Source organism: Diuraphis noxia, unplaced genomic scaffold (assembly GCF_037042655.1).
Source record: "Diuraphis noxia isolate RWA-SAM2 unplaced genomic scaffold, SU_Dnox_SAM2 contig0004, whole genome shotgun sequence".
Classification (NCBI taxonomy): domain Eukaryota; kingdom Metazoa; phylum Arthropoda; class Insecta; order Hemiptera; family Aphididae; genus Diuraphis; species Diuraphis noxia.
The window spans coordinates 42455761-42507218 of NW_028301714.1; the positions used below are offsets into that span (position 1 = coordinate 42455761).

The following is a 51458-nucleotide window of genomic DNA, read 5'->3' on the forward strand; positions in this document are numbered from 1 at the left end:
CTAGAGCATCTTATAGGCTATATTTGAAGCGAGTTATGAATACTTTAAAATACTCATAACTCACTTATTAATTAAAGTATAATAAGCCTATGATATGCCCTAGATAAAAATCTAACCATTCATTTTCCTCGAATTTTAGAAATTATTAAGATTATTGTGAACAAAAAATTTGATATATTACGCATGAGTCGGAGAAAAAAAATTCCACTGACATCCTCTTAATCGGCCTAACCAACCTTCTCTTTTTATTCTATCCCATAAGTCGAAGGTAGTAAACCTTACCTAACCTGGTAGTATCACTCAAAGGGTCAAGTGACCCTTTGCAATTTAAGATCCTTTCCTACATATTCAAAATTGTTAACATAACTATTCTACCTAACTATTTCCCTTCCCCCCACCTAACCTAATCCTCTCTCTCTGCCACTACCCCTCTTTTTTCCTTTCCCTATCACTCCCCCATCCCCTCGCTTTTTGTTCTGTTCCCCCCCCTAATCTATCTCTCTCACATTCACTCGTCTGACATTCCACCTCTACCCGTTTTTCTCACACTTGCACCCTCTCATTCACTTTATCTCCTTATACTTCATCCTATCTACCTCTCTCACTCCCTCTCACACTATCTTTCTCTCGCCCACTCTTTACAAGTCACTATATTACCTACCTTACCTAACCTAACCTTATCTAACCTTACCTCACACTATCTATCTCTCTTACTATCCATCCTTTTCTTTCTCACCATTTTTCTCTCGATTTTTCTTCTGCTTCTCTATCATCTCCCTACACTACTTCTCACTATCTCTCACTATCTCTCTCTCTCTCTCTCTCTCACTCTCTCTCTCTCTCTCTCTCTTCTCTCTCTCTCTCACTCTCTCTCTATCTATCTATCTCTCTCTCTCTCCACCCTATCACTTTATCCTTCTCTGCCCCCACTCCCACACTCCCAGTCCCTATAGTACCTACAGGTCATCGTACCTGATAATTGATGAAAATATTTAAATATTATTGAGGAAATTATTAAAAAAAAAAAGTTTAAATATTATACCTGACCAATTTCCTAATTTTTATCATGATTTTATTGATAACTTGAATAGTGTTACACAAGTGGTTACAAAACGAATAATTTAAAAATTGAAAGTAATCTATCCCCTGATCAATTAATACATTAATAAAATTAAAATAAACCTACTGAAAAAAAGAAAATCACTTACCTAATATCTGAATCTACTATAAAACTTCATCTTTGAAACATTGTTGATACATTTCACACAGGCTTCACTACGAATATGATATTTAGTTGGCAAATCTTCACTGACGAATACCATCTCTGAAATTTCAAAAAAATATTCAACAATATTTTCTGACCTATTCATTTTAGATTCTGAACGAAGTGATGAATGTATTGATTTTACAATGATGTGTGTGTTTTTTTTTTGTGTGTCTGTACATCATAACTAGTCGAAATAATGCTTCAACTTCAAACGTTGGGGGTGGTTTCCGATATAAAAGTGAATATCCTTGGTGCATTATAGAGGTCAAAAGTAAAAATTTTCAGAGAAAATTCGAGAAAAAAAAATGACAGAAAAACGGAATTTTTACACAAAACCAATTTTTCGACCAAATCGATTTTTTTATATGGTTGTAATTCAAAAACTAATCACTGTAAATACTTGAAATTATCACCAAATGTTTATGTTAGTGTAATCTATATACAGTTTAATTTTAGAGTTATATATATTATTTTTTATAGACCACTGAAATTTTAGATTTTTCTGAAAATTTTTTTTGAAGTGTTAATAAAATTTTTTTGGCCCTATTAAAATACTTGAAATTTCTATATAATGTTTCTCATAGGTTATTCTTATAGTGATCAAAAAATTATAAGAATACCTAGGCACAATTTTTTTTTATTAGCATTTGAAGTTCAAATATTGACAAAAATTCGTCAAAACCATGAATAAATTTTTTTTTGTGTCGGTCATCACGTTTTGGGGCAGTAAAAATGCTTAAATTTTTGACTTCAGTATGTTATTCGATCAGAAAGTGAATCTAGTTGTACCAACTAAGTACCTTTGGTGGTCAAAAGTATTCTTAATATTTTTGTAAATAATCGGGATAAACAAACTAAAAATTAAGGGAAAAACGGGAAATTTTAAGCACAATCAGTTTACGACAAAATCGATTTTGATTTTTGATGTAACTTTAAAACAAATGACCATTGTACATGAAATTTTCATCGAATGTTTATATAAATACATTCTAACCACCATAAAATTTTCAAAAATGTTTGACTTAAGTTGAACTATTCATAGGTATATGCAATTTTCGATCATTATTAGTTTTTTTTTAAATTAATATCGATAAAAATTTATTTTTTGGTTAGAAAATCTTTTTTTTATAAGCATTCAAATTTTGAATTTTGACAAAATACGTAAAAATCACAAAAATTCACAAGTTGTTTTAAGCTAGAAATTCATAAAAATTTTCTGTTTAAATCTAAGATTTGAAAATATAATACAAGATTCCTTACAAATTTGTCAATCTTTATCACAAAAAAAATGTCTCCCGGAAATTCAAATTAAATTTTTTATTTTACTCATTGAAATTATAATTTTAGAATCTTTAATCGACTGCCACTTCTGATTCTGAAAATACGATTGCCAAGGAGGTTCACGTTTATGTTAATGTTACCTAACCAAAAAATATTTGTAATTTTAAATTTAAATTATAATAATATAATAATATATTATTTTTCTTAGCCTATGTTTGTTTGATTATTGATTACGAGCATGCTTCTTTTATGAATTACAGGTATTATATACCTAAAATAATCCTATTAATGTTTAATTTTTATCTTCCCTACCTAGTTATAATGTGTTAATTTATTTTTTTTTTTGAATATTTTATTCAAGATCTTATTATTTCTTCACTAGTTCACTAACCACAACAAGTTTTCTACTAAAACTCGGATACCTACCGGTTCGTTTTTATTTTAATAACGTAAAGATTAATTATAATTACTTGTATTAATGTTTATTTATTTTACTCCGATAATTTAAAAAAAATATTATTCCAATTTATTTATTAATTTTTGATATATTGTGTTTTTTTAGAAAATAAATAATAAATGCAATTTTAATAAATTATTGAATTAGGTACCTACGCAAAATATATAATAACCTATTCATGAAAAAACCTAGACATAATTAATTTTTTAAGAAAAACAAAATTGTTCAATCTTATAAAAAAAAAAATGTTTCATCCTTATTAAATAACTTACCATTGTATCAGTACCTACATATTATATTATATCATTATTGTAAATAAGTGTAACTAATGGCCTTTGTCGTCGATGTGAATATGCTCATTAAAAAAAATATATTTATATAAAATTGTGTACCTATAAATCTGTAAAAATTTAATTTAATTTTAAATGGTTTAACTTTTTAAGCAATATGAATTAAAAATATAATGTATAAATAGGTAATAATATATTAATCTATGTCAGTTGTTGGCTTATTGTATATATTTTGTATAGTATTATTACCCTAATAAATACCGAATGCAATTCATTATATTAATCATTTTCTGATAATTTCCAATGTACAAAATCTTATCAACCATAAATTTTAATTTAATTGTGTTATTGTTCTATGAAAATATTAACAGCTATTAAAAATGCAAAATTTAATGTTACAAATAAAGTAATATTGGATGGTTAAATACTACATCTTCAGTGATAAGTACATGAATATGAGAACTGTAAGTAGGTACTTAGCAGCTAAACAGTTGCAATTTTTTACAAGCTATATTATTATAATATTTTTTTAGACGATTTACCATTGAAAACCACACATGACACATCCAAAAAAATCAAATGAAAGTTCACAAAATTTGTGCCAATGGAAACTTAGTGTGATTAAATAACTGACTCTAATAATAAATAATAATTTTATGTTGATCTCAATGATCTCGTGTTTATATGAACTTTATGTCACAACACAGTTTGTATTCTGTTTACAGATTTAAATAATGAAGATTTTGATGATAGTATTTAAGACAAGGACTGGAAGGAAAATAAAAGCTCAGGAACATCATAAGAAAGGTCTGAAATCAGAATTTGATGACATTTCAACTAGAACATGGTGTCATAGTAAAGATTTTTGTAACAACTTTAATAAAAATACTATCGGTCAAATGGTTTTATGGAGAGATATTAAATTAATTAAAGTTAAAAAAGAATTCCCTGATAAATTATTTTTACAACAATTTAAACAACTTATGGGCAAGCAAATTATCAATAAATTATAGTTTTAAAGAAAAATAGAAATTCAAAAATAAAATTATCAAACATACATTACATCTGAAATTTGCATTTATTGAAAAGCCTGGAATCTTACAAATAAAAAATATTTTATTTTATCGCGCAAAGCAAAACTTATTCTAGATACTTATTATCATTTTTATAAAAACTTAAAAATATCTGAAATTGATAATACTTATAACAAATACTAATAAAATAATAATAATAATAAAAAACTATGAAGATGGTGATTAATTTATATAATAAAATTAGACTTATTATTTATTTATTTTCAAAGCCATAGGTAGCATAATATTATTAAACATAAGGCCATGATATTTATAATGAATAACTTTTTTTTTACGTTGTATTTCAAACAAGTATTAACTATATTATTAAAATAATAATAAATTATTCAAATTCGTACATAATGTTACAGTCTTGTACTCTTGTTGTTCAAAAGCATTTGATAATTTTATAGTCATTATCAGTTTAGAATATATTTTTTTTTAATTTGTCATATTATTTGTTACTTTGATACATAAAAATAAGCTTATTGACTTAAAGACAAGTAGTATTTCATTTTTTATAGTAAATTATTTTTAAAGATATTAATTACATACCTACCTACAAGTTACAACTAAATATATAATACTTAAATGATTAATTTTCATCCTGTACATTTATAAATTATACCACAAAAATAATTTTAATCAAATTTCAAAAAAACTAACAGTTAATAATATTTTATTATTCATTAATAATTTAAAGTTCAATATTGCCAAAATTGGATATATGATACAAAAATAAACATAGCTTAAATTCAATACTGCCATATTTTGGTATGTCTGAAAATCAATTTCTGTATTGCATTTACTTAAAAAATTATAAACGGTCATAATAAGTCTGTCTTTTTGGATTCAAGGGAATATTTTATTATATTTGAAAAAGTCACAATATAAAGTATATTTAAAGTGCCTATTTTAGTTTTTAATTTCAAATGCATAGGTGAAGAACTCTTTGCAAACATCACCATTGTAAAAGTGTACGAACGTGTACCTCAATTCTTTTATAATATTATGCCACAAAAGAATTGGCATTAAAACAAACTTACCTTAAATATCAATTATTTTGGGCTTTGTTAGTCCGCGACGTGTATGCACTCCGACGCTGAAATGGAAACGCATCAGATACTGCTGAATTGAAGTCTAAAAATAATGTGATTTATGAAAAAAAAGATTAAACGGAAAACAGGATGTTTTTCGTTCATGTCTACTTTGCTATCTAATTGAAATGTTAGAATCTTTAATAGACTGCGTCCTCCGCAACGACTTTGACAATCGCCATGGATTATATTGTACTAAATCAATAAGGGAAATCCATAGATACCTAGGTATATATTATAATACTACTTTTGTATCAACGATGCCCTTGCATACAATCTGTTCATTGTAGGGCAATAATGAAATGAGATATCTATACCGAAATAATGCATAACTTTAAATTAAAATTATGTATAACAAAATAAAGTAGGTACCTACCTCGGTATTATTTTAATTATTTTTTTTAAATTTATTTATTTTATTATCGATTAAGAATATTTAAGATGGTGTTTAAATGTTAGAAGCACATACATATTTTTACTAAAATATATTTCTTTATGAACTGTTAAATAAATGTTACTGCTTTTTAAAGTTAAAATTAAGTTATACAGTGTACACATTCATTTTCCGTTCCGACCATGCCGGGCGACAGTTAGTTTGAAAAATTCCAAATCAAAAGTTTTCTCCAAATACGAAACTAATAATTAATTACAAATTTGTTATTTATTATAATTAATTAATTATCTACGGCAAAAGCCGCCAATTTGCCAATCATGTGCCACCACAATCTCACTAAACACATCTTTGTAGTATAATAATATTGTTAATCATAAGGTCATGACAATTATAATAAGTAGGACTAGGGTTATAAAGCAAATACTTCTTTTTTCATATAGGTAGGAGATATAAATTTAATTTTTATATATATAAATTAGACTCACGCTATTCTTATTCCAAATAAACCAATTTATTTTAGCTTTTTTTATTGTTTCTTTCAATTATTTTAGTTGTCGAATTTGTATATTATGTTTATTTATAACTTTAAAATTATAATATAGGTACCTACTATTGTTTTGAACATTTCCTATGTCGTACGTGTTATATAAGTAGGTACTCACTACGACACTACACACTACTCAAATACTATAATTATATTTATATTGTATTTTTCTATAAACACTTAATTAGTTTATTATTGTAATAATATTGTCCTTCTAGCAATACCCACCTAGTACCCTAGACTCTGTCTCCACCTTCGATATGCACTTTTCGCTAACACAGGGGGATCTGGGGGTCTCTCCCAGCTAGCACGAAAGACTAGTATACTAAATAAATTGCTAACTGCTCTTCTAACCAGTAGCCGCCATTTTTAAAAAGGACAAAAAACAGTTAAACATTAATAATAACAATAACACAGAGTTCAATGTCATATTATTATATATTTTTATAATATTCATTTACGTATTATTTTAGGTATACCTATTAACTATTCATGATTTATGATACATATATGATTAAATCCAACATATTTGACCAATTAAGTAAATACTTACGAAAAATTGCACCTTATTGTCTCGCCCACCTCTATTAGAACAACTAAAAGTACAGTTTTATACTTCACTGGCACTATGAATTTTCAAAATATTATCCTTATCAGTGAGTATATAATATAAAATATTGTTTTGTGATTGTACAATATATATTATCGTACATTAGTTACAAAAAACAAAATTGTTCTATGAGAAATGGTTAATTTATCCTATGTCATTTCAAATACCCATAAAAAATGTTTTCGACTCTCCGGTAACTTTTTTTGTTTAAGATAGAAAAAGGACTATTATCGTCAGTACTATTTTTTTAATAATTAAGAAACTAGTTGTTTAAATTTTGTACTAGGCACATCAAAATTTTCAAAAAATGATCCACTAAATAATATAGGTACGGTAAAAAAATATGAGAGTAAAATGCACAACCAACCGCCTCACGATTTTCATTTCAATTTTTTTTTAAAACGTTTTTTTTTTTTGTATATATGCTTAAAATGATGGTACAACTTCATTTAACATTATAGCTTATTCTGTAAAAATCAAAAAAAAAAAAAAATCATACGTGTTTATCGTGACAGTAGTGTTGCGGATGTAACTTTTGAAATAATAGTTTCTAGAAAAAGATTTTTGCACCATCGTTTTAAGCCAAAAATAAAAAAATAAGTCTTTAAAAAAAAATGAAAAACATGAGGGGGTTAGTTAAGTGCATTTATGCCAAAGATGGGTTCTCATTTAAAAACAAATTCTTGTATCGCCACAAGACACTACTTAAGTAATAAAACAATGTTCAATAATTTGAATAAATTAATTATTAAAGGAAAACATGGGGGTGAGCATGCTTGATGATTGATGAATCACTTTAGGTATAACTTCTATATCAGGTTATCATCTAACGGTGACGGAGATTACAAGATATAAAATTATTACATTTTTTGAGTAATTGAGTAGTTATGTTGTTATGTTGGCGTATTTAGATTATGGTTAACATGGCTTAAGTCCCAGGGACCCGAGGTATTTCCAAGTTTTTGGGCCGTAGAGCCTTTATCATTAGTAAGTACATAAAAAAAAATATTAAATATTTTTTATTTTGTTTATATTATACTTAGTCTGGTGATAAAGTTCGTCATGAACACGTTCTCCCACATTTTTGCTCTGTATTATCTGTCGTTATAATTACTTCGAGTCCGCCAAACATGGCGCCGCCTCGATCACAACAAATCAATACGGTATTTGTCATCGCCTTCTAGCCCATAGCCAATCACCACAAGAAGAAAATAAAATCAAGTCATACACATCAGTACATCACCAAATCGATATACGGCACTGACCAAGGTCACACACAACGAGATCGAAAATGAGGTATTTCAACCAAACGATAACTTTTAGTATAGTCTGTGAACAACTATCTAAAAATAAAATCACACCTATGCGGCTATGCCTACAAGAATACCGGCGATCTACACAAAGAACTACGTTGTCAATTTCTCAATATTCAATAATAAAATAATATCATTTACAGGCACAGCAACGATATTTAAGTCAAGACCGTAATTTCTTATAATCTGGCAAACAACCTCATCATAAACCACAATATAATGACTGATTACATAAACAAAACTGATGCTGAATTTCATTCTTTTCGGCTGCACTCCAGACAGCAATTCAAAGCAGTAATTAGAAATCTACATCACTCCTCAATTATAACTTATATTACAAACGCTCTGACTGAACTTGGACATCATTCGGCCACGTGCGTGGTAAATATCAAAAAGAATGCCATCGTTTTTTACTACTGTTCCGCGTAAAACTGGCTCTTAATGAAAACATTAAAGACATCTTCAAGATTAAAAAAACTGTTTCACTCCACATTATTGATTGAAAAACCATGTACAAAATGCAATAACCTACCTCAATGCTACACATGCCAAGCTTATGATCATACGCGCAACTACTGTACTCAGCATCCCAGACGCATTAAATGCAGCGAAGATCACTCAACTGATATGTGCACCAAAGATTGTTGTCTCCCGGCTAAATGTGCACTGGTGCTCTGGTGCACATACAGCATCATAATATAAAAATTTAATCATATACGAAAAACTGACAAAATCCACAAACAATCTAAAAAAGGTAAAAAATCAAACACAACAAGGCACCGCACATCGTCCTCGTCATGCATCGTATTCACACACGTCCGGTCCATCATACGCCAGTATAACAGACGCCCAACCAATATCCAGTACTACAGACTATAGAGTCAACGTCATACATTTTGAATGAACTCAAAACATTATTAAATCCATTAATCTCTCTAATAACCGAAATTTTAAGCAAACTCACAACAATATTCCCATAACAGTCATTATTTTTAAAATGAAATCTCTTATCCACAAACGGTGGTTTTTATTATCTTGTAGGTATACATTATTAATTATTATCTAATGAAAAAAAATTCAAAAATATATAAAACAAATTTTTTTATAAATATTTTGAGTTTAAATTTGGACGAAATTACCTGTTAAAACCAATAATAACGTTCAATTTTATTTTATTTATCGAATTTAAAATAAATGTTGTATTTTAGATATTATTCCTTTGATAAGTAAACTTTTTTGGGGAGGTTATTTAGGACTTGGCCATTTGTCTCGGTTAAGTTTTTCGTTTTTGTTGGATAATATCCTTATATGCTTTCTTGGTGGCTTCAGCACTATGGGCGTCGCCTTGAACTGATCAATTTAAATAATTTATGCCAATATTAATTTACAACTTAAATTATATTTTATTACATCAATATATAATAAAATTGGATAATAATTTATTAATTTCTAAGTACCTATTCAATATTAAAAACTATAGGTAGGCAAATGAATAATACATTTTACTGCCATAAACTTATTAGGTAACAGGAAAACTGTTCTGCACCAATTGTTATAGTTGTTATCAAAATGGTCGATGAACCATGAACATATGTAATCTATATGTCAACTCCATGTTTCCATATAATAATTTTAATAATTGAATAATAATAATTATAACATATATTTGTACTTAATAACACAAGAAGTAATTTGCTGGCGCTGTTTATTTTTCTGTTCCATTTATAAAATGAGTACCTATACTATAGTGTTTTTAAGGAAAAGTAGCTATTGCGTTGATATCTCGATTTTTACTGATTATATAAAAAAGAGTTGCAAATAAAAATTGTATAGGAGAATTTACCTATAAGATCGTTATATACAGGGGTTAAAGTGGGGGGGGGGACGCAGGAGGACTCAGTCCCCTTACCTCTGACGGCGGTTAAAAAGCGTCCCCTTTAACAAATTAGGATTTTATACATTAGACATTATACATAAAATTATATATGGAACGCTTAAAACTTTTTGGAAACATTAGTCCCCTCTGGAATTTTTTCCCACTTTAACCTCTGGTTATATATTAATATAGTTTGTAATACTGTAAACATGTAATATGTTTATCACCAATCCTCATTATTCTGGGTTTAATTTAGTCGCTGCCATGTGGGTTACTGCCAGAGACGGCGCTAGGATTTGTGGAGCCCCGGGCAAAATAAATAACAGTCACATTACATATTATCCAAACTAACTAATCTCTGAACAGTATAAAATATAATTTAAGAACTGCAGGGCCTTAATTATAATTTTAAAATCGCGGGGCCCGGGGCAACTGCCCCGATCCCCCCCCCCACTCACATTGTCCCTAGATAATAATTTGACAGATTTATTATTTCTAATGAATTTAGAAAAAATTATGCATCTGTAATTATCAGTAGAAACTTCTTGTTTAGGGACATCTTATGCATATTGATAAATTTGACCATATTGCTAAAATAAATTTAATTCCAAGTTTGAAAATTCGAAATAGATCAATTTTTTATTTTAAAACAACTGCTATAAATTGAAGGCTTGAAGGATTTTCAAATAGTTTTAAAGCATTTACTTTTCCTCAAAAATTAAAATGTGTCAGTTGACTATGGAATTAAACAAATTATACAAATATTAATAGAGCTTTTACTGTTTTATTACAACAATTTACCAACATTGGATTATGAATATTCAATATTTAAAACTAAAGATATAAAAAAATGAGTGTTGTCATGGAACACCCGGAAGAAACGTAGTTTCTTTTGCAGTCTTATTATAGGCTATAGATTAATTTCAGTAGAACTATTCGAAATGAAAGTAAATATTATCTTATCAGGTTTTTTTTATTTAATTCATTGAAATTACGAACATTAAAAAATACATTGAATTGTTATTATTTCTCATATTCAATCATCGAAAGCAAATGATACGTTGTCATTAAACGATCGCGAAAACTGAGCAGAATGAGCAGAACAACATTGTCAAAATGTCAACACAACACGCACCGCGGAGAAAAGCTCAATGACACCCGAGCCCAATGCGATCAAACAAAACAACGCAAAATAATATCATAACGGGAAAACCCGGATTCGTCAAGAGTCATGAAAGTGATTTTATAATATTTATTTGGTTACGAACGGTTTCTATTGTAATACTATTAACTATAATTCTTTATTATAAGTGCATTTTATAACAATAACAATTAATAATAATAGGATTTAGGGTTCCAGCGGGGCGTAGCCCATTCGGCTCCCGTCGAAAAAGGTTTTACGATCAGGTCAATTCCCAAACGGCCCCTGTTGAAATTTTTTTTTTAAGGTTATATTCTAAGTAAATTATAAAAATTATATTCTGTGAATTAAATGTTTAAAGTTTTAAAAATATAAAATAGATACATTTTTGACGCACAATTTTTTTCGTATAATCTATGCTTGTTATTTTATTCGATGAAAATCCTTGAATACTGTTTTCAATGAGATTCTAGTTTTTTTCTTTGTGTGTATTTATCGGCGGCGGCGGCAATTACTTTCAAAAATAAAAAATTCTACTACATACATTTATTATTTAGGTATTTATTATTGAATATTTTATTATAATTATTATGTTCTGCTCCAATTGATATCGAATTAACGGTCATTAAACTTTAATATTTATGCTAATACAGTAATACTTTACAAGTATATTCTAATACAATTTCAATAAACAAATATAATTACAATAATAGGAAATTGTTTTTAATAACTCGAGAAGGCTATTGCAAGTTGCAGGTGCTTATAATTTTCTGTACGATTAACAAAATGAAAAATACTTTTAAAGACACACTTATTCTTTTCATAACAACTTCTAAAATATTTGGTTTAATTAATTTTTGTTATGACATGGAAACTGGATTATTGTACCAGAACATGAAGTTAACGTACTATTTATTTTTAGAACTGATACGAATGTTTGTACTCTTGATTTGTACTCATTATATATTGTTCAAAATGGAAGAACTTCATTACTTTATATACTTTAATATTATTAAATATTGGTCCATCATTATAGCAGCAAGAATATCAGAGAAATGGTTAATTAAGTATGAATAATTAATACTTACATTTATATATATATTTATAGAGAACAAGTTGACCAATTGCAATTTGTTGCCCATTAAATCAATATATTATGTACTTAAAAATATTTAAAATTTGTCTTTATTAGTTAACGTAATATTACACCTAAACACAAAACTTAAATATATGGAAATACATTTGATTATACAGAACTCTGTTAATCGTAGTTTTGTTACTATTTCATCATTTTCATAAGTTGACAACAGTGGCGTCATTTAAGTTTTCAATAAAAGTGACAAAGGTTTTAACTGGCCCAATGGCCCAAATGGTAAAAAAAACTTAAAAACCCTTGCAAGCACTTATCAAAAAAATGTTTTGATTCTTGAGCGACTTAGTAGTAACTTAGTAGTAGACTTAGCTGTAGTTTTATTTTTCACGTCAGTTTTTAGCCGCACACCACTCATTTCATTGTTTTAAACTTTTAAAGATATGTTTTGTGGATATCATAATAAAATTAAAATAAAGTGAACGCGCTTCACGAAAAAAATGTATTATTTCTAGGTATAGAATAAGCAGTTACTGATCTAAATTAACAATAATTGCGTCTAAATATAAACATATTCCAAGTACAAAATATTAATTAAAAATGTATAATTGTGACAATAATATCTTATAACATAATATAATATTTTCTGAAAATAATATAAAAATAGGTATAATAAATATAATTATGGTCAATTGGCAAAAACCTAACCTAACCGTCCCTTGGGCTGCTTTTAAGATCAAACAGGTGCAAAAGCCCACCTTGATAACTCCCCCCAAATGACGCCACTGGTTGACAATGTAAACACTTTGTTAATTAGTCATGTAGGTTAAATTAAAATAAATAACTATATTGTCTATAACCAATAATTATCATCTATATAGCATTATCATACAAATCGATGTATCACATCTCAGGCTCAGAGGTGACATTAAAGTTAGCTATTCTCTATTTTTATTTAAAAAAAACCATTTGATTATAATAAAATATTGTAATAGACATAGTCTGATAAGTATTAAGTATTATTTATTACGTCATATTAAAGTAACCCCTAACCCGGTATTAGGTAAGGTGTTTTAAATGTATAGGAAAAAAAATTACTTACCTAATAACAACAATAAATATTAAAATTATTAAATATACATAATAGATTATATTTAATTTCAGGTTTATTAATGGCATCATCGATTTCGACCGCAAACTGTTTTTATTAAATTCATTGCTCCCTGTTAGATTATATTCATTAAGTAAAAAATGTTGGATTATTATTTTCGTCATTTTTGTTTTGAATTTTATTTGTATTCAATATTATTATATCTTATTTGGAGTTATTCGCATAAAAGTGGTTTCCAATGGTGTAAAAATCTTGTTCCATTCACCAGATTTAATTATTTTTGTAGTATTCGTTACAACACTTTACTATCTCAGTAACTTGGGGTTCCGATTTTGTGAGTTGAATAGATTGTGGAAATGTTTACCTTCGGGGTTAACCGCTTCGCCAGCATGTAAATGGACAAATTCTGAGATAACAATGTTAGTAGAACGTATACGATTATTGCATTCTGAACTTTCTGAGTTACTTAGATTGTTTACTTTGGGATACGGACCTGTATTATTGGTATATTTCACATTTACATTTGCTCATGCTTTAATCGAAACATTCCTTTTTACAATTAATCATGATCTTATGGGCAATAATATTCTTCCACATATACTCTACATACAACACATTTTTCACATGATTTCAATCGTCTACGTCACCTCGTGGGTCATTAACAAGGTTTGTAGTATTTTTACTATTTTTTAAAACAATAAATTACTTAAAGCCTTACTTTAAGGAACATTTTTTAAAACGCGATTTAATTAAATCTTCAATTCACAGATAGATTCAGTTATAACTATTAGTTATATTGTCCAAATTGGCACGATTATTTTTTAAATACTGCACTTATTGATATTTATTATAAACTTATAAAAGTAACACTCAGTTCATAATATTAATTTGTTATTAAATTAATAATTAAGAGTACGTACTAAAAGTAATGTAAGTATGTATAAATATTTTAATATTCTACCATGGAATTAGCTTTTTATTATAATTTACAATTAGCTAGGTTGCTAGGTATGTTTAAGAGGACGCCACACATCCGCGCATTATGTGTTGTCTCCGTCTTACAAACGTTCATCTCAGAAATAACTCTTTGGTGTGTAACAACTTTACTCCACAGTCCACCCTTTGTATTTATAGTAGAATCACCACAATTTTACAACGCACAAGAAAGAACTTTAGGCACCACGTCATTCTGAATCTGATGGACTTGAATTCAACGATATTATAATATATCATTATATAATATCAATATCATAGGAATACCCAAAACCTTCCTAACCAGAATAAATATTTCGGTAACTTTTTAAAATTATTCTAGGTGAAAAATATTTTGAAAAACATGGTTTCTTTAAATCTTATGGGTAAACAAATAATTTTTTTTACAAATCTCTATCTACTGTTGACTGCAGTGTATGGTGCATATATACGACAGTAATTTCGGTGATAATTTTCTTGAATCACTAAAAGACCATACGTTAACTGGTTACAGTTTGTTTCTCAAGAAGTTAATATCGCTACCTTCACCGTTTTCTTTAAATCCTCAGCACCCGTACCAAACTGAATACAGACTAGTTTAAAGGAGTACGGTAGAGCTGTGTGGTGAGTGGTAACTCAAACAATTACAGATAATTCAATTAGTTAGAAACAATGTTATTTATGTGTAGAATAAATATAAAAAAAAAGTTAAAAATTACTTGGCCTGTCAGTCCGTTTCTCTCGTACGATTATCAACCATTATAATATGCGCTTTCGCCGAATCCCTTGACAGCAGGACTCTTCTGCAGCCTGCGCGTGTGACGGGGTCTTGTGTTTATATTTTTATATAGAACATTTTATGTCACATATTAGCTAAAAACTAAACTCACCTATATTACCTACATATATATTAAATCATATTGTATTGACAACTGTCCACAATATTTTCAGAAAAGGAAAATTATTTCTTATTTGCGAATGAATCGAATCTCTGAAATTTCTTGCGATACTAAGTTACAAGTAAATAGTAAACAAAATTAATTTTTATTATATATAAAATAATAATATAAATATATTATTTTTATTAATCTTAGTTATTTTTACATGCTTATTGGAATATCTGACTTTTATCTCTGTTTGTTTTATGATTCTTATGTATATTTTGGAACAATCATCACTCATCAATTAGATTAAAATATTCATGAATCAGATATCACTTTATGAACCAAACGAATTAACAGCATTTGGATTCTTCAACTTGGATTTAAAATTAACGATGTCAGTAAGTACCTTTATGTTATAATTTCTAGCTATATAATATGCAATTAATTGTAATTTGTAAGTACATATAATTAAGAAAATAATTACCAAAAGGGAAAATTACATTTTAATAAAGTAGGTACCTATTTATCTATACTCACAGGCCACAGCATCGTCATACTTTGTTAAAATATTATCTATTTTGTCTTAATTTGAACTTGGAATGACTATAAAAAAAAAAATCATGGTTACGTAGCTTTGAAATTTTTGAATTGCTTGAATAATAACTTACGATGAACCGTGCATTCAATTAGTAATATGTTATTAAATAAAAAAAAACCATATCGACTTTTTTGAAAAGAACAAGCAACTGCGGCCGGTACGTACAGTTGGTGCGTTTCCGTAGATTGAGTGTACGATCGCGTCTCACAAAGTCATTTTTTATTTTTTTACCAGATTATTTAGAAAAACATTGTGAATTTCCAATTTTGACCTCTCAAAAGTACGAACTTGACATAACTTTCTATTCTACACCGGTACTATAGTTGAATATAAAATAATTGTTTCTACTTATTTTCTTCTACACAGATTCAATAAATAAAAATTAAAAACACTCAGCATTGTAAAATAAATACATTCATCGATCATATTAGAAAACAGAATCTAAGATTCTAAAAATAGAGAAAACATATTAAATTAGTGCACACTATGGTCAAAAAAACGTTGGGTTTCGTTTCAAAATTAAAAAAGTGGGGGTGCTAGAGTACCTAAGTGTCTTAGTTTTGCTTATCAGTTTGATGAGATCGGTTTTTTATTTGTTATTAAATAATAACAAATAATTATTTTTCATACTTAACTTTTTAACAATGACCATAAAACATTAAGACTTGTATCTTACTATAGTCTTATAACCCAAAGAGCCAAAATATTTGAAAAATTTAAAACGCTAATATAAATTGTTCAGTGTGTATTATAAATATCTACAGTTATATGTTTTTAAATTAGGTAGGTACCAACAAAAAATAACAAAATGGATTTTGTCAAAAATGTGTGTGAATTAGGTATTACTGTAGTCTGTAACTTGTGTTTGAATTTGATCGATTATTGAATAAACTCAGAAAATTATTATGAATTAAGTTATTTGTATTTAAGAAGTTTATAAAACAATGTTTATTTAAAATTTAAGGTAGGTATGTTTAAGTCAGGAATCTTTATATTAGTCAATAGAAAATTTACAGCTCACTTGATTACCTACATAACTGTGCTATTATAGATTTTAGTGTTATTGATTTATGGAGTCTCTACAATGCTGCAAATGAAAGACTATCCGTGGATGTTGTATTTAAGGAACACAATAGCACAGAGCAGCCAGTTTATAAAAGCTAATAATTCATGTATTAAATGCAATAAGGCAAGGATGCCGATCAATGGTTAGTATACCTATCTTGTATAATATAATACTCTTTCGTAAAGTATCGAGCAACTATTTTTTTTTCTGAATTTTTAAATCTATGTATTATGTATTTCATAAAATAATTTTAATAAGCAAACCTTTTTTTTTCCTGTTCGAAAACCAGGAACGGGTGGGAACTGTTCATCACAATACTGCCAACCGTCCCTGTATCGTTTATTCACCAAATAAGACAATCAATCTATACAACATTGGGGGCCTCTAACCACCAAAAAAAAAAAGCTGGCCATCAGTCTATAGAAAACAAAATATACTGCCCGTCCACCTCTCGCCTGCCTGCCCAAGTATCGTCTCCATCATCCTGTCAAATGCAAGCCTCTGTTTCTCTGCCGACACCATAATCCGTCGTCTCCTTCATATGTCATCTGGGAGGAGCTCCTGCTCCAGTCCCAGAATGATATTAGGGACATCCTCGGGCCGCAGACGCCGACCAATGCACTGCTCCATCTTATGTCTACCTTCCTCCCAGTCACCGCTGAACTAAATAGACAATGCCTAGGTGGATAGGTACATGATACAATAAAAATATAGGTACCTACTCTTCACTTACAAACTTAATATAAACAACACCTACAACCATATACTATGATCTGTGCAAGTCCAGCACTTCAATGTTTTTAACATTAAACTTCTAAAACATTTTCAGTCAGCAGCCTCATGACTTAAATGTCCTACCGAGTTTTACTCAGTAACACACTGGGTCAATTCAGCCCTGTAGACAAGTAGGTAGTTAATAATAATAGGTTTATAATAGTATACTAACACAATTCTCCAAATATAAATATATATATATATATGTAGTATTGTGGTACTTTGTTTCAAGTAATATTTAAGGTTTATCTAAGATCATAATTTTAAGTACATTCAATTTCTGAAAATATATATAAAAATAATAAATATTCAGAATACTCTGATTAACATTTAGCAAAATGTATAGTACAATTTTTTGATTAATTTATTATAATTAAGTATGGTAAATATAGTTATTTTGTAAAATAGTTCATATAATATTGTAATATTGTATGGGTTGTAGTGGAATAGTGGATAGTGATAAAAATGTATTAATAAGAATTTATAGATATAAACCAATATTTTTTTTACAGTAAACAATAAACATACTTTTATTACTAATTACAAATAATAAGTCATATAACTTCATAATTCAAATGGTATTTAAGATCATTTTATTCACATTCAACATTGAAAAAAATAGTATATTTAAGTAAAAAAAAAAAAACTAATAATAATATTTAAAATTTATTTAATTTTTGTAATTAATTATTCAACAAGTAGTATAAGTAAAAATATTCACTTTTTTTGTCGAGTATGAAAATTGCTATACCTGTAAACCATAAAATAAATGAGATGTATAAATATATAATATTAAATATACCAATTGCATTTCTTAATATAAATTAAATACATTTTACAATTTAAAATTACAATAACCGCTAATGTTGATTATAAATATTATCATTTATAATCAATGTCGCTAATCATATAATTTTAAAAATGAAATCTTCAATAATTGAACTTTGACAACACGAGTATTATTATTTTAGCCTTTTTAGTTCTCCATTATACAACAATATTAAAGGTAATATAATTGAACTATAAACATTAAGTAACTGTTGCCAGTTGCCACTTTATAAAAATAATCTTATTAAAACAATTAATTGTTAGCCTCAATCAAAATTAGTAGCATATTTGCTAATTCTAAGACATGTCTAGATTAAGATTCATTTGTTGCAGATTTCTTTTAATAATTTGCAACATAATCGAATGTTAGCAAGTTTGTTATAAACTATAAACATATACAGTAACTTTTTACTCACACCTTACAATATAAATCAAATTACCTTCAAGGAAAAAATAAAAAATATATTATAAGAATTGAACATATAAGTGATAAATGTATAATACTACTCCTATAGTTACATACCATACAATTTGCTCTTCAGATAATGATGGTTTAACATTATCTAATGCCTCCTCAAAATGTTCTTTTTTAACAGTTGTAAATGTTTTAAGACCATCTTTAGTCAAACAAGATAGACCAGCCTAAAAATTAAGCAAGCAATTATAATTATTTATTTATTTAATTTTAAGTAATATTTAATATTTACTTCTTTTATAACACTCGCGAGATCAGCTGCTGAAAATCTATCAGTCATTAAGGCAACTTCATTTAAAATTGAAGAATCCAATAATGGCATACTAAAAATTAACATTTAATACTAAATTAATTGGAATAGTACATATAAGCTTAAAAATTAGTCAAATTTAACTATATACATTTGTTCAGGATTATTAACAATAGTATGAAGTATGTTAAAACGTTCTTCAGCTGTTTGTGGAGGAGGCACATAGACTTGACGATCAAATCTTCCTGGTCTTAATAAAGCAGTATCAATTTTGTCTGGTCGATTAGTAGCTGCTACAACTACAACTCCTTGTCCATACTATTAATATTTAATAAGATGATTTAAATAATTTTAGGTATTTATTTAAATATTGATTGTTTAAAATTTTAAATATAAAATAGTTACTTCTGTATCATTTGTGATACCATCCATTTCAACTAAAAATGTTGATAAAACACGGTCATCAAACCCAGATGACCCTTTTTTTTCTTCAGAACGACAGCTGACCAATGAATCTAACAAAAAAAAAAAAATTATAACTTTAAAATATTAAGAAAAATAAGGTTAAATAGGTATACATATTAAGTAGTTTAATTTACCTATCTCATCTATGAACAATACAGCTGGAATATTAGCTCTAGCTCTTTGAAACAATTGTGAAATATTTGCTTCTGTTACACCTAAATAAGGAGAATATAATTCGGCAGCCATTGCTGTAAGAACATTTAAATTGGCTGATGAAGCTATTGCACGCACAAGGCTTGTTTTACCACATCCTGGAGGACCATAAAGTAAAACACCTAAAAATAAAAACATTAATGTAATAAAAATTGAGTACATAATATGCATAGGTGTGTTGTATATAGCCTTTACCTTTAGGAGGTGGAACTGCAAAATATTTAAAAGCTTTTGGATGAATAAGAGGCCATTTAATACAAACATCTAACATGAGTTTCACATTTTCTAAACCACCCAAATTTGTAGTTGAACAAGATTCTGACTGTGTAATCACTTGGCCAACTCCTGATCTCAAAGATGAAGCTGGATTCTTGGAAATAAGTGAAATAGTACCAAACAATACACCCTTTTCTCTGAAATTCATAAGTAAATTATATTTTATGAAATATTTATTACAATTTATTTATTTAATATTATTACAATTTTAATTAGAAATTAACATACAATTCAGAAATTAAATGAGATTCATTAAGAATTTCTTTGAAAATTAATTCTAAATCAGCAGCAATGTATCCTGGTGTTAATTTAGCTAAATATGAAACATCATTAGATTGAATATTTATGTTAGAATTTCTACAATAGCCTTCTATTAATTTTACTCGTTCTTTTTCTGACGGAACACCAATATAAATCTAAAAATAAAATAATTATGAAATTGAATTTAAACAATATTGTGCTGTGGCTTATTAACACAACTATTACTTCATATGAAAATCTTGACCCTTGTTTAAAAGATGCATCAATTAAATGCGGCATGCTAGTAGTTGCAATGACTATAAATCGACAACAATCTTTAATTGATGTTAAACAATCTTGTATCTGAGCGCAAATTCGTTTGGCGTTAGAACTTTTACCATTAAGCATACTTTCAGCTTTCTCGAACATTAATATACATATGGCTGTAAAAATAAAAAATTCATAAATTTGAAAATATATATTTTATTAAAACTAATATTCACTTTTGCTATCCTGCTCTAATAATAACTGTACTTTTTTAAATAAGCCACGAATAACTGACTCTGTAGAACCCGGATCAGCATTTATGAAATCTGTAGATATTAGGTTAAAAAGTATGCATTTCAACGATGCAGCAACGTGAATCACTAAACTTGTTTTTCCACTGCCAGATGGACCAATCAATAATAGCTAAATAATGAAAATTAATTAATCATACTTAATAAATATTTATTTATTTATCAAGATTCAATGAGCTGAGACTTTTTTTACAATTGCAGCACATACCTAATCATTTACATTACATAATAATGCATTTACAAATGTGTACCTATACACATTTCCAATAATATATTTACCATATTACACAAAGAACTACAGCCATTTCTTGCAGCTTTAATGATGCTTTTCAGACATTTAACTTGAGATTCCATTCCAAATAAAAGTGGCACTTCTAATCCAATTTCTGCCTGATAAAATTGTATGGCAGACATCGTTTTAATAATTTTTATGGAAGTATCTGGATTTATACGTGCAGCATTGTTTTTGCAATCAGTCTTGTGTACAAGTATAAAATCCATATTAAAGTTTTGTCTCAACTTAAGCCTTTTCAAGTTCACTATACAATCATTATGTACTACAAACAACCGCAGTAAATGTCTGACAGCATCAGCCAACTTAAAAAGATTCTTGGACCATATATTTTGATGTTTCACATCTTTAAACACAACACTGACTTCTATACGTTTAGCATTTGAAACACAAATTGGTTCCATGTGATCTTTGTTAATAGGCATTTCTAGCCTAACTGTAAATGGATTGATTGGTTTGTGAGGTACATGATTAATAACACTTGGATCACAACTAGCAAATGCGTTTGTACAAATCACTTGAGGAATCAGTTTACATAATATTTTGGCATTGTCTGATACTTTTAGTAAGACATACTGGTTGAACTGACTACTGGCAAATACAGTGTCAGATGCATAGAATTTTTGAATCATAGACGTCCCTTTGTAATCCGGTATGTTGGACAAAAATATCTTGTCCATAATGATAACAATGGCATAGAATAATATGCAAGCCACTATGAAAATGTTGGGTAGTTACATTTTAAATAATAAAATATATTAAATATCAGAACACTAACAAATACATTTTGTCAACCAATGATTAAAACAAAATAAAGAATATAAAAGTAGGTTATTTACTTAATCTAATGAAAGCCATTAGATTAAAAACTGACAAAAATGAACAAACTAAGAAAACTAAGGAAGTGAACAAGTGAAGTAAAATAATAAAATATACCTTCAAGTTATTAAGAAAATTAATACTATTAAATGGGTACTTGTTCTGAATTCTGCTATGATTTAACATTAACAACAGGGCACAGGCTAACAGGCTTTACTTATTACTTTTACCACAGAACAATATAGCTTTTACCCACGTGTGCTGATAAGCTGTTATCAATGTTATCGTTATCATTTAATATATTTTGTTATTTATGTTCTAAATTTCTAATTGTTAGTTTATTTTAATGTTTATTTCTTTCTGAAGACTTGAAGTTGTTTTTTATATTTTATGATCTACGTGTTCTGTCAATTACAATTTATGTTTCAAACATTAAGTATGAAGTTTATTTAAAATATATGGTTTTTTCAGTATTCAGTCTACAATAAAAAAAAGTTGACTATTGCCAATAACTTGCTCTCAAAACTTATTTATCCTATTAATTCAAAACAGCGCTAACCGTAGTAGGTGATATGGTTCATAAATCACTAGAAACTAAACAAAAATTAAAATTAAAATAGAGTATAAAATTATGTTGTATAATATTTTTTTTTACAGAAGTATGAGCTCAATACGTCTCCTAGGAAGTATTACATTTGCCTGTTGTAGTGCAGCTGTTACAACTTTATTGTACAATTATTTCCACCAAGAAGAAACAGAAGTATTATTTTTTCATGGAACTCTGCCACTTTGTAATTTTCACCGCAATTTAGTTACTAAAACCTCAATTCAAAACAATGAGTGTTTTGAATGCAAACTAAACATAATAATTGGATGGCTCAATAAAACAAAAAAAACTTTAGACATTTGTATGTACATGTTTAATCATGAATTGCTAGCAAATGCAGTTATTGATGCTCATAAGCGCGGAGTCGTTGTCAGAATAATTATAAATGAAGATAATCTACAAACTACATGGAAAATGGGCAATATGGGTATTTCAAAAAGAGTTAATAAGGCTAATCACAATAGAAATTTAATGCATCACAAGTTTGTTATTATCGATAACAAAAAAGTTATCTTGGGATCTATGAATTGGACTAAAATGTCTGTTCGAGCAAATTGGGATAATTCATTTATTACAAACAATTGTGAATTGGTAAATCCTTTCAGAAAAGAATTCCAAAGGTTATGGAAACTGTTTAATTAGTTGTTAAAAATTATAATGTATAAAATGTTCAGTTTATTATGATATATCATAATATTATATTTTATTGACTTATCACTTATATGATTTTGAATTTATTTAGTTTTATGTATGAAATAAAGTCCTATACCCACATTATATCCTTACAATTATTCATTGGCAACAAATATTAATGGATTTGTTTAATTATATGTATATTTGTTACTATTCAACAAAGAATAATCAGCTCACCTACAAGTGTAAGTCTTGAATAGAAAAGAAATCGATTCATCGTCAGTAAGAAATTTTTGGTTTAGAGTGATGTAAATAGTCTAATACACTTGGGGATAACATTAAGGTGGAAATTGATTATTCTCTTATGAAATTATTCAATATTAAATAATAGTCTACAATTATTGATAAAAAGTCTTAACGACTTTCATACGATTGAATAAATTTGGGAGACTTGATGAAAACAAAAAGCTAATGAGAAGCAGCGTGGTGCAGAGCAAGATTTAACACTAACAATAGTTCCATCAAAGAAATTAAAAATGCATGCTTAAAATCTGTATCTTCTTTTGAAAAATTCAAGTAGTCATACTATGTATATACTTACCATTAGAGGAACGTAACACTGGTATTTGTCTCTAAGTGTGTAACATAATATGCCAGTGTTACTTCCTCTTAAAGATAAATTTCACTAATCATATTTACCTGTAGATAAAATTGTTTGGATTTACTAAAAAAATTAAATACTAATGAATTTGAACTACTGGTTAAAAATAAAAACACCATTAAGTTTCTTTAATCACATACGAATTATTTTATTGTTTCAATATGTATACAATATATCGTAAGCCAATTTAGTTTAAAATTTATAGATTGACAGATCATGATTGTTATCATATGTATTCAAAAATGGATAATTACTTTAAAAAAATATTGATATAATTAAGTTTAATTCAAAATAAATTAATACTTGATAGGAACAAAAAAAAAATTATTTGAATAATTAAAAAAAAAAAATTATTTGTTAAATTTAGAATGAATTTAATCAGATTCGCTTCCTGAAAAATCATTGTTGCTGTTAATTTGATTTGAGTTGATTGACAAAATTTCATTATCAGCACAATCTTCGGTTGATTTATCGTCTTCTTCATTTAGTACTTCCTATAATTGTATTAAACTAAGTTAATTTTTGCTTGAATATTTAAATGAAATATATTTTTTTATAAATATTGGATTACTATTAAAACAGATAAAAGTAGAAAAATATGTTAATTTTTCAATAACTATCAAACAAAATTGTTTTGTTTTAGCTTGCAGTTTCCCAAAACAGGTAATTGTGTATTTGTGTGAACTGTGAATAATCTATTTAGTGTATACCTTTAATGTGTTAACGAGATCAGTAGTTTGTTCAAGTAATTTTTTACAAGATGCATTTTCTTCTTCTAATGCCATGACTATAGAATGTAATTTACGATTTTGTTCAAGAACTTCTTCCAAAGCTTTTCTACGACGTTCAGCAATAACCTCCCAATATTTTTCACTAGGACCAACTAAAATGGCAAGTTCATAATGATTAAATTTGTACTTGACATAATATTGTTTAGTACATAATACAATTTGTAAATGCATACCAGTGTTAGTAAGATCATCAATAATTAACTTCTTGTAGAGAGATGGATTAACTTTTGCAATTATAGATTTTTTTTCATCGGATTTAATTTCTACTTCAGCCTTAATTTGTGGCTTCAATATTTTAGTTTCAGAACTAATATAACACATTTATATATAAAAATAATAGTAATATTGATAAATATTAAATCTAAAAATAAATTCATACTTGTGTTCATGAAATCTGCCAGTTCCAACCAAATTTTCCTTATCACCACCAGACGGCTGCAATGTTTGCAAGAATTTTCTGGTACCTTTTTTGTTGGGCATCTGAAACAAATGTGTTTGGTTCAACGTTCAACAAAACTGTTACATATTCAAGTTGGTTGATTAAATTTTATGATTTTTTCTTTTTATTCATCAAAAACTAATAAGTTATTAGCTTACAATAAAATAAATATTAGCTTAATGCTTAATATAAATAGATACAATGGTTTTCTTGGATTAAGTTGTACATATCAATAAGTTTTATTTTATTATTTGTAATATAAAATAACACTTACCTTGTCCGAATTAATGTTTCTATTATTTTCAGAAACAGTTTTCATAGTTTTACTGTTGAACAGCTGTAAAAACGTCTAGTGTCAAAATGAGTAATGACGAATAGTGAATGCCGGTTAATGGTCGTAATGAATTTTTCTGATATATTCAAAACTGAAAAACGTTTGATAAATCTTTTGAAACTGCGCAGTGTCAGTGTCCAGTGACCAGTATGCTTACAATTCGAACTTACACAGTGAAAATTAAGTGGGGGGAAATCAGTATGACTGTCCGTAGTTGCAATAGTAACTTGCAGTGAACGAGAAAACTATGCCATTGCTCATCCTGTTGGATCTTGGAGCTGGATACACTGGTATTTTTTTATCACAAAACAATATGGCAGACCAGACCAATCATGGGCAATTACCACTAACCGCCAACCGGAAGAATTTATCATGAGTTAACCGATAGAATTCTACCGGTTAGTCTTAACCGACACTTAACCGGACATTGTAAGAACGGCCCTAAGTAAAACTTGGGTTTATTTGTTTATTAAATATATTGAAGATTGAACCGGTGTCCGGTATAGCTACCTAAAAGTCCGGCGAACAAAAGTCCAGTTTATTTATTATTCATAGGTATGTTGTACAAGAAAATATTAATGTTATTAAAAATAATAGCAATAATTTATAATACAATTATTTCAATCAATGTTATAGGTATAGGTAGGTACAATAAAAATTAAAATATTACATAAAATAGGTATCTATAACATTATAATTTTTAGGTTAGGAATTCATAACTTCGAGCTAAGTGTTGAAGAGTTTTTAACTCAAGTGGGATAATTTTAGGACACGCTCAAGGTGATTAATGTTTTCTTGTACGACATAAAATTTTATTTTTATTTAAAAGTCCGGTAAAAAAAGACCCGCGAAAAAAAGTCCGGTGAACAAAAGTCATTTAACTATTTTCAATTATTATTGCTTCTTACATTTTACAAAGTTACTGAATTTCGGCAATTTTTACTATAGGTATTGTGGACTTATAGAATAGGTATATATGTTACGGTCCAGGTGGATAAATGGTCGTTGTAAACACTGACCGGACAAAGTTTACAATGTCCAAGTTATTCAAGCCAAGTAGATAATTATTCACATAAACCAGGCATTGTATACAACGGCCAGTACTACAGGTGCCAAGTGAACAATTATTTTGATGAATATATATTATAATGAACATTATATAATAATTTTATTTAATATGTTTTTAAGAAATTTGATTAGTAAACAAAATGGAGAATATTAAAAAGTTCTTCGTTATGTACGTAATATTTAATTTGGTTACCTTCATTTATTGGGACAACAAGTCTTTCCACATTACAGACTTTCATTGTATCATACTTCTTAATCAATTTATAATCATTTGGAATTTTCGTTTTATTTTATTTTAATTCTTTCAAATGTAATATAAGTTCATCATATTTAATTTTACTTAAATACGTACTGTTAGGTTTTTTAAAATCTAAAATATTATTTTAACGATTAATAAATGTATTTTCCATTTTAAAAACTACACAATTATAACACAGCATTAAACGATGCGGTCCCACGACTCGTGTATTTGACGAATATTCGGTATTTGTGGATACTCGCCAAGTAGTGGGAATGGAGTACTTGTACAGGATCTTATTATATTATTATAATATTATATCTTATTATTCTAGTATTCGTGGATATTCGTCAAATACACGAGTTGTGGGATCCTGGCTTAAGATAAATTACTTAGATAATACTTTAAAATAACTAATATTCACAATGCCCACACCAGTTTTAGCATTGTATACAATGACTAGACATTGTATTACAATGACTAGTCTATATGGGAATTGAATATGCATTATTTACTTTGCCCAAATATCTTAGACATTGTTTACAATGTCCGGGCATTGTATTACAATGACTGATTTATCCACCTGGACCGTAACATATAGATTAATATTATTCCACGAGTGGACTACTCGTTATTTATTGTATTTTGTATAATATTTTTTTGTTAAAATTGTTTTTAAAAATAGTTATGTATGTAATATTTATAAGAATGTTTGGAACAAAATCACTTTAGCTACCCAACATTTTTATTGAATTTTATTTAATCATACAAATTTCAACGTGTTGGGAACGATGATGCAAAAAATATTTACTGAAACCATTATTTTAGAAGTCATATCCTTCTAATTTGGAAGGTCCAAAGTTTGCGATTTTACGTTTATACGCCTGGGCACATCGTATTGTAATGAATAGCTACTTAAACGAATTTTGATTTTTTTGGGAAGTTAGTTACTGTATAAAGTTTAGTTCACAAGTGCAACACGTCGTACCTACACAAAGACAATGTTTAAGATATATTATGAATAGTGCTTGGAACTTAATGCACTTAAAAATGCACCTAGTAAATATGCATGCACTTACGCGCTTAAAAAAGTACAAATATGCACTAAAAATATATCTTTGGTTTTTTTTCATTTTTTCTAATAGCCTATAGTTAATGTTTTTCAGTGTTAACGTGTTGAGTCACTACAAATTTTCGATCATTGTTAACTTCACAGTTCACATAACTTATAAAATAAAATACTTCCGTCGGTTTTGAATATATCTGTAACATATTCCAAAACAAAACAAATTAACCTAACTAACAACTATTCAAACGTTTTGTCACAGATTATCTAATTTTCGCCATAATGAAATAAAAATAATAGGTATAGGTAATTGAAACTAAGTAAAGTATTTTTAGAAAATCATAGTATTTTGATAGCAGCTGTTTCTATTTTAAATTTGTTTATTACCGTTTGTATCATGATTAGAGCGCGGATTTCTATGCAATTGCATATTTTTTTCCTTTTAATATTTTTGGAATGTTGTCAGTTATGTCCACGAATCATCATAATTTGAATCGAAAGGTGATTTTTTTTTGCATATTTAAAGGTTATTGCATTTTTTTGCATATTTGGGCAAAATTCAAAATTTATTGCATATTGAAGCGAAAATTTAAAAAAATGTATAAAATAATATTTTGTCAAGTAGATAAATTAAAACTAAATTTCATAGTCACTAAATAATAATTTATGTATATATTTTATTTAAAGCTTTATAAGATAAATAATCGATTACGGCGTAAAGTAATGCTGTGTCAGTCGGTTATCGACATACCACTTGACACTCAGTTACATGGGTTAGGTAGCTCGAAGATCTTCATCAAGACCCGACAATACTAAGTTGCTTTAAATATGCCACAATAACTTCGGTTGACGTCGAACGTTCGTTCTCAGTCTTTAAAAATATGTTAACCAATAAACGACACAGCTTCACAGAAGAAAAACTTGAAATGCATATGAGTATTCATTTTAATAATGAATAAAATTTTAAAAATAAATTAAGGTTTTCAGAAAATTCCCTTAATTTTTTTAATTAAGTATTTCAATAATTAATTATTATAAGTTTTACTGTAAATTTTAAATAAATAAAAATGTTTGCATATTTTTTACATATTTTCATGATTTTGACTGCATATTTTTTGCATATTTTCATGATTTTATAGCTGCATATTATATGGCAAAATTCGATACTTATAAGTGCATAAAAATCCGCGCTCTAATCATGATATATCACATCCACACGGAACTACTTCGCCTGCTATGTCACAACTCACAGATGTCGAATAGAAGTTCAATCTCGATATTGCCGCCTCAAGTTTAATAAGAGTCAAATATAAATGAACATACATTAAATAATAATACATTATATTTACTATTGATTCTTACTTACTTTATGTTAGTTGTTTTGTCTACGTCATAGGAAACTATTGATTGTCGATTCAATGTTAAATATCTTTGATTTTTGTAGTCACTAATTTTAGTATTCCGTAAGGTTATTTTGGTATTTAGTTTACCCATGAAATTAGTCACAAATTCATTGCATAATGTTAAAGTTATCTGTAGGTATAATTGAAATTTAATATTATTAAATAATGAAACAAAAAAAAAAACAAATAATACCTTTTCATTACTATCAACGATTATAGGACTATTTCTTTTTTTTCGTATGTTTGGCCATTTTTAGAAAATACATTATCTACTTCACCCACATCATCAATAACAGCGTTTATATCTGTAAGTGATTAATTTTTTTTTTCAAAATTTTGATTTGATAATTGTTTTATACAATTGTTCAACTGGACTCCTTGGGGACTGGTAGTTTAATTTTTCCATTTGCACAACATAAACCAGTTGGTTCGTTTTTGTATTTTAATGCTTAACAATAAGTACATTCATTATCCATTAACCCAATTGAAATATTATTTTCGAATTCATAGTCGGTTTCTGGATTGTATGAAAATGCTTTCATTTTTAAAAATTGTTCTAACTTTGATTTTCTTAGTCTGGTTCGTTCACTACTGTAAATTTAATGATACCATCTTCAACATTTTCTTGAGATTCATCTACTTCTCTGTCGTTTTAGATTCTGAGCGAAGCGATGAATGTACCTATTGATTTTACCATTATGTGTGTTTTTTTTTTGTGTGTCTGTCATCATGTTTTGGGAGTGCTTCGATTTTTGACTACAGTGTTCAGTACCTCGTTCGATCAGAAAGTGAATCTAGTTGGTACTTTGGGGGGTCAAAAATGAAAAATTCTTAATACTTTTTTAAATAATCGAGGAAAACAAACTAAAAATTTTCGATCATTATTAGTTTTTTTTTAATAAAATTAATATCGATAAAAATTTATTTATTGGCAGAAAAGCTTGCAAATTTAATGCAAGGCTCCAGTGGCGTGTAAACTAGGGTCCAAGTGTTGTTCAAGCAACACCTTAAAGATGGGTGGGTGGGTGGGTACTTGGTGGGTATTGCTAAAAGGACAATATTATTACAATAATAAACTAATTAAGTGCTTATAGAAAAATACAATATAAATATAATTATAGTATTTGAGTAGTGAGTAGTGCCATAGTGAGTACCTACTTATATATGGCTATATAGGTACCTATAGTATACCTATAGTTTTATTATTAAGAAGACGTCTAACCCGCATGTGTTGTCTCCGTCTTACACACGTACGACAAAGGAAATGTTCAAAACAATAGTAGGTACCTATATTTTATAATTTTTAAGTTATAACCAGGGTTCGGATTTTATAGCATTTGCTACTTATTATAGGATAGAGATAAAAATAGCAGCGTGGGCTGTAAATTTGTTTAATGCACCACGGACTCTAAATATGAAATTTTATTTTGCTTTTTTTTGCATATTTGAAGAATTTTAAAATTTTAGTGCTACTTTTAAAGTTTTGGTGCCATGTTTTGCTAATATTCTTAATTCAACGCTTTATTTTATATTTTTCATAAATCTCGTGACAAATGGTAATCATTAATGCGAATCAATAAGAATTGAAATTTTATTCTTATTTACTCAGATAATTTTGAATAGTTGCGTACAAACGATGTCATAATTCAAGGTATCAATAGTTAATCAGTACATACAAATTTTTTTAAACTGCATACGGAGATTTTAGTTTTTTTTTTATAAATATATGATTTAATAAAGATTTATGATCAATTGAATAAAATTTTGATTTGTATTTATTTTTATTTGTTGCTATTTTTGATTTTTTTAGGGAATATTTATAGAGCATATTTTACGGTTTTTTTTTGGTCATATTATAGTGCATATTTTAGGATTTTTGATGCTATAAAATCTGAATCCTGATAATAAACATAATATACAAATTCGACAACTAAAATAACTGAATGAAACAATAAAAAAAGCTAAAATAAATTGGTTTATTTGGAATAAGAATAGCGTGAGTCTAATTTATATATATATAAATTAAATTTATATCTCCTACCTATATGAAAAAAGAAGTATTTGCTTTATAACCCTAGCCCTACTTATTATAATTGTCATGACCTTATGATCAACAATATTATTATGCTACGAAGATGTGTAAAGTGAGATTGTGGTGACACATGATTGGCAAATTGGTGGCTTTTGTCGTAGATAATTAATTAATTATAATAAATAACAAATTTGTAATTAATTATTTGTTTCGTATTCGGAGAAAACTTTTGACTTGGAATTTTACAAACTAGCTGTCGCCCGACATGGTCGGTACGGAAAATGAATGTGTACACTGTATAACTTAATTTTAACTTTAAAAAGCAGTGACATTTATTTAATAGTTCATAAAGAAATATATTTTAGTAAAAATATGCATGTGCTTCTAACATTTAAACACCATCTTAAATATTCTTAATCGATAATCAAATAAATAAATTTAAAAAAAAAAATTTAAATAATACCGAGGTAGGTACCTACTTTATTTTGTTATACATAATTTTAATTTAAAATTATGCATTATTTCGGTATAGATATCTCATTTCATTATTGCCCTACATGAACAGATTGTATGCAAGGGCATCGTTGATACAAAAGTTGTATTATAATATATACCTAGGTATCTATGGATTTCTCTTATTGATTTAGTACAATATAATCCATGGCGATTGTCAAAGTCGTTGCGGAGGACGCAGTCTATTAAAGATTCTAACATTTCAATTAGATAGCAAAGTAGACATGAACGAAAAACATCCTGTTTTCCGTTTAATCTTTTTTTTCATAAATCACATTATTTTTAGACTTCAATTCAGCAGTATCTGATGCGTTTCCATTTCAGCGTCGGAGTGCATACACGTCGCGGACTAACAAAGCCCAAAATAATTGATATTTAAGGTAAGTTTGTTTTAATGCCAATTCTTTTGCGGCATAATATCATAAAAGAATTGAGGTACACGTTCGTACACTTTTACAATGGTGATGTTTGCAAAGAGTTCTTCACCTATGCATTTGAAATTAAAAACTAAAATAGGCACTTTAAATATACTTTATATTGTGACTTTTTCAAATATAATAAAATATTCCCTTGAATCCAAAAAGTCAGACTTATTATGAACAGAAATTGATTTTCAGACATACCAAAATATGGCAGTATTGAATTTAAGCTATGTTTATTTTTGTGTCATATATCCAATTTTGGCAATATTGAACTTTAAATTATTAATGAATAATAAAATATTATTAACTGTTAGTTTTTTTGAAATTTGATTAAAATTATTTTTGTGTTATAATTTATAAATGTACAGGATGAAAATAAATCATTTAAGTATTATATATTTAGTTGTAACTTGTAGGTATGTAATTAATATCTTTAAAAATAATTTACTATAAAAAATGAAATACTACTTGTCTTTAAGTCAATAAGCTTATTTTTATGTATCAAAGTAACAAAATAATATGACAAATTAAAAAAAAATATATTCTAAACTGATAATGACTATAAAATTATCAAATGCTTTTGAACAACAAGAGTACAAGACTGTAACATTATGTACGAATTTGAATAATTTATTATTATTTTAATAATATAGGTAATACTTGTTTGAAATACAACGTAAAAAAAAAGTTACTCATTATAAATATCATGGCCTTATGTTTAATAATATTATGCTACCTATGGCTTTGAAAATAAATAAATAATAAGTCTAATTTTATTATATAAATTAATCACCATCTTCATAGTTTTTTATTATTATTATTATTTTATTAGTATTTGTTATAAGTATTATCAATTTCAGATATTTTTAAGTTTTTATAAAAATGATAATAAGTAGGTATCTAGAATAAGTTTTGCTTTGCGCGATAAAATAAAATATTTTTTATTTGTAAGATTCCAGGCTTTTCAATAAATGCAAATTTCATATGTAATGTATGTTTGATAATTTTATTTTTGAATTTCTATTTTTCTTTAAAACTATAATTTATTGATAATTTGCTTGCCCATAAGTTGTTTAAATTGTTGTAAAAACAATTTATCAGGGAATTCTTTTTTAACTTTAATTAATTTAATATCTCTCCATAAAACCATTTGACCGATAGTATTTTTATTAAAGTTGTTACAAAAATCTTTACTATGACACCATGTTCTAGTTGAAATGTCATCAAATTCTGATTTCAGACCTTTCTTATGATGTTCCTGAGCTTTTATTTTCCTTCCAGTCCTTGTCTTAAATACTATCATCAAAATCTTCATTATTTAAATCTGTAAACAGAATACAAACTGTGTTGTGACATAAAGTTCATATAAACACGAGATCATTATTGAGATCAACATAAAATTATTATTTATTATTAGAGTCAGTTATTTAATCACACTAAGTTTCCATTGGCACAAATTTTGTGAACTTTCATTTGATTTTTTTGGATGTGTCATGTGTGGTTTTCAATGGTAAATCGTCTAAAAAAATATTATAATAATATAGCTTGTAAAAAATTGCAACTGTTTAGCTGCTAAGTACCTACTTACAGTTCTCATATTCATGTACTTATCACTGAAGATGTAGTATTTAACCATCCAATATTACTTTATTTGTAACATTAAATTTTGCATTTTTAATAGCTGTTAATATTTTCATAGAACAATAACACAATTAAATTAAAATTTATGGTTGATAAGATTTTGTACATTGGAAATTATCAGAAAATGATTAATATAATGAATTGCATTCGGTATTTATTAGGGTAATAATACTACACAAAATATATACAATAAGCCAACAACTGACATAGATTAATATATTATTACCTATTTATACATTATATTTTTAATTCATATTGCTTAAAAAGTTAAACCATTTAAAATTAAATTAAATTTTTACAGATTTATAGGTAAACAATTTTATATGAATATATTTTTTTTAATGAGCATATTCACATCGACAACAAAGGCCATTAGTTACACTTATTTACAATAATGATATAATATAATATGTAGGTACTGATACAATGGTAAGTTATTTAATAAGGATAAAACATTTTTTTTTTTATAAGATTGAACAATTTTGTTTTTCTTAAAAAATTAATTATGTCTAGGTTTTTTTATGAATAGGTTATTATATATTTTGCGTAGGTACCTAATTCAATAATTTATTAAAATTGCATTTATTATTTATTTTCTAAAAAAACACAATATATCAAAAATTAATAAATAAATTGGAATAATATTTTTTTTAAATTATCGGAGTAAAATAAATAAACATTAATACAAGTAATTATAATTAATCTTTACGTTATTAAAATAAAAACGAACCGGTAGGTATCCGAGTTTTAGTAGATAACTTGTTGTGGTTAGTGAACTAGTGAAGAAATAATAAGATCTTGAATAAAATATTCAAAAAAATAAATAAATTAACACATTATAACTAGGTAGGGAAGATAAAAATTAAACATTAATAGGATTATTTTAGGTATATAATACCTGTAATGCATAAAAGAAGCATGATCGTAATCAATAATCAAACAAACATAGGCTAAGAAAAATAATATATTATTATATTATTATAATTTAAATTTAAAATTACAAATATTTTTTGGTTAGGTAACATTAACATAAACGTGAACCTCCTTGGCAATTGTCTTTTCAGAATCAGAAGTGGCAGTCGATTAAAGATTCTAAAATTATAATTTCAATGAGTAAAATAAAAAATTTAATTTGAATTTCCGGGAGACATTTTTTTTGTGATAAAGATTGACAAATTTGTAAGGAATCTTGTATTATATTTTCAAATCTTAGATTTAAACAGAAAATTTTTATGAATTTCTAGCTTAAAACAACTTGTGAATTTTTGTGATTTTTACGTATTTTGTCAAAATTCAAAATTTGAATGCTTATAAAAAAAAGATTTTCTAATCAAAAAATAAATTTTTATCGATATTAATTTTAAAAAAAACTAATAATGATCGAAAATTGCATATACCTATGAATAGTTCAACTTAAGTCAAACATTTTTGAAAATTTTATGGTGGTTAGAATGTATTTATATAAACATTCGGTGAAAATTTCATGTACAATGGTCATTTGTTTTAAAGTTACATCATAAATCAAAATCGATTTTGTCGTAAACTGATTGTGCTTAAAATTTCCCGTTTTTCCCTTAATTTTTAGTTTGTTTATCCCGATTATTTACAAAAATATTAAGAATACTTTTGACCACCAAAGGTACTTAGTTGGTACAACTAGATTCACTTTCTGATCGAATAACATACTGAAGTCAAAAATCTAAGCATTTTTACTGCCCCAAAACGAGATGACAGACACAAAAAAAAATTTATTCATGGTTTTGACGAATTTTTGTCAATATTTGAACTTCAAATGCTAATAAAAAAAAATTGTGCCTAGGTATTCTTACAATTTTTTGATCACTATAAGAATAACCTATGAGAAACATTATATAGAAATTTCAAGTATTTTAATGGGGCCAAAAAAATTTTATTAACACTTCAGAAAAATATAAAATTTCAGTGGTCTATAAATAATAATATATATAACTCTAAAATTAAACTGTATATAGATTACACTAACATAAACATTTGGTGATAATTTCAAGTATTTACAGTGATTAGTTTTTGAATTACAACCATATAAAAAAATCGATTTGGTCGAAAAATTGGTTTTGTGTAAAAATTCCGTTTTTCTGTCATTTTTTTTTTGTTTTTCTCGAATTTTCTCGGAAAATGTTTACTTTTGACCTCTATAATGCACCAAGGATATTCACTTTTATATCGGAAACCACCCCCAACGTTTGAAGTTGAAGCATTATTTCGACTAGTTATGATGTACAGACACACAAAAAAAAAACACACACATCATTGTAAAATCAATACATTCATCACTTCGTTCAGAATCTAAAATGAATAGGTCAGAAAATATTGTTGAATATTTTTTTGAAATTTCAGAGATGGTATTCGTTAGTGAAGATTTGCCAACTAAATATCATATTCGTAGTGAAGCCTGTGTGAAATGCATCAACAATGTTTCAAAGATGAAGTTTTATAGTAGATTCAGATATTAGGTAAGTGATTTTCTTTTTTTCAGTAGGTTTATTTTAATTTTATTAATGTATTAATTGATCAGGGGATAGATTACTTTCAATTTTTAAATTATTCGTTTTGTAACCACTGGTGTAACACTATTCAAGTTATCAATAAAATCATGATAAAAATTAGGAAATTGGTCAGGTATAATATTTAAAATTTTTTGTTTTAATAATTTCCTCAATAATATTTAAATATTTTCATCAATTATCAGGTACGATGACCTGTAGGTACTATAGGGACTGGGAGTGTGGGAGTGGGGGCAGAGAAGGATAAAGTGTTAGGGTGGAGAGAGAGAGAGAGATAGATAGATAGAGAGAGAGTGAGAGAGAGAGGAGAGAGAGAGAGAGAGAGAGAGAGAGAGAGAGAGAGAGAGAGAGAGAGAGAGAGATAGTGAGAGATAGTGAGAAGTAGTGTAGGGAGATGATAGAGAAGCAGAAGAAAAATCGAGAGAAAAAGGGTGAGAAAGAAAAGGAAGGATAGTAAGAGAGATAGATAGTGTGAGGTAAGGTTAGATAAGGTTAGGTTAGGTAAGGTAGGTAATATAGTGACTTGTAAAGAGAGGGCGAGAGAAAGATAGTGTGAGAGGGAGTGAGAGAGGTAGATAGGATGAAGTATAAGGAGATAAAGTGAATGAGAGGGTGCAAGTGTGAGAAAAACGGGTAGAGGTGGAATGTCAGACGAGTGAGTGTGAGAGAGATAGATTAGGGGGGGGGACAGAACAAAAAGCGAGAGAGAATTGTGAGAGGTTGTGAGAGACAGTTTGATAGGTGAAGGGGATAGGGAGTGATAGGGATAGGAAGAAAGAGGGGTAGTGGCAGAGAGAGAGGATTAGGTTAGGTGGGGGGAAGGGAGATAGTTAGGTAGAATAGTTATGTTAACAATTTTGAATATGTAGGAAAGGATCTTAAATTGCAAAGGGTCACTCGACCCTTTGGGTGATACTACCAGGTTAGGTAAGGTTTACTACCTTCGACTTATGGGATAGAATAAAAAGAGAAGGTTGGTTAGGCCGATTAAGAGGATGTCAGTGGAATTTTTTTTCTCCGACTCATGCGTAATATATCAAATTTTTTGTTCACAATAATCTTAATAATTTCTAAAATTAGAGGAAAATGAATGGTTAGATTTTTATCTAGGGCATATCATAGGCTTATTATACTTTAATTAATAAGTGAGTTATGAGTATTTTAAAGTATTCATAACTCGCTTCAAATATAGCCTATAAGATGCTCTAGGTATTAATCATAAGTATCTTAAAATTTTAAAAGAGGCCATTTCACTCTAATTTTAGAAATTATTATGATTATAGTGAACGTAATATTTGCTATGTTGTGTGTGGGTCAGAGAGAAAAAAAATAAATGCACTGACATCCTCTTAAGTGTTATCAAGTCAAAAAAGCTCTTGATTGTTGATTGTTTACGTTAATATAAGTCTTGTAAAAAGTATGACTTTGAATTGAAAGTAGGCATGATTGGAAGTAAAAGTTATAATTAATAACTGTAGAGCTAGGATTTTATGTACTTATTAATAATTCATCAAATATATGCATTTTTACACTATAAAAATTAATTAATTAAATATTATATGCATTTTATCATATTGTTTATATATTTGTATTAATACCATGTGTCCCACAAAACAGGGTAGGTACACTTTATCACTCATTACCCTATTATACCATGTAATCTATTATAAATTCCTATATGACTTAAAATTATTTTAACTCAAATATTTTAGTGGTATCCATACAACTGGGTTTTGTTGTTTTTGTGATTGTCGTAGACTTTTTCTTTTTGTTTCCCATGAGTATTTTTTTATTTTAATATATTGTTATGTTGTTTATTCATGAGACATCGTGTTAGATCAGTAAAATGTTTAGCTAATATTTTGATACTCCAATCAAAAGTTTGGTATAGTAGGGATATGTTAAGTCCTGTGTTTGTATTTTTAGGTTTTAAGTTATGACATTTGAATTGGTTATTATGTTAAATTTATATTTTTGTTGTATGGTTAACTTGTAATTATATGATTTTATTCTTCTAACATGAATGATGTTTTCAGTTAGATTTTTATCGAAGTTTAATTTTACTTTATAATTTAATTCTGATATTTATTTATTATTTTTAAATTACTTTAAATTGGCCTCTGTATTTTTGTGCTAACTTAGGCATTTTGCCTAGTTGTGAAAATGGACATTTTATTAATTCTTGGTCACCTGGATTAAAGCTTACTATTCCGTGACTTTTGTCTAAATAATATTTTCGTTTAATTTGTGCCATTTTTTTACTATTTGTGGAATTTCATTCCATATTTTGTTTAGTTTCTTTAATAATTTTTATATGTTGTAAGGCATGCTCTTTCTGGTATTAGTATAATATCTATTGGAAAATAAGGTTCAAAATCATGCATTAGGAAAAAAAAAATGCTATAATTGGTATAATATGTTGTGCATACTGCATCGTTGATAATATAATATGTTATTTATTATGACAAATTGTCGTGATTTCCTTAATATGTTTTTATTTATATTTTCTTTGGGTTCATTAATCGCTTTTGTTGTAAATGCAAAATTGATCTTTAGAATTCGATGGATTTATGTCGTACATTCGTACCTAATTAAGTGATTTGTCGATTCCAATATTTTTATCGTTTGTATTTGTTATTGTATTATAGCCCGTCTGATACTCTGTTTTCTTTACCATTTTTATGTGATATATCAAAGGTGAAATCTTATAGTTCGATATTATTTTTGAAAAAGAAACATTTGTTTGATATTATTGAAAAATTCATTTTGTCCATGATTATGAACGCTTATGTTAGGTAAACTTTGTTGTTTGTTTCAGTTATATTTTGATCGTTGTTGTTATATCTGGACATTTATTTTTTTATCATTATTTTTTTCTCTTGTATTTAAATCAGAATTATTTGTTAAAAGTCGGCTATGAATTATATTCCCGATAATCTGCTATGGATTATGTTTTATTCATTTTAGTTATCGTTTGGACTATAATCTTAATTTTATTTGAATCCTAACGACTATGTGTTTAATTCTTTTATAAAAAATGTATTAAACTTCTTTGGATTATATTATTTTACTTATTATTATTCAACCTAACCTTTGACTATAATTTTAATTTTATTTGATATTATATTAATATATTTATTTGGTCTTTATTTATTATTAGTCATCATTTGGACTATAATATAGTTATAATATATTTTTATTTTATTTAAATCTAAACATCTCTGTGTTTAATTCTTTTATAAAAATTGTATTAATCTTCTTTGGATTATATTTTATTTATTATTAGTCATCGTTTGGACTATAACTTTAATTTTATTTGAACCTTAACAACTATGACGTGTTTAATTAATTTATAAAAAATGTGTTAAACATTTCTGGATTATATTTTATTTATTATTAGTCATCATTTGGACTATAGTATAGTTATAATATATTTTTATTTTATTTGAATCTAAACATCTTTGTGTTTAATTCATTTATAAAAAATGTTTTAATTTTCTTTGGAGTATATTTTATTTATTATTAGTCATCATTTGGACTATAATATAGTAATAATATATTTTTATTTTATTTGAATCTAAACATCTCTGTGTGATTATTTATATTTTATTTATACTTCTTAGTTTTTTGGTTTTGTCTCCAGTAAATTTGGTTTTTTTTATAGTGTACAATGACATTATTTATTTTGTAAATTATTGAAAATTAAATATTTTGTTTTTTTTGTAGTCCGACATACTAGATTGGTATGAAAATGATATTTAAAATAGGTATTTCCATTTAAAAAGAATGAAGAAATACATGACTTATAAGAATTTTAAGTCATATAGGATTTTATGATTGATTTGTCTAGTTTAATGCCCAACAAACAGAATTAAAGATATTTACAGGTTAATGAGCAATAAAGTGTACCCTGTTATTTGAAACACATGATATATTGTATATATTTAAAAAAAAAAAATTAAAGTGCTAGTAAAAATTTCATTTTTCATTCGTATTAATTATAATTATATTTTGATCCATAAAAATATTTACCTAAGTGCTTGATTTTCGATAAACTATCAAAAGATGCAACATTTAGAATTATATCACATAAGTTTTTAAATATGCTGTGTACCTAGAAATAAGCATACAATAAAGCTTACAAAAAAGAAAAAATGTATAAAATGCATAAAAAGTCTATGCTCTAGAAAACATAAAATGTTTTAAAATAAAAATTTGTAATAGTACCTAATTTGTCCAGATAAAAGAAAAACAACTTTTGAATGTGATTAAGAGTTAAAAGAATTTCATTATGAAATTGAAAGCAACTTATATTACTAGTTTTTTTAAAATTAATCCAAATCTCTAATGCTGGAAAGAAGAAATACGATCTGGTGATAGGTAATTTTTCTGAGAAATACAATCATTTTTAAAGTATTATTTTTGTTGAGTGTTGGAATCTATACTAGCTAGTGTTAATCGTATACTTTTTCAACCAGTCTAATGGAATTTTTAAATTTAAGATTTAAAAAAAAAAAAAAATTTGTTGTTCACGTACCTATGTATTAATTACCTAGGTATTCAATATTTTAAGTGACATACGTGTTGTTGTTATTATTAGCTATAAAAACAAAAATACATTATTGAACTTGATGAAAAATAGACGTACAGGTACTAATTATCTCATTCTCATATAATATGATTTCTATATGTTAAAAAAGTAAATTTTGGACCTGAAGGTGAACACATCGACTGTCGCCGCTAGCTCCCGGATGGGCAACTACCTGGGTTCTTAGTGACGAATCTTCGTCTTATTTACATGTGTTTAAAACCAAACAGTAAAATCAGGTTATGCAGTTGATATCTTGAAAACAAAAAAAATTGCCTCTGGCCTGGTATATACACTGCACACTAGTGGTATACTATATTTTGGGGTATGGTGTGGCGCGGTGGTTTGCCGTGGTCAAACATCGCCTGGCGTCACTAGCTCCTGGATGGGTGACCACCTGGGTTCTTAGTGACGAATCCTTACCCCACATACTCACGTGTTTCTAAACAAACACACGCAATATGGATATATAATTGCCGTAGGATTTGTTAAAAAAAAAAAACGTATATTATATAATAATAAAAATAATAAGAAACCAATTGTACAATGTTGAAGTCTATATGAGATATTATTCTTCATACTATAACTTTTTAATAATAATAATCAACAATAAGTATGTAATTTGAGATATTTTAGATGATTAAATTTTCTTCTGGACACTTGATCTTTGTCACAAAATATGTACAGACACTGTAATGTAAAGATTACCAATCACACAGCAAAATGTTATGTTGAAATAATAAATAATAATATTTTATTGTAGAAAAGATAGTGTAAACATTTTTTTAGATCGTTTCATTTAAAAAATATTCAAAATCGTAATAATTCAATTTCTGGTGTCTAGGGTCATTTTTATTAGGTACCATATAAAAATAAAAATAAAATTACCATTATGGTACCACCCGACGTTTTTAGGCCCAGAAAAGCATGATAACTATAATTTTGGTGTGTTGGAAGGGGAAATAATTTAGATATTACACCATTAAGGTAATAATATTACAAAAGTTGTTTTGCTTTAATGAGGATGTCGCACTCTCATTCTCTTCAACAGGACTGTAAGTCGGAGACAATACAAACACATAAATCTTTAATAATTATTAGTTATTACTTGTACAATTTACATCCAATCATACTTGCGAGTTTAGATGACAATTTTTAATTAGGACTTGATAGAATGTACTATGGATGTGTTAACAACAGTTCTCCTCACGTATACTCATTTATGCACTCATCGCGGCCAGACACACGTCGTCATATAAATCTGTGATTAAAGTTATTTAATTTCAAGAGGCTCAACATCTTAATAATAAGAGCTATTTCTAAGAGGTTAACAATCAATAGAACAACTTGATAGGTAAACACTTATATCGGAAATCAACTAAGGATCTTTTTATTCAAAGTGTCCTAGTTAACCATCCGTTTGTCACGCGTTACACAAATAGCATTTATTGTTCTATGATAATTTAGATTGATACTTATTAAACCCAGTGTCGTAGTCAGCCTTCCCGAGGGGTATTGGGTGTATAGTACTGTATACACTTATTCCCTCCTCAAATCCTAACCCTGGCTACGGCACTGCCTTCCCCGCGGACAAGTAGATGGTTACCTACATAAGTCATTAGAAGGTTAGTTTAGGTTAGGTACCTATCGACAATGGTAAGTAGAGCTCAAGTGATGATAGATGACTATCATCACTGGTCGTGACCTTTGCATAGATCTTTTCTTACTAACTAACAAGGTATTCGAAATTGTCAACATAACAATGGAAAATATTTAAAAATTAACGAGGAAAATATTAATACTAAATTTATACTAAAATATAATATTATACTTATACTTATTATATATTAGTGAATTATACGTACATTTTTTTTTACTTTTATAATGCATCTTTAAAACTTAAAATATTATATGTACCTGATTTATATTGACATAATTTGGATCACGGTTTTAAAGCATACTGGTATTAGTGTTATACCAGAATTTCATATGAACCATTGTCAATCACAGTAAATAATAATGCGTCCTCTGATCATAATTTGTTCAACAAACTATATAAACATCTAGTTTATTTTTGTGTTCACAATTTTCAAACTTAATAAGCCACTTGCCACTATAAAACATAATTTTATTATGATTAAATTATCCTTCATTTTTGATTTCATATATTTTTCTTGAAAATGCATAGTGCAGTCTTCATTGTGTATTCTAAGATTATAAATTTTTCCAAATTTCTATTTTGATCCTTAAAAATCATTTGCCTGCGGGCGCTAATACCCCCTTTCCATTTTAATTTTCAATATATAGCTCTAATTTTTTTTTGTGGACACAATTTTTAAAGTTTATTAGCCACTTGCAACTAAAAAACATAATTTTATCATGATTTAATTATCCGTCTTTTGTTTTCTTGAAGATACATAGTGTAGTCTTCATTGTATATTCTAGGATTAAAAATTTTTCAAATTTCTATTTCGATCCTTAAAAATCATTTGCCTGGGGGCGCCAATACCCCATTTTCATTTTTATTTTCAAAATATAGCTCTAGTTTATTTTTGTGGACACAATATTTTAAAATTTTTAAACACTTGCCACCAAAAAACATAATTTCATCATGATTTAATTATCCTTCTTTGTTTTTCTTGAGAATACATAGTGCAGTCTTCATTGCGTGTATACAAAGGCTATTATTTTATCCAAAATTCTTTTTTGATCCTTAAAAATCATTTGCCTACGGGCGCCAATACCCTCATTCCATTTTTATTTTCAAAATAAATCTCTAGTTTATTTTTGTGGACTCAATTTTTTTAATTTTTTCAGACACTTGCCACAAAAAAAACATTATTTTATCATGATTTAATTATTATTCATTTTTGATTTCATTTATTTTTCTTGAAAATGCATAGTGCAGTCTCCAATTTGTATTCCAAGTCTAAAATTTTTTCAAAATTACTTATTTTGATCTTTAATAATCATTTTACTGTGAGTACGAATACCCCCTTTCCATTTTGATATTCAAAATATAGATCTACTTTATTTTTGTGGACACAATTTTTAAACTTAATAAGCCACTTGACACTAAAAAACATAATTTAATCGTGACTTATTTATCCTTCATTTATTTTTCTTAAGAATATTTAGTGCAGTCTTCATTGCGTGTATACAAAGGCTATTATTTTATCCAAAATTCTTTTTTGATCCTTAAAAATCATTTGCCTGCGGGCGCCAATACCCTCTTTCCATTTTTATTTTCAAAATATATCTCTAGTATATTTTTGTGGACACAATATTTTAACTTAATAAACCACTTTTCACTAAAAAACATAATTTCATCATGATTTAACTTTCCTGCTTTTATATTTCTTGAAAATGCATAGTGCAGTTTTCATTGCGTGTATACAAAGACTAAAATTTTTTCAAATTTCTTTTTTGATTCTTAAAAATCATTTGCCTGCGAACGCCAATACCCCCTTTCCATTTTTATTTTCAAAATATAGCTCTAGTTTATTTTTGTGGACACAATATTTTAAAATTTTTAAACACTTGCAACTAAAAAACATAATTTTATCATGATTTAATTATCCGTCTTTTGTTTTCTTGAAGATACATAGTGTAGTCTTCATTGTATATTCTAGGATTAAAAATTTTTCAAATTTCTATTTCGATCCTTAAAAATCATTTGCCTGGGGGCGCCAATACCCCATTTTCATTTTTATTTTCAAAATATAGCTCTAGTTTATTTTTGTGGACACAATATTTTAAAATTTTTAAACACTTGCCACCAAAAAACATAATTTCATCATGATTTAATTATCCTTCTTTGTTTTTCTTGAGAATACATAGTGCAGTCTTCATTGCGTGTATACAAAGGCTATTATTTTATCCAAAATTCTTTTTTGATCCTTAAAAATCATTTGCCTGCGGGCGCCAATACCCTCATTCCATTTTTATTTTCAAAATAAAGCTCTAGTTTATTTTTGTGGACTCAATTTTTTTAATTTTTTCAGACACTTGCCACAAAAAAAACATTATTTTATCATGATTTAATTATTATTCATTTTTGATTTCATTTATTTTTCTTGAAAATTTATAGTGCAGTCTCCATTTTGTATTCCAAGACAATAATATTTTCAAATTTCTTTTTTGATCCTTAAAAATCATTTCCCTGCGGGCGCCAATACCCCCTTTCCATTTTTATTTTCAAAATATATCTCTAGTATATTTTTGTGGACACAATATTTTAACTTAATAAACCACTTGTCACTAAAAAACATAATTTCATCATGATTTAACTTTCCTGCTTTTATATTTCTTGAAAATGCATAGTGCAGTTTTCATTGCGTGTATACAAAGACTAAAATTTTTTCCAATTTTCTTTTTTGATCCTTAAAAATCATTTGCCTGCGGGCGCCAATACCCCCTTTCCATTTTTATATTTAAAATATACCTTTAGTTTATTTTTGTGGACACAATATTTTAAATTTTTTTAAACACTTGCAACTAAAAAACATAATTTTATCATGATTTAATTATCCGTCTTTTGTTTTTCTTGAAAATACATAGTGCAGTCTTCATTGTGTATACCAAGTCTAAAATTTTTTCCAAATTTATTTTTTGATCCTTAAAAATCATTTGCCTGCGGGTGCCAATACCCCCTTTCCATTTTTATTTTCAAAATATAGCTCTAGTTTATTTTTGATGACACAATTTTTTTAATTTTTTCAGAAACTTGCCACAAAAAAAAATTATTTTATCATGATTTAAATGTCCTTCATTTATTTTTCTTAAGAATATTTAGAGCAGTCTTCATTATGTATTCCAAGTTTATAACTTTTTCCAATTTTCTATTTCGATCCTTAAAAATCATTTGCCTGCGGGCACCAATATCCCCTTTCCATTTTTATTTTCAAAATATAGCTCTAGTTTATTTTTGTGGACACAATATTTTAAATTTTTTTAAACACTTGCAACTAAAAAACATAATTTTATCATGATTTAATTATCCGTCTTTTGTTTTTCTTGAAAATACATAATGCAGTCTTCATTGTGTATACTAAGTATAAAATTTTTTCCAAATTTCTTTTTTGATCCTTAAAAATCATTTGCCTGCGGGTGCCAATACCCCCTTTCCATTTTTATTTTCAAAATATAGCTCTAGTTTATTTTTGTGGACACAATTTTTTTAATTTTTTCAGACACTTGCCACAAAAAAACATTATTCTATCATGATTTAATTATTCTTCATTTTTTATTTCATTTATTTTCTTGTAAATGCATAGTGCAGACTTCTTTCTGTATTACAAGACTATAATTTTTTCAAAATTACTTATTTTGATCTTTAATAATCATTTTACTGTGAGTACGAATACCCCCTTTCCATTTTTATATTCAAAATATAGATCTACTTTATTTTTGTGGACACAATTTTTAAACTTAATAAGCCACTTGACACTAAAAAACATTATTTAATCGTGACTTAATTATCCTTCATTTATTTTTCTTAAGAATATTTAGAGCAGTCTTCATTATGTATTCCAAGTCTATAACTTTTTGCAAATTTCTTTTTTGATCCTTAAAAATCATTTGCCTGCGGGCGCCAATACCCCCTTTCCATTTTTATATTTAAAATATACCTTTAGTTTATTTTGTGGACACAATTTTTTAAAATTTTTGGATACTTGTCACTGAAAAAACATAATTGCATCATGATTTAATTATCCTTCATTTATTTTTCTTAAGAATATTTTGAGCAGTCTTCATTATGTATTCCAAGTCTATAACTTTTTTCAAATTTCTTTTTTGATTCTTAAAAATCATTTGCCTGAGGGCGCCAATACCCCCTTTCCATTTTTATATTCAAAATATAGCTTTAGTTTATTTTGAGGACACAATTTTTTAAAATTTTTAGATACTTGTCACTGAAAAACATAATTGCATCATGATTTAATTATCCTTCTTTGTTTTTCTTGAGAATACATAGTGCAGTCTTCATTGTGTATACCAAGACTAAAATTTTTTCCAAATTTATTTTTTGATCCTTAAAAATCATTTGCCTGCGGGTGCCAATACCCCCTTTCCATTTTTATTTTCAAAATATAGCTCTAGTTTATTTTTGTGGACACAATTTTTTTAATTTTTTCAGACACTTGCCACAAAAAAAAATTATTTTATCATGATTTAAATGTCCTTCATTTATTTTTCTTAAGAATATTTAGAGCAGTCTTCATTATGTATTCCAAGTTTATAACTTTTTCCAATTTTCTATTTCGATCCTTAAAAATCATTTGCCTGCGGGCACCAATATCCCCTTTCCATTTTTATTTTCAAAATATAGCTCTAGTTTATTTTTGTGGACACAATATTTTAAATTTTTTTAAACACTTGCAACTAAAAAACATAATTTTATCATGATTTAATTATCCGTCTTTTGTTTTTCTTGAAAATACATAATGCAGTCTTCATTGTGTATACTAAGTATAAAATTTTTTCCAAATTTCTTTTTTGATCCTTAAAAATCATTTGCCTGCGGGTGCCAATACCCCCTTACCATTTTTATTTTCAAAATATAGCTCTAGTTTATTTTTGTGGACACAATTTTTTTAATTTTTTCAGACACTTGCCACAAAAAAACATTATTCTATCATGATTTAATTATTCTTCATTTTTTATTTCATTTATTTTCTTGTAAATGCATAGTGCAGACTTCATTCTGTATTACAAGACTATAATTTTTTCAAAATTACTTATTTTGATCTTTAATAATCATTTTACTGTGAGTACGAATACCCCCTTTCCATTTTTATATTCAAAATATAGATCTACTTTATTTTTGTGGACACAATTTTTAAACTTAATAAGCCACTTGACACTAAAAAACATTATTTAATCGTGACTTAATTATCCTTCATTTATTTTTCTTAAGAATATTTAGAGCAGTCTTCATTATGTATTCCAAGTCTATAACTTTTTGCAAATTTCTTTTTTGATCCTTAAAAATCATTTGCCTGCGGGCGCCAATACCCCCTTTCCATTTTTATATTTAAAATATACCTTTAGTTTATTTTGTGGACACAATTTTTTAAAATTTTTGGATACTTGTCACTGAAAAACATAATTGCATCATGATTTAATTATCCTTAGTTTATTTTTCTTAAGAATATTTAGAGCAGTCTTCATTATGTATTCCAAGTCTATAACTTTTTTCAAATTTCTTTTTTGATTCTTAAAAATCATTTGCCTGAGGACGCCAATACCCCCTTTCCATTTTTATATTCAAAATATAGCTTTAGTTTATTTTGAGGACACAATTTTTTAAAATTTTTAGATACTTGTCACTGAAAAACATAATTGCATCATGATTTAATTATCCTTCTTTGTTTTTCTTGAGAATACATAGTGCAGTCTTCATTGTGTGTACCAAGACTAAAATTTTTTCCAAATTTATTTTTTGATCCTTAAAAATCATTTGCCTGCGGGTGCCAATACCCCCTTTCCATTTTTATTTTCAAAATATAGCTCTAGTCTATTTTTGTGGACACAATATTTTAAATTTTTTTAAACACTTGCAACTAAAAAAAATAATTTTATCATGATTTAATTATCCATCTTTTGTTTTTTTTGAAGATACATAGTGTAGTCTTCATTGTATATTCTAGGATTAAAAATTTTTCAAATTTCTATTTCGATCCTTAAAAATCATTTGCCTGCGGGCGCCAATACCCCCTTTCCATTTTTATTTTCAAAATATAGCTCTAGTTTATTTTTGTGGACACAATATTTTAAATTTTTTTAAACACTTGCAAATAAAAAAAATAATTTTATCATGATTTAATTATCCGTCTTTTGTTTTCTTGAAGATACATAGTGTAGTCTTCATTGTATATTCTAGGATTAAAAATTTTTCAAATTTCTATTTCGATCCTTAAAAATCATTTGCCTGAGGGCGCCAATACCCCATTTTCATTTTTATTTTCAAAATATAGCTCTAGTTTATTTTTGTGGACACAATATTTTAAAATTTTTAAACACTTGCCACCAAAAAACATAATTTCATCATGATTTAATTATCCTTCTTTGTTTTTCTTGAGAATACATAGTGCAGTCTTCATTGTGTATACCAAGACTAAAATTTTTTCCAAATTTATTTTTTGATCCTTAAAAATCATTTGCCTGCGGGTGCCAATACCCCCTTTCCATTTTTATTTTCAAAATATAGCTCTAGTTTATTTTTGTGGACACAATTTTTTTAATTTTTTCAGACACTTGCCACAAAAAAACATTATTCTATCATGATTTAATTATTCTTCATTTTTTATTTCATTTATTTTTCTTGTAAATGCATAGTGCAGAATTCATTCTGTATTACAAGACTATAATTTTTTCAAAATTACTTATTTTGATCTTTAATAATCATTTTACTGTGAGTACGAATACCCCCTTTCCATTTTTATATTCAAAATATAGATCTACTTTATTTTTGTGGACACAATTTTTAAACTTAATAAGCCACTTGACACTAAAAAACATTATTTAATCGTGACTTAATTATCCTTCATTTATTTTTCTTAAGAATATTTAGAGCAGTCTTCATTATGTATTCCAAGTCTATAACTTTTTGCAAATTTCTTTTATGATCCTTAAAAATCATTTGCCTGCGGGCGCCAATACCCCCTTTCCAATTTTATATTTAAAATATACCTTTAGTTTATTTTGTGGACACAATTTTTTAAAATTTTTAGATACTTGTCACTGAAAAACATAATTGCATCATGATTTAATTATCCTACTTTGTTTTTCTTGAGAATACATAGTGCAGTCTTCATTGTGTATACCAAGACTAAAAATTTTTCCAAATTTATTTTTTAATCCTTAAAAATCATTTGCCTGCGGGCGCCAATATCCCCTTTCCATTTTTATTTTCAAAATATAGCTCTAGTTTATTTTTGTGGACACAATATTTAAATTTTTTTAAACACTTGCAACTAAAAAAAATAATTTTATCATGATTTAATTATCCATCTTTTGTTTTTTTTGAAGATACATAGTGTAGTCTTCATTGTATATTCTAGGATTAAAAATTTTTCAAATTTCTATTTCGATCCTTAAAAATCATTTGCCTGCGGGCGCCAATACCCCCTTTCCATTTTTATTTTCAAAATATAGCTCTAGTTTATTTTTGTGGACACAATATTTTAAATTTTTTTAAACACTTGCAACTAAAAAAAATAATTTTATCATGATTTAATTATCCATCTTTTGTTTTTTTTGAAGATACATAGTGTAGTCTTCATTGTATATTCTAGGATTAAAAATTTTTCAAATTTCTATTTCGATCCTTAAAAATCATTTGCCTGAGGGCGCCAATACCCCATTTTCATTTTTATTTTCAAAATATAGCTCTAGTTTATTTTTGTGGACACAATATTTTAAAATTTTTAAACACTTGCCACCAAAAAACATAATTTCATCATGATTTAATTATCCTTCTTTGTTTTTCTTGAGAATACATAGTGCAGTCTTCATTGCGTGTATACAAAGGCTATTATTTTATCCAAAATTCTTTTTTGATCCTTAAAAATCATATGCTAGCGGGCGCCAATACCCTCTTTCCATTTTTATTTTCAAAATATAGCTCTAGTTTATTTTTGTGGACACAATTTTTTTAATTTTTTCAGACACTTGCCACAAAAAAACATTATTCTATCATGATTTAATTATTCTTCATTTTTTATTTCATTTATTTTCTTGTAAATGCATAGTGCAGACTTCTTTCTGTATTACAAGACTATAATTTTTTCAAAATTACTTATTTTGATCTTTAATAATCATTTTACTGTGAGTACGAATACCCCCTTTCCATTTTTATATTCAAAATATAGATCTACTTTATTTTTGTGGACACAATTTTTAAACTTAATAAGCCACTTGACACTAAAAAACATTATTTAATCGTGACTTAATTATCCTTCATTTATTTTTCTTAAGAATATTTTGAGCAGTCTTCATTATGTATTCCAAGTCTATAACTTTTTTCAAATTTCTTTTTTGATTCTTAAAAATCATTTGCCTGAGGGCGCCAATACCCCCTTTCCATTTTTATATTCAAAATATAGCTTTAGTTTATTTTGAGGACACAATTTTTTAAAATTTTTAGATACTTGTCACTGAAAAACATAATTGCATCATGATTTAATTATCCTTCTTTGTTT

The 51458-nt window shown here is 27.2% G+C and overlaps 4 protein-coding genes across 8 annotated transcripts; 2 read left to right on the forward strand and 2 right to left on the reverse strand.

Annotated features, from left to right (window-relative positions):
- Positions 1 to 12129: 12129 nt before the first annotated feature.
- LOC149056082 (uncharacterized) lies at positions 12130 to 18327 on the forward strand. Its single transcript, XM_089226502.1, has 6 exons — positions 12130 to 12410; positions 13598 to 14210; positions 15468 to 15536; positions 15706 to 15798; positions 17050 to 17206; positions 17354 to 18327. The coding sequence occupies exons 1-6, from the start codon at positions 12130 to 12132 to the stop codon at positions 17416 to 17418; spliced, it is 1278 nt and encodes a 425-aa protein (XP_089082628.1). The 3' UTR covers positions 17419 to 18327.
- An 81-nt stretch (positions 18328 to 18408) lies between these two features.
- Positions 18409 to 22482, reverse strand: LOC107171739 (uncharacterized). Of its 2 annotated transcripts, XM_015521995.2 has the most exons (11): positions 21443 to 22480; positions 21089 to 21275; positions 20832 to 21028; positions 20574 to 20761; positions 20265 to 20482; positions 19991 to 20191; positions 19797 to 19906; positions 19543 to 19709; positions 19374 to 19464; positions 19190 to 19308; positions 18409 to 18589 (listed from the first exon to the last, which is right to left on the reverse strand). In XM_015521995.2, the coding sequence occupies exons 1-11, from the start codon at positions 22133 to 22135 to the stop codon at positions 18556 to 18558; spliced, it is 2205 nt and encodes a 734-aa protein (XP_015377481.1). In that variant the 5' UTR covers positions 22136 to 22480; the 3' UTR covers positions 18409 to 18555. The 2 variants fall into 2 exon arrangements, with proteins under 2 accessions (XP_015377481.1, XP_089082627.1); XM_089226501.1 differs by lacking the exons at positions 18409 to 18589; positions 19190 to 19308 and having other exon boundaries at positions 19374 to 19484; positions 21443 to 22482.
- An 89-nt stretch (positions 22483 to 22571) lies between these two features.
- LOC107171738 (mitochondrial cardiolipin hydrolase-like) lies at positions 22572 to 23602 on the forward strand. 4 transcript variants are annotated; one of them, XM_015521993.2, is made up of 2 exons: positions 22572 to 22710; positions 22932 to 23602. In XM_015521993.2, the coding sequence occupies exon 2, from the start codon at positions 22936 to 22938 to the stop codon at positions 23521 to 23523; it is 588 nt and encodes a 195-aa protein (XP_015377479.2). In that variant the 5' UTR covers positions 22572 to 22710; positions 22932 to 22935; the 3' UTR covers positions 23524 to 23602. The 4 variants fall into 4 exon arrangements, with proteins under 4 accessions (XP_015377479.2, XP_089082630.1, XP_089082631.1 ...); XM_089226504.1 differs by having other exon boundaries at positions 22584 to 22841; XM_089226505.1 differs by having other exon boundaries at positions 22584 to 22834.
- Positions 23603 to 24298: 696 nt separating this feature from the next.
- On the reverse strand, positions 24299 to 25905 carry LOC107171740 (uncharacterized). Its single transcript, XM_015521996.2, has 5 exons — positions 25680 to 25905; positions 25346 to 25446; positions 25140 to 25273; positions 24886 to 25058; positions 24299 to 24669 (listed from the first exon to the last, which is right to left on the reverse strand). Exons 1-5 carry the CDS (start codon positions 25722 to 25724, stop codon positions 24550 to 24552), a joined length of 573 nt encoding a protein of 190 aa, XP_015377482.1. The 5' UTR covers positions 25725 to 25905; the 3' UTR covers positions 24299 to 24549.
- Between the last annotated feature and the right edge of the window lie 25553 nt (positions 25906 to 51458).

Bases quoted from the DNA above. Each gene is read 5' to 3' on its own strand.
- LOC149056082 (XM_089226502.1), top strand. From the start codon at position 12,130: ATGAAAAATACTTTTAAAGACACACTTATTCTTTTCATAACAACTTCT. The intron at 12,411-13,597 runs GTATGAATAATT...ATTTAATTTCAG, and splicing joins TCAGAGAAATGGTTAATTAA to GTTTATTAATGGCATCATCG. The intron at 15,537-15,705 runs GTAAATAGTAAA...CTCATCAATTAG, and splicing joins CTTGCGATACTAAGTTACAA to ATTAAAATATTCATGAATCA.
- LOC107171739 (XM_015521995.2), bottom strand. From the start codon at position 22,135: ATGGACAAGATATTTTTGTCCAACATACCGGATTACAAAGGGACGTCT. The intron at 20,483-20,573 runs GTATGTTAATTT...TATGAATTTCAG, and splicing joins TCTCATTTAATTTCTGAATT to AGAAAAGGGTGTATTGTTTG. The intron at 19,465-19,542 runs GTATATAGTTAA...GTTAATTTTTAG, and splicing joins GTTAATAATCCTGAACAAAT to TATGCCATTATTGGATTCTT.
- LOC107171738 (XM_015521993.2), top strand. From the start codon at position 22,936: ATGAGCTCAATACGTCTCCTAGGAAGTATTACATTTGCCTGTTGTAGT.
- LOC107171740 (XM_015521996.2), bottom strand. From the start codon at position 25,724: ATGAAAACTGTTTCTGAAAATAATAGAAACATTAATTCGGACAAG. The intron at 25,447-25,679 runs GTAAGTGTTATT...CATTTGTTTCAG, and splicing joins GAAACATTAATTCGGACAAG to ATGCCCAACAAAAAAGGTAC. The intron at 25,059-25,139 runs GTATGCATTTAC...TTGCCATTTTAG, and splicing joins TGATGATCTTACTAACACTG to TTGGTCCTAGTGAAAAATAT.